This window comes from Monodelphis domestica, chromosome 8 (genome assembly GCF_027887165.1).
Source record: "Monodelphis domestica isolate mMonDom1 chromosome 8, mMonDom1.pri, whole genome shotgun sequence".
NCBI classification, from domain to species: Eukaryota; Metazoa; Chordata; class Mammalia; order Didelphimorphia; family Didelphidae; genus Monodelphis; species Monodelphis domestica.
The window spans coordinates 183,818,815-183,890,903 of record NC_077234.1 but is presented as its reverse complement, the minus strand read 5'-3'; the positions used below and the strand labels follow the sequence as shown (position 1 = coordinate 183,890,903).

The 72,089-nt window shown below is 37.7% G+C and overlaps 1 long non-coding RNA gene across 1 annotated transcript; it reads right to left on the bottom strand.

Annotated features, from left to right (window-relative positions):
* Nucleotides 1-14,730: 14,730 nt before the first annotated feature.
* On the bottom strand, nucleotides 14,731-54,244 carry LOC107649824 (uncharacterized). Its single transcript, XR_001624149.2, has 3 exons — nucleotides 54,024-54,244; nucleotides 49,247-49,362; nucleotides 14,731-15,084 (listed from the first exon to the last, which is right to left on the bottom strand). It is a non-coding gene; the product is annotated as an uncharacterized LOC107649824 (long non-coding RNA).
* Between the last annotated feature and the right edge of the window lie 17,845 nt (nucleotides 54,245-72,089).

Below are 72,089 nucleotides of genomic sequence, written 5' to 3'. Positions count from 1 at the left end.
TAAAGAGCTAAATCAATTGTACAAAAAATCAAGCCATTCTCCAATTGATAAATGGGCAAGGGAAATGGATAGGCAGTTCTCAGATAAAGAAATCAAAACTATTAATAAGCACATGAAGAAGTGTTCTAAATCTCTTATAATCAGAGAGGTGCAAATCAAAACAACTCTGAGGTATCACCTCACACCTAGCAGATTGACTAACATGACAGCAAAGGAAAGTAATGAATGCTGGAGGGGATGTGGCAAAGTAGGGACACTAATTCATTGCTGGTGGAGTTGTGAATTGATCCAACCATTCTGGAGGGCAATTTGGAACTATGCCCAAAGGGCGACAAAAGAATATCTACCCTTTGATCCAGCCATAGCACTGCTGGGTCTGTACCCCAAACAGATAATGGACAAAAAGTCTTGTACAAGAATATTCATAGCTGCGCTCTTTGTGGTGGCCAAAAATTGGAAAACGAGGGGATGCCCATCAACTGGGGAATGGCTGAGCAAATTGTGGTATATGTTGGTGATGGAATACTATTGTGCTAAAAGGAATAATAAAGTGGAGGAGTTCCATGGAGACTGGAACAACCTCCAGGAAGTGATGCAGAGCGAGAGGAGCAGAACCAGGAGAACATTGTACACAGAGACTGATACACTGTGGTATGATCGAACATAATGGACTTCTCCATTAGTGGCGGTGTAATGTCCCTGAATAATCTGCAGGGATCCAGCAGAAAAAACACTATTCATAAGCAGAGGATTAACTGTGGGAGTGGAAACACCGAGGAAAAGCAACTGCCTGACTACAGTGGTTGAGGGGAAATGACAGAGGAGAGACTCTAAAGGAAACCGTAATGCAAATATTAACAACATAGCAATGGGTTCGAATCAAGAACACATGTGATACCCAGTGGAATCACGCGTCGGCTACGGGGGTTGGGGGGGGAGGAAAAGAAAATGATCTTTGTCTTTAATGAATAATGCTTGGAAATGATCAAATAAAATATTATAAAATTAAAAAAAAAAGCTTTCTGACTGTTCTTCCTCTATATGAGAGATCTTTGTTCAGTGACCAGTGAGCACCCATACTACTAGAGGAATGGATGATACCATTTCTGACATTCTTGCCAGAAACAAAACCGGTGGAGAGAAAGAAAACTGAACAACAGCAAAGATAACAAAGGCATGGGGCAAAAACCCTACACTTATTAATGCTTGAAAAGGAAACTGAGAAAACATCAATAATGACTGACCTATATGTTTACCCTACTATATATATAACAACTTTTATAGGTCATTTATTTACACATGAAGCAAGCATACCTTTGATGAGGGTATTAGGAGGAAACAAGTTGTCTTTTGCAAATGCTGTTAAACAATGGAACTTAGCTTTATCATTGCAGCATGTTTATTAGTTTGTTGATTATTTTTTAAAAAAACATAACAAGATCCATCTGGAACAAAATACCACCTTTACAAGTTCTTTTAAAAGAAGGTGTTTCCTATTCATCCATAAATGTTATTCAAGATTCCTTGGAAAATATAACAACAAATAATGCCAGAATTTAATAATTGTATTTCCAGGTGATTTAAATATAATGGTAAATATCTGGTGCATTCTGTCAGTCTGTATTTTGACGTTTATTTCCAAAGCCGCTGAGTATTTTTCTTGTGTGATTTGCTCAATTATGATATTTAGTATCTCTGTTTATCATGCTTTTTGCCTAGGGAACCCAATATGCCTCAGATTATCTTGCTAGCATCTCTCTTTAAGTCAGTTGCTTTAGTCTGTGCACAACTCAAGTTTTCTAATTTTGCTGTCTTTAGATTTTGCTCTTCTGTTTGTCAGCCCATCTCTGCATGTTTGTATTGTCTTTGCCATTTTCTTTTTCAGTGTTACTGTTTTATTAAGATGTTTCCCCTGTCTCTTCTATGACATCAGTTTTGTCTGCCTTCATGAATTCCTCGTGAAAATCTCTAATTTCCCCCCTAATTATCTCCTTTTAATTATCAATTAAGTTTCTCAGTCACTCTGAAGGTTCTTTTGGTCCTTTAATTTGTATTCCTCAAGGTATAGTTATTATTAGTGCAATTATTAGGTGGCTTTTTGGTTTTTTAACTTATAGTCATTATTCATCATATTGGGGCCTCTTTTTTTAATTACAGATTTCTTTGATTTCTGCTAGTTTTTCTGTGAAGTTTCCCTTATGAGAATGTTCCCCTCTTTTGGGGGGGGGTGATGTTCTTTTAGTTTATTTAGTGCTTTTCTTATTGTTTTGGTGTGACTAAATCAGTGAATCAATAAATGTTTATTAAGCTCCTACAATGTTCTAGGCACTGCTCCAAGCACTGGTAATACAAAGATAGGTAAAAGACAGAAGCTGGCTGTCAAGGAGCTTACAGTCTGATGGGGGAAGACAACATAAACAGAAGCTGAAGGGGGCAGGAGGGTGCCAGACATGGGAGCATGATGCAGTCCTCTAGCCAGGGGGGGAAATGATAAAGTGATGACCCTGGACTTCCTTCCTCAGTGGAGGATCTGGAAGTAGCTCTTCTCCAATGTGTACCCACCACCTTCTCCAGTGAGAAGGAACAGGGGACCTTAAGGGCAAGGGCTGCTGAGGAGGTTTGAGACTGAGTTGATGTAATCTTGCAGGAATATCTACTTTTAGAGACAATCATGAAGTCCTGGAGAGCAAGCAGGTGGGAAATGGAGATAATGGGGTTTTGGCATAATCTCTCTGCTGAAAGTTCCCCAAGCTGTTAGGTTTAAATTCCTTTCTTTAGAATTGGCAAAGATATTGGATATATTATCTAGATTGTTCCTTTATTTTACAGATGAGAAACTTAATCTAGAATAATAAAATTATTTTCCCCATAGTCACATGGGCAGTTGTTTTCAGTGCCTTGAATGGAAATGGTCATTTTAAAAACTGTTATCTGGATAAGAAGATTCCAAGGTCATCCACTGCATTCTGGGTCATCATCAGTAGTCCTGGCTTTTGTCTTCAGCTTCATTTAAATCCCATACATATACAAGTTAAGACATCACCCCATGATGTCATTGGTCCTCTCCAAAAGGATGGCCAAAGGAAGCTAGATAAGGGGCAACCTAAAAAGGAAGGAATGGAATTGTATTCTAAACACTACAGTAGTGATCACCAATCTTCCAGTCCTGATATTATTATTGTTGCTATTTCTTTCTCTTCCCTTTAATGTAAACCTTCATACACAAATTGGTATTCATTCTGTTTTATTACTCCATGTCTTACACAAAGTCATATAATGTGAGAGCTGAAAGGATCCTTAGAGAACTTAAAAAAAAAAATTAAACCCTTTCAGATATAGAAATGTTTGAGGTTTTTGTTTTTTTTTTACATAGCACAGAATACTGGCAGGACCCAGTTACTCTCATATTTCATCCTCAAGGGACATAATACTCAAAGGAGATACAATCACAAGTGCAGTTGGTGCCAAGTTATATTCAACCCTTTGTGCTTTCTGTTGCCACTGTCCACTTCAGTTTCTAAATGATGGTCCCTCGTGTTCTTTATGTGACTTCTAGGGCACTGATTATGTTGCATTTCCAGCTTTATGATGTAAAGGTTCAGGGATAGATGCTATTTGGAAACCTTTACTTTGACATTGCAATAGCCCCACACAATCAATGAGCAAAGGCTCTGGGTACTTACTTCCCCCAACCCTAGCTTAAGATATTGAGGTGGGAAAATAAGGCAGAATTGATGCCCACTGATCAACATTGAGAACAAAACTAACACTACCTTAGATATGTCTAGTGTTTCTTTTAAAAACAAGGGATCTTCAGGTGAGGTCATAGATCTTGTCCTGAAAAATGGAATTTTCTTTAAAAAAAATTTTGTTTTAATATAATTGGCTTCCTTTGTAATGGTATGTATTTTATTTTATTCATTTAGAAATATCACTCTGAGAAGAGTTCAACAGGTTTCATCAGGCTGCCAAGGGGGTCCAGGACATAAAAGAAGTTAAAAGCCCCCATTCTAAGAAGTTCTATGGATAACTTCTCTTTTTCCTCACAATAATCCTGAGACAAAAGAAAAAAAAATCACTGATGTGCTCTGATTCTAGAGGATGATAAAGTGAATAGACCCATCAGGTTACCTCACTTTCCTTAACTCTTGCAGTCTGTAATAGAGTTGGAAGCCTCGTTACCTTGTTTATTTATTTGGGAAATGTGTCAGGGAAGAGTTTTCTCCAGTGTTTAGAGTTTGAAAGTGTCAAAGAAAATTTTCTTTGCAGAATTTACGTAATAGATTCATTATCTTTTGTTCGGCACCAGAAGGTTGTGCAAGATCCTTTCATTTAAGTCCCATTTCTCCTTATGCTAGAGGCTGAGAGTGTATAAGTTTGAATGTTAATGGAGTGATTGCACTGTGCTTTGATTGAGAGACCAACAAAACTTCTTTAAGAAGGATTGATTTTATGCAGGTAAATATAATAATTAAAGCACTCACTATTTTGTGGTATCTTGTTGATGCATTTCTGTTTGGTTGGATATCTAACTTGCCAACGTGCAGAAATGCTACAGTCTTCATGGAAGCAAAAGAAAGTTTCTGGTTGATAGAGAGGAGAATTTTAATGAATCAGAAATCATTTCTACCTTTTCCTATGCAATATTATTGGTCTGGTCCTCTTTTCTTAGAATCATGAACTTTCAGAGCTGGAGGGGACCTTAGAGTTCATTCCCCTCTTAACTTTGCTTCTGATTTTCTTGCCTTTGCCACCCACCTAAGTGCCTGGGACCACGTTGTCCAGCAACTTTCCTACTATGGAAGATCCCTCCAACTTGCTACTTTCCTACTGCCATGGTGTGTTCCTTTTGGGAACTTGATTTTGAAGAGGGGCTCTAGTTGTTTATTCTTCTTTCCCCTTCCATGTTTGCTTCTAACTTTATAAACTGTGACACTATGCTTCCATTCACAAACCTCCTTCCTTCCCCCTTCCACCTCTACTACTTTTCAACTTCTTTTGTCTTCACCCATTAGAGAGTAAGCTTCTTGAAGGCAGGAGATAGCTTTCTATTTCCTTGCATTTGTATCCCCAGTGTTTAGCACAGTGTCTTGCATATACTAAGTGCTTAATGTTTATTATATTACCTAACCTTGCCACTTAGTCAAGCCTCATTTTACAAATGAGGAAACAGGTCTCGAGAGTGAGGTGGCCTGGGTCAAGTGGAAAAATCAGGAGCAGTGCCCAGGCCTCCTGATTTCTAGTCCAAAACTCTTTTTGCATTCTTCTGCTTTTAGTGCCACTGTAATTTGGAAAGAGATCCCTGTTCATGTCAAAGGAATGTCTTTTCCTTGAAAGAGAATTCCATTGTCTTTTGTATATAATAATAATAGCTGCAAATATGTATATAGCACCTACTATGTGCTTGGCACTATGCTAAACCCTTTCTAAAGATTGTTTCATTTGATCCTTACAACAATCTTGGAGGTGGGTACTATTATTATTCCCACTTTATAGATGAGGAAACTAAGGCAGAGAGAGGTTAAGTAACTTGCCCAGGGTCACATAGCCTAGGGATCATACTATCCGTATGGTTTTCTTGGCAAAGATACTGAAATAGTTTGCAAGTTCCTTCTCCAGTGTTATAAGGCTAAAACAGAGGTTAAGTGACTTGCCCAAGGTCATGTAGTTGGTAAATGTTTGAGGTCTAATTTGAACTCAAGTCTGGCTCTCTATCCATTGTTCCATCTACTATACCTAGCTAGTAGGTTTTTAGATACTTTTTGAATGAACAAATGGGACAGGAATTAGAGGAGAAGTATGTAGAGGATATCTATTGCCCAAAGAATGGTATAGATCAGTTTTGCCAAGAGATGACAACCAGGAGTCAATTTTTTATCCTAAGAGACCTTTTAGGAAAATGTTAAAAGCCAACTCTTTCCCCCACCTCCCTCTCCTAGCATAGAAAAATAAACAGATTAACACTCAGGGGTAGAAAGATGTTGGGGCAAAGCTATCTCTTAACCGCCTAGGTCCTCCTCCAGGCACAACCATGTTATTGTCTCCACACTAGCAGTGCCCCTGAAGTTTTCCCAGGTGGCATTGCAGGAGTGGGGGGGGGACTACAGCTTGCCCTCCCCATTGTTCTTTGACTTGGCTTTGAGAGCCATTTCAAAGAAAGGTTAATAAAGACTTTTTATTTGAGTGAAGGCTTGTGATCATTTACTGATAGGATCATTTGTTTTCTGTCTGGCACTCGGGTTGTGGGGCAAGGTCCCTGTGGACCCCTGGGACTGAGTTCTACCTGGCAGGAAGCATCTCCACTCTTTGCCTTGTCACTTGATCTGAGATGAAAGAAGCATGCTTCTTTTCCAAGGAATGCTGAAGAAAGACACTAACTCTAGTCCTCTGGGGAGTAGACAGGATGCCTGCTGTACCTCGGTTTGGGGCATTAACATTGAACTCCTCTCTGAGCAGCTAAAACATTAGGGACAGATTTTTAGTTCTGACCAGGCTGCAGGGAGGAGAGCACAGCAATTGGAGTGGGGAGATGAGAGTGGAGTGAGAGTGTGTGTGTGTGTAGGAGGTTATGCCTTAAAAACAGTTTCAGATGAAAGATCGCGGGAGAAGATACAGTTACCTCTTTTCAGGCTCTCTACAAACAGGTGCCAAGTTCAGCGCCGTGTCTGGATTGCCTGTAAAAAATCCAGTCTTCTATAATTTATTTGGGGTGTAAGAAAATATGTCTAATTGGATAGCAAGTCCTTGATAAGATATTGATAGTGGTTGTGTGTCAATGTTGACTTGAGGCATTTGATCAGGCCAGCCCAATAAAATCAGTGCGCAGTTGGAGTTGCCTTGTCATTGACCTGGGAAGGAAGTTCCAAAGTGAGTCCTCTGTGGGGGCAGTAGGGTTCCCCTCTCCCACCCAGCCACAATGATTATCCAGCTCCCCTGGTTCGCCTGCCTGTGGGGGCTTAACTGGTGTCTGCAATCTGGTGCCATGCTGATTTAGTAATCCTTGATCTTAGCTGAACATGATCACAGCCCTCGCTCCTCTTTAGAAGGGATAGGCTTACTGCTAATTGACAGGCTTTGGCGTCCCCCCAAAAGGATGTGAGTGGTGAGAAGCAGGCACTAATACAGCAACACAGGATGGGGCTGACAAGTTAATTCGGGAAAAATCCTACTTGGCAAAACCATACCAGGAAGGACTTTGTCTTTCTTCCCCCTTTCTTAGAACAGTGGCGGGCAGTGTCCATTTTCACTCTGGACTGGGACAGTTTGAATTTAAGAAAATTAGAAGTCCAGGCCTCTTCGCTGGCCACATCGGCAACTGCCCTGTCTATGTGGACATGTGTAGATTGTTGCGCTTTGCCTTTTCCTCATTTCCTCCTGCACAGTAACCAAGCTGGCCTGTCCTGAGCTCTCCTAGAGAAATATCCGAATCAGAGTTTACAAATTCCTTTAACAGGCATTTATGAAATGCTGGCAAGGTACGTCTTTGCTAGGTGCCGGGGATGCAAGCAGCTTATGTTATATTGTTGTGTCTTTTTTTAAAATATATTTTATTTGATCATTTCCAAGCATTATTCGTTAAAGACATAGATCATTTTCTTTTCCTCCCCCCTCTTCCCCCCATAGCCGATGCGTAAGTCCACTGGGCATTAGATGTTTTCTTGATTTGAACCCATTGCTTTGTTGATAGTATTTGCATTAGAGTGTTCATTTAGAGTCTATCCTCTGTCATGTCCCCTCAACCTCTGTATTCAGGCAGTTGCTTTTTCTCGGTGTTTCCACTCCCATAGTTTATCCTTTGCTTATGAATGGTGTTTTTTTCTCCTGGATCCCTGCAAGTTGTTCAGGGACATTACACCACCACTAATGGAGAAGTCCATTACCTTCGATTATACCACAGTGTATTAGTCTCTGTGTACAATGTTCTCCTGGTTCTGCTCCTCTCGCTCTGCATCACTTCCTGGAGGTTGTTTCAGTCTCCATGGAACTCCTCCACTTTATTATTCCTTTGAGCACAATAGTACTCCATCACCAACATATACCACAGTTTGTTCAGCCATTCCCCAATTGAAGGGCATTCCCTCGTTTTCCAGTTTTGGGCCATCACAAAGAGCGCAGCTATGAATATTTTTGTACAAGTCTTTGTGTCCATTATCTCTTTGGGGTACAGACCCAGCAGTGCTATGGCTGGGTCAAAGGGTAGATATTCTTTTGTCACCCTTTGGGCATAGTTCCAAATTGCCCTCCAGAATGGTTGGATCAATTCACAACTCCACCAGCAATGAATTAATGTCCCTACTTTGCCACATCCCCTCCAGCATTCATTACTTTCCTTTGCTGTTATGTTAGCCAATCTGCTAGGTGTGAGGTGATACCTCAGAGTTGTTTTGATTTGCATCTCTCTGATTATAAGAGATGTAGAACACTTCTTCATGTGCTTGTTAATAGTTTTGATTTCTTTATCTGAGAACTGCCTATCCATTTCCCTTGCCCATTTATCAATTGGAGAATGGCTTGATTTTTTGTACAATTGATTTAGCTCATTATAAATATGAGTAATTAAACCTTTGTCAGAGGTTTCTATGAAGATTTTTTCCCAATTTGTTGTTTTCCTTCTGATTTTAGTTATATTGGTTTTGTTTGTACAAAAGCTTTTTAGTTTGATGTAGTCAAAATTATTTATTTTACATTTTGTGATTCTTTCTATATCTTGCTTGGTTTTAAAGCCTTTCCCCTCCCAAAGGTCTGACATGTATACTATTCTGTGTTTACCCAATTTACTTATGGTTTCCTTCTTTATGTTTAAGTCACTCACCCATTTTGAATTTATCTTGGTGTAGGGTGTGAGGTGTTGATCTATTCCTAGTCTCTCCCACACTGTCTTCCAATTTTCCCAGCAGTTTTTATCGAATAGTGGAGTTTTGTCCCAAAAGCTGGGATCTTTGGGTTTATCGTATACTGTCTTGCTGAGGTCGCTTTCCCCCAGTCTATTCCACTGATCTTCCTTTCTGTTTCTTAGCCAGTACCAAATTGTTTTGATGACTGCTGCTTTGTAATATAGTTTAAGGTCTGGGACTGCAAGGCCCCCATCATATGTGTTTTTTTTTTCATTATTTCCCTGGATATCCTTGATCTTTTGTTCTTCCAAATGAACTTTGTTATGGTTTTTTCTAAATCAGTGAAGAAGTATTTTGGTAGTTCCATGGGTATGGCACTAAATAGATAAATAAGTTTGGGTAGGATGGTCATTTTTATTATATTGGCCCATCCTATCCATGAGCAGTTAATGTTTTTCCATTTGTTCAAGTCTAGTTTTAGTTGTGTGGCGAGTGTTTTGTAGTTGTGTTCATATAGTTCCTGTGTTTGTCTTGGGAGATAGATTCCTAGGTATTTTATTTTGTCTAAGGTGATTTTGAATGGGATTTCTCTTTCTATTTCTTGCTGCTGAGCTGTGTTGGAGATATATAGAAAAGCTGATGATTTATGTGGGTTTATTTTGTATCCTGCAACTTTGCTAAAGTTGTTGATTATTTCAATTAGCTTTTTGGTTGAATCTCAAGGATTCTTTAAGTAGACCATCATGTCATCCGCAAAGAGTGATAACTTGGTCTCCTCCTTGCCTATTTTGATGCCTTCAATTCCTTTATCTTCTCTAATTGCAACTGCTAGTGTTTCTAGTACAATGTCAAATAGTAGAGGTGATAATGGGCATCCTTGTTTCACTCCTGATCTTATTGGGAATGCATCTAGTTTATCCCCATTGCAGATGATATTAGCTGATGGTTTTAGATATATACTGTTTATTATTTTTAGGAATGACCCTTCTATTCCTATGCTTTCTAGTGTTTTTAATAGGAATGGGTGTTGTATTTTATCAAAGGCTTTTTCTGCATCTATTGAGATAATCATGTGGTTCTTGCTAGTTTGCTTGTTGATGTGGTCAATTATGTGGATGGTTTTCCTAATGTTGAACCAGCCCTGCATCCCTGGTATGAATCCTACTTGATCATGGTGAATGATCCTTCTGATCACTTGCTGGAGTCTTTTTGCTAGTATCCTATTTAAGATTTTTGCATCTATATTCATTAGGGAGATTGGCCTATAGTTTTCTTTCTCTGTTTTTGACCTGCCTGGTTTTGGAATCAGTACCATGCTTGTGTCGTAAAAGGAGTCTGGTAGAACTCCCTCTTTGCTTATTATGTCAAATAGTTTGTATAGTATTGGGATTAACTGTTCTCTGAATGTTTGATAGAATTCACAGGTGAATCCATCAGGCCCTGGGGATTTTTTCTTAGGAAGTTCTTTGATGGCTTGATGGATTTCAATTTCTGATATGGGATTATTTAAGAATTCTATTTCCTCTTCTGTTAGTCTAGGCAGTTTGTATTTTTGTATATATTCATCCATTTCTCCTAAATTGGTGTATTTATTGCCATATAATTGGGCAAAGTAATTTCTAATGATTGCCTTAATTTCCTCTTTATCGGAGGTGCTGTCCCCCTTTTCATCTTTGATGCTATTAATTTGCTTTTCTTCCTTCCTTTTTTTAATTAGATTGACCAGTACTTTGTCTATTTTGTTTGTTTTTTCAAAGTACCAGCTTCTTGTCTTATTTATTAAATCAATAGTTCTATCACTTTCAATTTTATTAATTTCTCCCTTAATTTTTAGGATTTCTAGTTTGGTTTTCTGCTGGGGGGTTTTAATTTGATCGCTTTCGAGTTTTTTCAATTGCATTTCCAATTGATTGATCTCTGCTCTCCCTTGTTTGTTAATATAAGCTTTCAGGGATATGAATTTGCCTCTGATTACCGCTTTGGCTGCATCCCAAAAGGTTTGAAAGGATGTTTCGCCATTGTCATTTTCCTTGATGAAATTGTTAATTGTTTCTATGATTTCTTCTTTAACTAAACGGTTTTGGAGTATCATATTGTTTAATTTCCAATTGGTTTTAGATTTGGTTTTCCATGTACCATTACTAATCATTATTTTTATTGCCTTGTGATCTGAGAAGGCTGCATTCATTATTTCTGCTTTTCTGCATTTGTGTGCTATGTTTCTGTGACCTAATGTATGGTCAATTTTTGTGAATGTGCCATGTGGTGCTGAGAAGAAGGTGTATTCCTTTTTATCCCTATTTATTTTTCTCCATATGTCTATTAATTCTAATTTTTCTAAGATTTCATTCACTTCTTTTACCTCTTTCTTATTTATTTTTTGATTTGATTTATCTAAATTTGATAATGGTTGGTTTAAGTCTCCCACTAGTATGGTTTTATTGTCTATTTCTTCCTTCAATTCTCCTAGTTTCTCCATTAGAAATTTGGGTGCTATATTATTTGGTGCATACATGTTGAGTAATGATATTTCCTCGTTGTCTAGAGTCCCTTTTAACAAAATATAATTACCTTCCCTATCCCTTTTGATCAGGTCTATTTTTGCATTGGCTTTATCAGATATCATGATTACCACTCCTGCCTTCTTTCTATCAGTTGAGGCCCAGAAGGTCTTACTCCATCCTTTAATTCTGACCTTGTGGGTGTCAACCCGCCTCATGTGTGTTTCTTGAAGACAACATATGGTAGGGTTTTGGATTCTAATCCATTCTGCTATTCGTCTACGTTTTATGGGTGAGTTCATCCCATTCACGTTCAAAGTTATGATTGTCATTTGTAGACTCCCTGGCATTTTGATAGCCTTCCCTAATTCTAACCTTTTCTTCTTCGGCTCTACCTTTTAGTCCAGTGATTTACTTTGAATCAGTCCCCCTTGTCCCCTCCCTTGATGTTTCCCTTTTTAGTCCCTCCCTTTTTGTTCCCTCCCCCTCCCCCCTCTCTTTCCCTCCCTTTTTGTTCTCCCTCTCCCCCTCCCCCCCCCTTGGTTTTCCCTTCTCCTTACCCTTGTTGGGTAAGATAGAATTCAAGATCCCAATGGATCTGGATGTTTTTCCCTCTCAGAGTTGATTTCCCTGAGATTGAGGTTTAAGTAACCCCCCCCCCCTTCCTCTCCTTCTTATAGGAGTTTTCTTCCCCTCCCCTTCCCATGTGAATCTTTGTGTGAGAACGATTATTCTATTTGGTCTTTCTTTACCCCCTATTTATACATTACATTTTCCCCACATGTTAGTATACATAGATTGATATAAATGTAGTCCTTATAGAAGAGAGTTTGAGTAAATGAAGATAACATTTTTCCCCTTTCCTTAATATTTACCTTTTCAGGTATTCCTTGCTCTTTGATTTTTGGTATCAAACTTTCCACAGAGCTCTGGTCTTTTCTTTGCAAAAAGTTGGAAGTCTTCTATTTTGTTGAATGCCCATACTTTCCCTTGGAAGTATATAGTCAGTTTTGCTGGGTAGCTGATTCTTGGTTGGAGACCCAGCTCTCTTGCCTTTCTGAAGATCATGTTCCATGCCTTACGATCATTCAGAGTAGAACTTGCAAGGTCTTGTGTGACCCTGATTGGCATTCCTTTATATCTAAATTGTCTTTTTCTGGCTTCCTGTAGGATTTTTTCTTTTGTTTGATAGCTTTGGAATTTGGCAATTACATTCCTGGGAGTTGTCTTTTGGGGGTTTAGTGTAGAAGGTGTTCTGTGAGCTCTGTCAGTGGCTGTATTGCCCCCTTGTTCTAGAATCTCTGGGCAATTTTCTTTGATTATATCTTGTATCACCATGTCCAGTTTGGTGTTTATTTCTGGCTTTTCTGGGAGTCCAATTATTCTTAAATTTTCTCTTCTCCCTCTATTTTCCAGATCTATCACCTTGTCGGTGAGATATTTTATGTTCTCTTCTAATTTCTTGGTGTTTTGGCTTTGCTTTATTAGTTCTTGCTTTAAAGCCTGGTTTTCTTTTACAGTTTGGTCAAACTGGTTTTGTAGATGCGTGAATTTCTTTTGCATTATTTCCCACTTTTCCTCCCAGAGGGCTTCCATCTTTTTGGTCATTTCTGATTCAAATTCTTCATGGGTTTGTGGAGAGTTTCTATTTCCTTTGGAAGATTTTGGAGAATTTTCTTGTATATCTTCTTCTATCTGCTCTGTATTTTGTATTTTGGCTCCATAGAATGTGTCCAAAGTCGCCCCTTTCTTCTTATTTTTCTTGGTATTTTGGGGCTTCTGTGCTTCTGTGGAGTTTGCCATCTCTGAATGTGGAGGATTAGCTTTTCTTATCTCTGTCTGGTGATCAGAGGCTTTAGTCCGGGGCAGATTGTCCCTTCTATGAGCTTTCCCTGGGTTAAACTGAATATGCCTCACTGGAACTGGAATGGAAGGGTCGGACCACGAGGCCACACTCTCCCCCCGGCTCGCTTTCTGGAAGTTGCCTTCAGAATCGCTGGCCATGAGGCTGTTTCGTTGGCCTGCGGGGGGATGGGCTGCAGCTTCCCCAAGCTCCGAGGGCAAGGACTTTCACTGAGACTTGGATAGCAGGATCCAGCCTGTGAGGCTGTCTTGCCCGCCCTGAGGGTTGCTGTTGTTTCGACCAGCTCTCTGCAGCGGAAGCCCCAGGCAGACCAGCTCTCTGCAGAGGGAGCCCCAGGCAGTAACTTTCACCCAGACTCGGGTAGAAGGCCCTGAGGGTTGTTGTTCCGAGGACCCTGCTCTCTGCTGGGGGGAGCAATGACTTTCAATGGGACTCGGGTAGAAGGCCCTGAGGGTTGTTGTTCAGATGACCCTGCTCTCTGAGCCCAGCCGGGCTGCGGCTTCCTGGGAGCCTTGGACTCTGCGCTCCTACCCCTGAGGTCCGAGTGATCTGGGTTCTGGCTTTTGAGGGGAGCCGTACCTTTTGAACCGGGTCCAGGTCCAGGAGGAGGGTTCCCAGGGTCTGTGCTGTTGATCATTTTGAATTTCGGCGCCTTAGGAGCTTATAGTTTGAGATCGGTTGGGAAGGGTTTTCCGGAGATCTGAACTTTAGCTTTCTCTAAGCCGCCATCTTAACCGGAAGTCTTATGTTATATTGTTGACCACTTCACATATCTAGGAAATTAAATTCAAACTCTTAAAAAAGTAGATCTACAATGACACACGTAAAATCCAGTGGAATTGCCTTGTTCTAACCACTAGGTTACCTAACTTTTCCTCTCCCCCATTTATTCTTTCAAAAAAATATTCATGATTTTCCAGGTTGGCTCTCTGAGATGGGGAACCAACAGTTACAAGAGGCATTTAGATGATAAAAATGAAAAAAAAAATGTAATTTGCTTTTGGAAGAAAAAAAGACCCAAAGGACTTTGGGGAAAGCATTAGTAATGGAGGGGTGGGGAGAGATATAAGTTTAGTTTTCTTTTAGAGGTGACACATCTTTGAAGGGAAATCAAAATCTCAGAGTTGGAAGGGATTTTACCTAGTTCAATTCATATCTGAACAGAAATGTTGTTGACGTTATAACTGACAAGTGGCTATCTAGTCTTTGCTTGAAGACCTCTGATGAGAGGGACCCTACTGCCACACAAAGAAGTCCATTCTACTTTTTAGTTATTGTTCAGACTCTTCATGACTTCATCTGAGATTTTCTCAGCAAAGATGCTGGAATGGTTTGTCATTTACTTCACTGGCTCAGTTGATAAATGAGGAAACTGAGACAAACAAGGTTAAGTGACTTGCCCAGGATCACAAAGTAAGTATCTGAAGCTGGATTTGAACTCAGCTCTTCTGCTTCCAAGCCCAGTGTTCTCTCCACTGCACCACCTAGCTTCCCCTATGTTTAGATAGGTCTAATTGCTAGGCAACAGTTTCCTTATACCAAGCCTAAATGTTCCCCTTTGCAATTACCTCTCATTCTTATTAGTTTTGCCCTCAGAGTCTGAAGTCTTTTCTACCACCTTTTTCTTGAGTAAATTATGCATATGTTTTGGTCCTCCCTTTTCATTGTCTCTATCCAATTCCATCTCAGATATTCCACCTCAGGCAAACTTTTTCTCACCTGGAACCATCATAGAGTTGTCATTTCCCTTTATCTTCCAAACACTTATTCAGTTATCATAGGAAAATGTTTTTTCTTTCCTCCTTTCTTTTTTTCATCATGTGTAAATCCTCCAGATGATCCTGCCATGACTGAAAAGTATGATGAGGGCAAAGATTCTATCTTTCTGGAAAAAGAAAAAAAATTAATTTTGACATGAAATTAGTCATGATGAAGAACTCTAAAGCCTTTGAAAAGGACTTTAGGATCTCCATATACGAAATAAGATAAAAATTATACAATTTATTTTTCAATTTTACTCATATTGCCTCAGAATATTATTAATTGCAAACTATTGTATTTCAGTTATTTTTCCATAAATTAAACTTTTGTGGGCTAACCTGGGAATTTAACAATCAATATTAAAGTATTACTAGAGGGAAAAAGTTCCAATTTCCAAATAACAAATTGGCTTTTGGAAGTAGGGAATTGCCTAAGTTGGATGATGGAGAATAACATAGAATAGGCAATGCTATTTGCTTTGAGGATTTCTTAGCCCATTAATAAGCTTTCCTCTCTAGGTTGATGTACCAAAGGCTGGGCATACATTCAACTCTGGATTATCCACAAATAGATTTTAAACACATGGTTTATTATAAAATGTGATCTTTGAAGTCATCTCGTCTAATTTCCTCATTTTCTGTTTGAGTCAACTAAGTCCCAGAGAGATAAAATGACTTGCCCAATGTTAACCAATTAGTCACATCGTTAGTTACTGGCAGAATCCAGGCAGAGCTTCAGCCTTGTGTTTCCTAGGCTAGTTCTTTTCCCATTACAACACTTCCCATACTTCCTTCCTTCCTTCCTTCCTTCCTTCCTTCCTTCCTTCCTTCCTTCCTTCCTTCCTTCCTTCCTTCCTTCCTTCCTTCCTTCCTTCCTTCCTTCCTTCCTTCCTTCCTTCCTTCCTTCCTTCCTTCCTTCCTTCCTTCCTTCCTTCCATATCTGGTATTTAAAATCTGTGCCTATGTATGATTTAGCCCATGTGTACATTGCATATAACCCATGCACAGACACACATACAATGCACCACACCCACGTCTGAGTCTGAGAAGCAGCACATCATGGGTATAGGTAGAGAGCTGACCTTGGAGCCAGGGGCCAGGGCCAGGACAGGTCCTGCAACCTGACCCAGCAAATTACTTAATTTTTCAGTGCTCCAGGCAACTCCCTAAGAGGGTCAGTCACAAAGAAAGTGCAGGTCATTATTGATAGAGGAAGCAATTCTCAGGGCAGATCTCTGAACTGGTGACTCACAGGTCTAGTCCCTGTTGGCCTCTAGAACTATCTGTACATTTTTTGGTCTCAACTTGAGATTTCCTTGGTGTAGGGAATGTCTGGTGAGAGAATTCTTTCTGCCAGATTTTTAGGGTCCTGAAGGTTGTCAATCAATTATTCCTTACTCTTTCTGCCCTGCCAGTTCACCTCCATTTTTCAGCCCTACATCTCTCTGATGACATCCTGTACACTTACTTCCACTATGGATTTCTACTATGTCCCTCCCTATTGACTTTTGTTCAACCTATCAACTTCATTCTTTGAAGCTAATAATATTCTATAGCTTGCAATTATAAGAGAAATAACCCAAATAATATAAATGCTTAAAAACAAGGGCCTCTCTGGGGGAACCTTGGGAATCATTAGGAGCATTGTTTAATTTCCCAAAGGCAATGCAGTTCATTCCCATCTTGTTGAGAACGCATCTCCCTGTTTTATGCCTCATTTACTATGAATAATCAGAAGGTTGTACTGTAGCTTGGTATTAAATATTTTAAGGCATCTTCTTTCATTTTAACATAACATTTTAGCATTTGAGAGAGAGAAAGAGCTCAATTGGAGGACTACATTTTTAGATAGTTTTACTTTAGTTAGTCAAATGTGCTTTGCTTTGGTAGTCAACAACTAATAAGCACAATGGGATTTTGTATCCTCTACCCTTTTCAGTTAATTGAATATGTATTCTGGGATATAATATAATAAATCCATCTTTTGCCTTCTCAAGGATCATTGCGGTGATGATGTGTATAGAGTGTGGGGACCAGAGCAAGGAAGTCCTGAGCTCAAATCCAGTCTTAGATAGCTGTGTGGGTCTGGGCAAGTCACTTTATCTGATACTAATAAATAAATAAATTTTCCCAATGACTTTGACATCCATTCCTCTTTCAGGTATCTTTAGAATTCATCTCTTAGGGTCCTCAAAATATTCTATTCCAGTATGGAAATTCTCTGGGTATTCTTTCACTGCTCCAACTCTTCTTCTCATCCTAGTTTTCTTTAGTGTTATTACTATTTTCTCAAGAAAAACATAAACAAGTGTCACATCATAGTCCAAATGTGGTAGCTGTTCATGGGGAGAATATTTTTCTTAAACCCTTACCTTCCATCTTAGAATCCATACTATGTAATACAGTAATGACTAGGTAATGGGGGGTAAAATGACTTGCCTGAGGTCACATAGCTAGGAAGTGTATGAGACCAGATTTGAACCCAGGACTTCCCATTTCTAGGTCTGGCTCTCAATCCACAGAACCATCTAGCTGTCCCCAGAGAGAATATTTTTTATTACAGTTACTTTCTTTTTTGTATCTGTTATTTGCTCCCCATCAGTTTCATGTTTAAAATTCCTGGGATAATCAAGTCAAAAAGCATTTATTAAGCACTCACTGTGTGCCTAGCAGCTAGGTGGCAAAATAAATAAAGTGCTGGACCTGGAGTCAGGAAGCTCTGAGTTCAAATCTGGTCTCAAATATTTACCAGATTTGTGACCTTGAGAAAGCCACTTAACCCTGTTTGCCTTGGTTTCCTCATTTGTAAAATGAAATGGAGAAGAAAATGGAAAACCACCCCAGTATCTTTACCAAGAGAATCCCAAAACAGGTCATGAAGATTCATACACAACAGAAATAACTGAACAATAATAACAATATATGCCTGGCACTGTGTTAAACATTGGAGATGCATAGAAAGCCAAAAACAGTTTCTGACCTCAAGGAGTTCAAGATTTGACTTAGTTGAATCTCTTGAGAGGTTTACTATAGGCTTATTTTTTTCTCCACTATTTCTGTTTTATAAGCAATACTGTTCATATTCTTCCATCTTCTTCCACCATAAGATTTCAAAATAAGTTTACATTATTAGAATGCAATCTCTTTTTGAGTATGTATTATTTCATTATTTGTGCTTATTTCTTCAATGCCTACCTACAGCAGATAATAGGTACTTTAAAATACTTATTAATTGATTGATATTTTAACATGATATTGTCCTTGGAAGCGCTCTCTCTCTCTCTCTCTCTCTCTCTCTCTCTCTCTCTCTCTCTCTCTCTCTCTCTCTCTCTCTCTCTCTCTCTCTCTTTCTCACTAAAGAAAGAAATACTGGCTGACTAAGGCAGTCCTTGGGCTCCTTTCATCTCCTCATAGAGTAATTTATTTACACCTCTTAAATTTCCTATGAAAGTGGTGATGTCTATATCTATCTCTATTCTTTGACCTATTTCCCATTTTTTCCATTAGCAACTTATAAATAGGTCAAGTTGGAGTTGCCTCAAATGCATACCATATATTTTCATCTTTATTCTTTCTTCTAGCTCAGTATTGATTTGTATTATCCTGCTGATAAATATAGTGATATAACTGTATATAAATAGCAGATTTGAAAAAGAATTCTCCAGTCAATAATTAGTGGTTTCTTTATTTTTAAAATAAACATTTTTGGTGAGTTTTCTGTGATGTTAGTGATGTCCATTACTGTTTGACTGCTTCTCAAAGAAACTATTCATAATGTATAGTCATGCAACTTTGGGGTTTTTTTAAGCCTTAGACTTCTCATTTGTTCCCTCTGAACTGTTTGTTCCAACATATTTTAAGGAGACATCCTGTCCCATGCCTACCTTTGCAATAAGGCCATGAAATATGAAAGTGCATGCTGATTTAATGTGAAGGGTCTTGTGGAGCTCCCCATAAAATTTCTCTACCTCTCCATGCTATGAAACAGATGTTGGCACATGAGTGGCAATTATTTTAATTGTGGTCTGCAATTCAAGATGACCAAATGTCCTATGAAATTATGTGTCTTGTCTAGACCCACAATAAAACCAACTTCATCAACTCCTTTATTTGTTTCTCCAAGGAGAACCGGTGAGCCATCCTTCAAGTTTGCCACAACTTACTTTTGTCTTTTGGTTTTATTTTTAGTGAGAATGTAAGGATGGATGTGATTTAGTTCCTCCAACAATATACCCACTTTTTGGGTAATCAAAAAGAATATTATATTTAGAGCACCAACAGCTAAGTTAACATTTATAGATAAGCTGGAAACTGTGGTTTTATCAAAGCATTTTCTTTCCCCTTTCCTGCCACCCTACCAATTCTTCTGACCACATCTTTTAGACATATAATTGTCTGAGAGATACAAAGAAGAGAAGGTGCTGTTGTGTTTGTTATTTTTAACTACAGCAACAATATTTATTCTGGGTAAAGCAAAATACTACTGTAATGTTTAAAATTAGGTTTGACTCAATATGAGAGTTATAAAAATGAAATTGTGGTTGCCGTTTATAAAAATAAACTTAAGTAAAAAAATCTGTTAGTAGCTCTTAATAATTTAATACAATGTAAATACAGCAAAAGAGAGAAATGTCCCTGGTTAAATATCCTAGCTAACTACCCTATAATTGCTAATCTGAAGAAATTTAGCTCAACTCTGCCAAAAGCTCCCTCAGGTCCCAAACTCCACACAGAAGTTCGATAACCTCTTCAATATGGGTCTCACCAGTGTAAGCCTCTTCCTTCAGTTTAAGTCATCCACCCAGAAAGCCTCAAGCATAGAATCATGCAGAATCATCCTTACCCAGGAGAGTCTCCTCGTCGAAGAGCCAAGGAATGAATGGCCTTCAAGGAACCAGTCTCTCCAAAAACCAAGGAAGGAAAAGACACCCAGACCATATTGGTCTCTTCTTTTATACCCCTTTTCCCACATCATTTCCTGTCTCTCCCTCTGTTCACAGAAACCAATTACAGACATTCAATTTGCCTAGCATTGTCCAGGGCTGGGCAATGCCTGTTGGAGGTGAGAGTTTTCTCTAGTAAGTGACTTATGAATTATCTTATTTAAGTGTTAAGTAGGGCTATTTTGAGTTCTTGATTTGATTAGCTAAAAATAGACGAAGGGAAAGTTAATTCTGTCTTCACACTAGCTTAATGGTTCTTCTTCAACAAGGTATATTCTATGAATGTTCCAAACAAGTAGAAGATTCCTTGAAATATATAAGAGAAATAAATGTATTTAATGGCCCACTGATAGTTAACATTTAATCAAGAAGATGCATGGTGGTGAGAGTTGTTTATCACCATCATGAATAAAGGTCAGAGCAAAGATCAAGTAGAAAAAGTATGCCCCTAGATTGTAAAGTCATCAAAATGTTTCTGTTTGCAGGTAACTTTAATACCAGAACATTGCTGAAACTCCTAAATAAGATCCATAGCCACTCAAGAGTTCAGCCTCACTATCCCATGCAGAGAATACTAGATGGATGAAGAGTGCTAGCTTATTATATGTAGTTGGTTAGAAAAGCAATAGAACTGCTCCATTAGTAGATAGATCTTGGGATGACACTTTGGATGGACAAGGAATTTTGCCAAGGATTGAACAGGGTTGAAGGCAGACACAATTGCCTGTAGGAATAGAGAAATGTTTTCAATGATCACCAAGTTTCTCACTAAAATCAAAGCCTGTCTTTTTATTGACAATATTCTTCCACTTCTACTGAATAGCTGAACGTCTTAGCATGGCATAGTCACTGGAGAGCCAAAATTAAGGGCAACCCAAAAGACAATGAATAGATTCAGTGTGGCCATGAATAGGCAGCAACATGTTACTGAAGAAAGAATTGTACAGGAGAATTTGTGGAAAGGGTATGATCAAAGATACATGTGACTGGGAAAGAAGAAAATGTGCTGGTCATGTAGAAATAAGGAAGAAGAATTGAAGGACAGCCCATATGCTCCATTGACACCCAAGCTATCATGAGTTTTTTCAGGAATACTGCAATCCAATGGAAGTTTTATGCAAAGATGTGAATAGGAGTCATGCAGATTGACAAAATATAGCCAAGTTGTGAGGTGTGCCATTGACAGAAGCACTCACACCATTGACATCATAGATCTATGAAAGTATTAAAGTATGTGTGGTGGACAGATGAAGCTCTTTGTCTGTATTCTTGAAATTTTTTTTTTTTTTATAAAAACCCTTACCTCCAATGCAGAAGAGTGGTAAGGGCTAGGCAATGCGAGTCAAGTGACTTGCCCAGGGTCACACAGCTGGGAAGTGTCTGAGGCCAGATTTGAACCTAGGACCTCCCATCTCTAGGAGTGGCTTTCAATTCACTGAGCTACCCAGCTGCCCCCTATTCTTGAAATTTTAAAGGAATCATAGTAAGGTCCTTAAGTAAGGGTATGAAGTTGATGATCTATGGAAAATTTATGGAAAGACAAAATTGAGAATTTCACCATATGGGAAAGTCTGGAGAGGAATATCTGCAATGAGGTACTTATAGATATGCCAATTGATTAAAATATTTATATGAAATTTCTGGAGTGTGTTGGATAGAGAGCTGACTTGAACTAGAAATATAGAAATTTAAATCATGATTATTCTGATCCATCCTGTCTGTGTGATTCTGGGCAAATCACCTAACCTCTCAGTGTCAAAAATAAAAGTTTTCTGAGAGTATAATTGATAGAAAAAGGTCCGATATTTTTTGTTAGAGGAAATTCCTCTTACGGTGATGACTCTCTGCACCAATGAAACCACAGGTCTAGTCACCATGTATCTCTGCAAATGTAGTTATGTTTTTTGTCTGAACTTATGAATTTGCTGGAATAGGAAACTCATGGGTATCTTGATGGAATAGTAAATATTCTAGAAGACCTACGTTTAAATCAAACATTTGCTGGTAGGTAAGTCATTTAACCTCTATGTTACTCATTTTCCTTATTTGTAAAATGGGAATAATAACGGTACCCACCTCACAAGGTCATTGTAAGGATCAAATAAGATATTGTGACAAGGAAATCACTTTAAAAGACTGATATATATTAATTTAAGGTCGCCAAGGAATTCAGCTATGTAATTCCTAAATGAAAACTCAAGTCAGCCGTCAACCTTTTATGGAGTTTAATTACAAACAGGAGGAAGAAAGGAATTAGAGATAGAGAGAGAGAAAGGGGAGAGAAGGGAATAGGGCTTAAATACCCCCTCTGTTTAGGGTGGGCCAAAAAGGCCCAAGCCCTTAGATAGCTGGGGCAAAGAAAAGAGATCAGTCCCTATTACTCATGTGACCAAAATGGAGAAACAGTCTCCGGGGCCCCCACCTTCAGCTTCCTTCAGAGCAAGCTTCTCAGAGCACCTCTCCAACCACTCCGCCAAACTCTCCAACCACCCCCCTGAGTCTTCAGACCCCTCTATCTTTAAGGAAACCATCCAAGTTCCCTCCCCTCAGTTCTCACATCTACCAATCACTGTCCATCAATTTCCCTGTGCCAATGGAGGCTCTAGCTTAACCCAGGACCGCCCAGAGGTCTCTGGCTTTGCACATGTCTGTTGAAGGTCATATTCTCAAATAATTAAATCTTTGATCCTTTGCTACAGCCCTTCCTAAATCCTGTTACCCTGAGTAGGGTAGAGATTGGAATAATTAAATTTTGATCTATGCGGCAGCCCTTCCTCAATCCTGTTAGGACTGAGTAGGGTGGAGATTGATTCCAAGTATCTCCCTTGTATCAATTCTAAAATCAATCATGACTCAAAGAAATTCCTGTTCTATGCTTAAGCATAGGTCAAAGTCCTTTCCACTGTTCAGCAAAAGGTTTCTGTCCTAAAGTAATCTTAAGAAGGGAGGAGGAGGAACCTCCCATGCCAATGGGGTTCACATTCCAATAGACTATCAGTAAGACATTTTCCAAGTATGAAATTTCCCAATGGTGAAATTTCCAACATTTATAAGTCTAAGAAATTTTAAGGTTTACAATCCCCCCTGATGATCATTGGGAGACTAGTCTCCCCATTGATCATTTAACATAATCATTTTGTAGTTCTAAATTCACTTCTAACTAAAGATATACACAATATTCAATTTTCTAAGAGAAATTAGAATAGTGAGAGAGGAAATAGAAAAGAAAAGAAAGCAAAACCAATGTTTGCTAGGCGCATTGACAGAAAGCCAAATTAGGGGCAGTCCCTTTTGGCATAAATGTGTACAGTTACAATAAATGTTCAATCAAAAGTTCAGTCCAATCAATCACATCCAAAGTTCATTCTTGATCTTCTTGATGAAGTGTAGGTTTTCGGCATCTTTCTGCAACAGTTCATTCTCTGGATATAAAAGTTTCAAGCTTCTTTCTTGAAGATCTTTTCTCAAACAGAATCAAAATCTTTGAATTTTTTTATAAAAGTAAAATCTTAAACAAAATTCTTGGATTTTTATAAAAATACAATCTCAAACAAAAAAAATTCAAAAATTCTTAGATTTTAAATTAAAATACAATCCCCCCTGAAGTAAGTATTAAAAAAAATATCAAGTTTAGCTCAGAATGCAATGTTCAGTTATGGGGGTGTATGTGTCAATTATCAAAAGAATAGAAAAATAATCAAAAACATAAGAAAAATTCAAAATAGACCTTGTATAGGTCCAGTTTAAAGTAATTTCTATCCCACAAGTATGTAGGACAGAATGCAGTAATATTTCACTTAGCCATTTGTAGCCAAGACTACAGAAGTTGCCATAATATAAGAAGAAAAGAATTAGAATTCTATTTTGATGGGGAAATGTCATTCCCTTGTCTGATTTTTTCCTCAGGGATATAGGGAGCCAGCATGATAGTCAAGCTTTGTACTTGTTTGAGTACTTCGAAAAGAGTGTAGATACAAGGAAGTCCTACGACTTAAACATAAGTTAAGCATCGCAACCTCAAGTCTCACTTTAATATTTCTTGTGTGCTCTATTGGCACTATTCAGGTTTAGTCTGTGCTCCTTGTTTTTATCCCTTTTCCTGGAATCAGACACAAACATTAATCACAGTCCTATAATATTTTATCAATAAATGGCAGGTTCCCATAGTTTAAAGCTTTTAGGCATATATTGATATTATAGCAAGAGTATATATATTAACTTGTATTACTGCAGGGAAAAATAATATTAATATTAATTATGTGTACCTTCAGTACAAAAAATGAGAAAAAAATCAAATATTCTGATCAAAAAATAAAAGAAAAGAAATAAGAAAAAATAAGAAAAAAATCAGTAATTCAATATATTCTTGAAAAAAAACAGCATCCATTTGTCTATGGATTATTATCTCCATTTCATATGATAAGATAGAGTCATAATTCATATGATAGGATAGAGTCAATCAGTCTCAGCAGAAGATGCTTTCTTCACATGTGAGCAGTGAATCCAAGAGTCTCTTTCTCCAATCTTTATAGATGTTGGAGTAGTTAATAATATTTGGAATGGTCCTTCCCATGAAGGTTGAGTTGCTCCAGTTCGCTTGAAATTCTTGATATAAACTTTATCTCCTGGGTTCAGGTCATGCAGAGAAAAGTCTAATGGTCCAGCTTGTACTGCAGCTCCGGATTCATGAAGTTCACGTAGTTTGTGCTGTAACTCCTGTATATAGGAAGCAATAGTAACATCTCCCCCTAATAGCGATGTATAAGCTGGGGAGAAAGGCTTAGCCTGTATAGGCGGATGTCCAAAAAGCATCTCAAATGGTGAAATATGTAAGTCTCCTCTAGGCTTGCTTCTAAGATAAAATAGGGCCAAAGGGAGAATTTCAGGCCATTTTAAATGGGTCTCAGTGCATAATTTGCCAATCATAGTCTTAAGTTCTTTATTCATCCTCTCCACTTGGCCTGAGCTCTGGGGGTGATATGGAACATGGAATTTTGGAGTTATCCCCAAGCAAGAATATATTTGATTTAAGACAGAATCGGTAAAATGACTCCCTCTATCGGAGTCAATACGTGCTGGTAGGCCAAAACGAGGAATAATTTCTTTTAAAAGTATCTTTGCAACAAAATCTGCTGTGGCTCGGGTCGTAGGAAATGCTTCCGGCCATCTGGTTAGTTGATCTACAATTACTAGACAAAATTTATAACGTCCAGCTTTTGGCATTGTAATGAAATCTATCTGTAGATGTTCAAAAGGTGTGTAAGCCAGAGGACGTCCCCCAAAGGCTTTTCCACGATATGCATGTTGGTTATATGCCTGGCAGATAGGGCAGGATGAACATACTTTAGAGGCTACAGTAGTTATACCAGGGGCTATCCATACTCTCTTGACAGAGTCCACGATGCCCTGGGTGCCAAAATGACCATTTTTATGAATAGATTGGCAAATTTGGTGATAGAAACTTCTAGGGAGCAGGGGTTTTCCTTCAGGTGACACCCATACTCCATTAATTTGTTTTGCTTTAAATTTTTGTTTCCATTTTTCCACTTCCTTTTCATTATAGGAAAGTGATAAATTTAAATTATCAGTGGTTGTTAATGTTAAAATTAATCCAGGTCCTTCTATGGCTGCTAGTTTTGCAGCGGCATCTGCTCGGTCATTTCCTCTAGAGACAGGGTCAGAGCCACCTGTATGGGCAGAGCAATGAACTACAGCTAGGGCTTTAGGCAGTTTGAGAGCAGAAAGAACTTCATTAATAATTTCTGCATTAGCTATGGATTTTCCAGCTGAGGTTAAAAATCCTCTTTGGAGCCATAACATCCCGACTGAGTGAGTTTAAGGTTTACAATATTTGTAAAGAGCTTGAAGAGTGCATGAAATATAATAGATGTTTTAAAAATGTCTGTTTCTTCCCCCACTTTCCCTCATGGTGAAGAAATCTCCCCAAACAATTCAGATTAACTCCTTACACCAAAGAAATCACAGTTTCAGTCCCTATCTTTACTACCTACTAAGTTATACTGGAGAATTTCTACCTATGATTTGGGTAATAAAGACAAAACTTCACATAAACTTTTTCAGTGACTAAAAATTAGACAGCTGGGTGGAGCAGAGGATAGAACACTGAACCTGGACTCAGGAAGACACAAGTGCCAGTTTGGCCTTGGACACTTAGTAGATGTGTGACCTTGGAAAAGTCACTTACCCTCTATCTCAATTTCCTCATATAAATGGGAATAATGATAGCACCTACCACCCCAGGGTGGTTGTAAGGATCAAATGAGATAATATTTGTAAAGTACTTTGCAGTCCTTAAAATGTGATATAAATACTAGTTGTTATTATTACTATCAAAAGAAAGAATTTCTTTTATATGGGCATTGTATTAAGGAATAATAACATAATAACAGCATGGGAAAGGGTAGTAGAAATGAATGAATGCTCTAATGAAAGTTCTGAATTTTTACCAAACTTACCAAAATAAGATTAGACCAGCAATTATTTTTTCAATACAGATTTGAGATAAAGAATTTCCCAGATTTTTGTTGGTTAGTAGTTTCAGTTGTGTCCAACTCTTCATGATCCCATTTTGGGGCTTTCTTGGCAAAGATACTGGAGTGATTTACCATTTCTTTCTCCAGCTCTTTCATGTACAAGTCAAGACATCACAGAGTGATGTCATTGGTCCTCTTTGAAAATGAAGGACAAAAAAATAATAAATAAGGAGACTGAAGCAAAAGGTTAAATCACTGCCCTGAGTCATGAGCTAGTAAGGATCTGAGAATGGATTTGAACTCATGAAGACAAGTCTGATGCCAAGCCCAGTTCCATTCAGTGTGCCATATAGCTCCCCAGATTTGCTCACCTTTGATGTAGTCCTCCCTACAGTCTTCATCAGCTTTCTAGAGCTAAGGCAGGAGAACAAAAACTAGTTGAAAGGGTTCCACTGTTGAAAAGATAGAAGTGTGCACACAGATTTGTGCACAAACCAACATCACTGATTTGATCTTTTAACCCTTCTATAGACAAAACTTCCCAGACTGAGTTATGAGGAATGCATTAGTCGAGGACTTCTGAAAAAAAAAAATAACCTAACCTTGGGAAAGTTGACTTCATTTTAAGTGCACAACTATGTCAATATTCTGTGCAATTCTATTATGACCTCCCATGTCAGAAGCCCAGGCTTCTTTCTAAAGATTTCTAGGTTTCAGGAATGTTAGTTACATGCCACTTTAGTAAGATATCCTTCTTCTATCCTTAATTAGGAAGATAAAGAAACATGGTTCGCAAGAATAAATGATGCTATTGGTGAAATTATTGCATTGTATAAAACAGAACATTTCTGAGTCCCAAAGTATCATAGTATTCTCAGTGTCTTTCTATAGTTCTGAAAAAAGGAAATATCTTCATCCAAGTCATATTTTTACTGGCAAAGATACAAATAGCAGATCTTTAAGACAGTATCAAAATACGGAGACCGCTCCATATTCTCACATATCTATTAAAGGTATTATCACAAAACACTTACCGATTTTCAGCCAATCAGCTTGCTCTATTAACTAAGCCTTTTGGCCCTCTAATGTTTCTACATAGAGTACACTGCACTGCTGAGATAGCTGGATTGGACTGGAGTTTCTTTGGAAATGTTTAATATAGAAGACAAAAAGCCCCATAATAATTTTGTTTTGAATGAGTTGTGCCATGCAGCATTAAGCACAGTGTCACAAATACTTTTGGGGTATCTTGTATTAAAGGAGAAATATTTTTATTATATTCAATGCAGGGGTCCTTTTGTATCATAAAAACATGCAACGATTGGAAAAAATGTTACAAAACCTCAAACAGTTTGCAATCCAAACTTCATTTCTCTATTCCTTTGTGTGTGTGTGATCCTTATTTACTTATGGTAGTCTACTGATGTCTCTCCCTTTTTACATAGGCTGATCCTTTGAACAAACAAGATATATAAGGAAGAAATTCATACTGGTAACCCGGAGGCAGGAAAATGTGAGTTCAAATCTTACCAAAGACATTTTCTTGCTGTATGATTTTAGGGAAGTAACAACTTTTGTTCACTTCAGTTTCCACATTTCTGTAAAATGTGAATAACACTTGCATCCCAGAGTTGTTGAAAGGATCAAATCAGATAATTGTAAAGCACTTAGCATGGTTCTTGGCATATAGTAAATGCTATATAAATGTTAGCTATTATTGGTATCCTCTGTCTGCTTCATAAAAAAAAAAGTGGAACCTAAGACCTCCTGTCTCTAGACCTGGCTCTCAATCCACTGAGTTACCCAGCTGCCCCCCCAAAGAAATATTTTTAATTAAGAGTGATAATTATGATAATGATCTTAGCTCAAATGCAAATAGTATTATAAAATGCTATTGTCATATAAACAGTTTCTCAATGATCTCTTACCCAACCCTATGGTTTTGGGGGGGATCAGAATGGATAAAATCTTATTTTTATTCAAGAATCTTAGCATGCTACCAGGTTAGAAATTACTTTGATGAATTTGGAATTTAATTTTAATTTAGAAATTAATTTAGAAAACTATTTTAGTGAGGCAGCTGGATGGCTCAGTGGATTGAGAGCCAGGCCTAGAGACAGGAGGTCCTAGGTTCAAATCTGGCCTCAGACACTTCCCAGTTGTGTGACCCTGGGCAAGTCAGTTCACCCCTATTGCCTAGTCCTTACCACTCTTCTGCCTTGGAACCAATACACAGTATTGACTCCAAGATGGAAGGTAAGGTTTTGAAAAAAAGGTTTAAAAAAAGGGTTAAAAAAAAAGAAAACTATTTTAGAAATTTCTATCCAATAACTATTTCAGCTACCCTTATATCCATGGCACTCATCTAGATAATACAAAAAAAATTTAGTTGAAAAATTCTCAATCTTTTTAATATGGCATAGATAGTTTAAAAAGTGATAGAATGATAAAAACAGACTATACATAAGACCCAAAAGAGAAATAATATTTGTACTACCTATCTAGGGAAAATATCCAAGTGCCACATAAATGTAAGACAATATTTTGAACCCATCAATATAAGGTTGGTCCAAGGTGTTAATCGTGTGATTAAGCTAAGAGTAATAGAAACAAAATTATCCCTAAGGAAGTCAACACTTAGGGGTTTGGGGATTTTAGTAACCTTACTCCAATCTAGTTTCCATGAGAAATGCCTAGATTCTCCTTGGCAACAGAAATGCAAATAAGTCATAATTCATGAACTTATTCATTTTCCTTTTTTTTTTTGAGAACATTTAATACTTGTCTTGATCAATGCCACATCCATGTGGAAAATACATCAGGAAACCTATTAAGAAATGTAGTTTCCTAAAATACTTAATTCACTCCTGTTCTGCTTCAAGTCACTTAAAGGTTTTCACCAAAGATGCAGATCAAACAATGAATGCTGAAAGCCATAGGATTTTATTAAGGGGAACATTTTAATCCATTCAAGGGATAGCATGAGACCTAATTTGAGACATCCAAGAACAGAGGGAGGGAAGTGTGGGGAGAGGATCCAAAGATAAAGCTGGGTCACAGGGACCCTAGAGAATAAATGAAACTATTCTATCCAGAGGAGACTAAATATACTTGTGACTGTCAACAGAAGGGAATCTGAGCCTCAGATGAGAGAATCTTCAGGCCATAGTAGGAAGGGAATCTATGGTTTGTTGAGATGGATATCCAACTCAGACTTTCCTCAAACCTCTGGTTAATAGAAGACTAAGGTGGACCTGGGTCATGTTATGGAACAGAATGGCTTAAGGATGCCCATGAGGACAAGGTTAGTGTGTAGGTAGGGAAGGGTACATCTGATTAGATGCTCTTCTATGAGACAAGAGCCAGAAGTTTCTAACATGGCAGATTCTACATATGGGAGATTCCAGAAACAAAGGGGAACAAGTATATCAATTAGGAAAAGGGAGTTTGTTTAAAATAGACAGTCTATATCCCAAGAAAGGATAGATCCTCCCAAACAGATCTTTCATGCTAGTATAACTCTATAGACCTGCTTTGTAAAAAAAAAAAAGGAAGCTACATTTGTGACAAATAGATGAACTTTGGAGGAGCTTTGTTAACTAAATTACATTCTACTTGCCAAGTTGCCTTAGTTCTCCATTCAATTCCCAAGGCTCTCTGATGAAGTATAGAGTGCATACAACCTTGAAAGTGACTCAAACTGTTTTCTTTCTTTCACTGACACCATAGTGGCTCCATTAGGACTGTAACAAAGGATGTCAACTTTTTCTGAAAATGTCTCCAGTATACTTATTAGACAATGATGCAAAATCGTGCTTATAGGGATCAAGCACGCAGAGCTATGTAACTATGGATGATACCATATTTTTGCAATATCTAGACATTAACATGCAGAAATATGGCATCAGAAATAATGTCAATGCTTAGTAACATAGTGTTTCACTTGTTGAGTAGTAAGAATATGCTCCTTCATTATGATGCACAATACAGTTAACCTATAACATGAAATCGTCAATAAACAGATCTTTTAATGCTCATAAGCTTAGGTTTGAAGCAAGAGCACCAGATGTCAGAATAATACAATGTGTGCTTTGAAGTCACACTGAATTTGCAGTCTAGTGTGCTATCATGGCACCCTTAATACACAGGCAGAAGGAAAACATTATAGAAGAGAATTATCTCACCTGACCAATAACCTTTCACAATTATATAATTTGTTTCATTTTAATTTTGAGAAATTTAGGATAAAATGACTTTTCTCTTGTCAGACCTTGACAAAGTGGAAAATGTTTTTAAATGAAATATAAATCACATGAAATAAGTTAGGCTACAGCTGTCCTTGACATACAGTTGTAGAGGTAAAATCACAAACACTAATTCTGGAAAAATAGCATTGTGCTAAGCATTTAGATAGTAGGCACATGGAATCATAGAACCACATAATTTCATCATTTTAAAGGGGCATCTAAGTCTATCTAGGTCAACCCAAACCTGAACAAGAATCCTGTGTATAACATACTTAACAATTTATCCTCCCCAGCCTTCACTTTAAGATTTTGAATGAGCTGGAATTAATCAATTAGCATTCAACAATTAAATGCCTGCTATGTATTGTGTGTGATTTTCTGTAAGTAAAATTTGAAAACCAACATCTTCCCTATCCCTAAGGAGTTTACATGCTATAGGATGATTCCATCACCTCCTCTTTTGGGTAATTCTTTGGAGGATTGGATGTTAAAAGTCCCATAAAGATCATCTCTCCCAATACTTCATTAAATAGACAAGAAAACCAAGACTCAGAGAGATTTAAATGGTTTTCCCATGGTGATGCAGTTAGGAAGTGTCACAAGCAGAATATGACCCAAGGTTCCTTGACTTCGTGTCAAGCATTCTTTCTTCTGCATACCATTTGCTGGCAGATAGATGGACAGATAGATTGCTATGATAATTTGTGTACTTTGTATAAAAGGGAAAATTGGTTGTATATTTTATATTAATATTTTGAGCAAAGTTATCCCCTTCATCAAATGAAAGCTCTGTGAAACCAGATCTTCACTGGAAAAATAGAGGGGATAAAAACATACATTTCCAAGTAGCTGGAGTGTAGCTTGTTGAATCTGTCTGTCTGTCTTTTCTGTTCCTTTAGACCATTTAAAAAATGTCCATATTGTTTAAAAAAGTCCTGGACAAAATAGACAGTAAGGCATAGAGCTGAACTTGTGATTTCATTGGTATGATGAGCTTTTATTTTACCTGCAGAAATTCGTATTTTGTCTGTAATTTATAGTTATAGAGAGTAGCCTCGGGCTCTAAGATGTTAAGTTATTCACTGATGGCCACATAATGTCAGAAGTAAGATTGGAATCCTGGTCTTCCTGACTTCAAGACTGACCTCTACACTACTATGACAAGCTCTGTCTCATTATAAATCCCAAAACAGAAAAAGTAATATATGTGTAAGTATTTTGGCACCAATACTATCTCAGTGCTGTTCTACTGACTTTCAATCAATCATATGATATATCATGGTTTTAGAAGAATACAAATTTCAAAGGAAAAATACAAGGTGGGAGTAAGTAGGCTGCAGTATATTAACAAAGAGCTCTTGCAAGAAAAAAACTGAAATAAGAGACTCCAATATGTGTAATTAGAAAAGGACGATTTTAAAAAGGAAGAAAAGTCATATAGCTAGGATGAATGTCAGACTAAGCATCATACTAGTACTCCTGAGTCATTAAAAGGACCAGAGAAAAACCTCTATTGAGTTAGGAGAATTTAGATGAAGGTATGGATTAGAATTAAATAAGATTGGCAAAGCAGTGATCTGTACCAGCATATGGAGCACTTATACAACTTAGATCACAGATTCATTTAAGATCTAAATTACCAACATTAATGGTCATTTTCTGTATGTCCTTGTATTAGATGTTGTGTGTATCACAATTAGTACAGTATAACAAACTCTGCATGTGTAAAATCTACAGTTCTGTCTTGAGCTCTTTTTTCTCTCTAGTAGTTTTGTTTTTAAAAATTTAATTCAATTTTATCTGATTTTCATTTTCAAATTCTTTTTTCCTCACCAATTCTATCCCTACCCATTGAAAAAGCAAGAAAAAGCAAAGCCTATCATAAATGTGTCAAGAAAAAGAAATTCCTACACTAGCCATGGCCTGCCTCTCTCTCTCTCTCTCCCCCCCCCCGCCCCCTCTCTCTCTCTCTCTCTCTCTCTCTCTCTCTCTCTCTCTCTCTCTCTCTCTCTCTCTCTCTCTCTCTCTCTCTCTCGGCATGTGTGAATATATACATACACATATATCTATCTCAGCATATCTATATCTATATACAAAATGAGTCTTCTGGAGTTGTGCTTGGTTTTGTTGTGTTGATCAACATTCCTAAATCTTTCAAAGTTGTAACAATATCGTTATTTTGTAAATTTTTTTTCTGAATCCACTCATTTCACTTTGTATTAGTTCATGAAAGTCTTCCCAGATTTTCTAAAGCCATTCTCTTCCTTATTTCTTTTTTTACATAATATTTTATTTGATCATTTCCAAGCATATTCCTTATTTCTTATAGCACAATATTATTCCATCATATACATATACAATAACATATATTCATATATATACACCTACACACACTACCTCCATAATTCCACATATGGATCAAACATTTTATTCCTTTGATTTCTTCATCTGCCAAATGGGATTAATAATTATATTCACTTCTTGCAATCAGCTTTCATGTTAGGGTTATTTTATCTAATTCAGTTCTCCAAACATTTATATTTTAAAAATTAAAATCTATTCTTTCTGTATTCAAGTTGATGCTAAGTATTGAGTCCAAGGTAGAAGAGAGGTAAAGGCTAGGCAAATGCTCAGGATCACATCGCTAGGAGGTGTCTGAGATCAGATTTGAATCTAGGACCTCCTATCTTCAGACCTGGTTCTTTAGCATTTGTTTTGTTTTTGTAAAGCCAGTGTAATATTTATTGAGAAAAAGGGGGTTGGATTTAAAGAACAGGGGATACTGAAGGTTTTATAACAGGGAATGGAGCAGTTGAAGGGAGAGAGGGAATATGGCTGCCAGTGAGGTAAAAGGACAGAGATGCCCCCTGCTGAGAGGCTATTTTTGAAAAATGGGGTTCCTGAGAAATGGGTCACTTATGATAGCTTGAGGGCATATGTTCTCTATAGATTGATGTTGCAGATACCCCAGAGTAGGTAAGCATGGACCCTCCTAAGGGACAAGCCTCCCCCCAGACTTAGTCACCCAGCAGAGATCCAATAAGGACTATTTATAGTTGAGTGGCTGTCCTGAGGTTCAGCTCCCTCTATATCCCCTGAAATGTTAGTCCTCTTATCTGACTGTGATATTCAAATAAATATAAATTTTAATAACAAGTTTGGATTGGGGAGGTATCAGGGAAGAGGGAATAGGTATTTCCCTAGATGAGGTTTGAGTCTCTCTCAGCTTTTGAGCTGGTGGAGGGTTTCTCTTATTGCTGTATATGCTATATCTGTGCTAACTTTCTTAATTTCAAAAGTCTTAGCAATAGACAGCAAGCAACAAGAAAAGTTCTGACTTTCAGAGCTGGTTGGGCCTGTCTCTTCAGGCTGATGCCCTAAAGACCAGCCTTACAATCCAAACTGCTTCCTTTAAGTCCTTTTGTCCGATGAACATGATCACATGGATCCAGGTAGAGCACACAGTTGGGAAATTCAGGAATAGAGCCACTTCTATCCAGAGACAGGGAGAGAGAGAGACTCTTTCCATTCCAGAGTCGGGAAGAAAGTGCTCATCACAAGACCAACTGCCACTCCCAGTTGCCCCTTTCCCCACCAACTGTCAGTCTTGTCAATATCTTCTCTCCAACATTCCACCTGCTGTTTGTTCCGACTCAGTGGCAGAAAGTCCAGAACTTGCTTTAGTTTTCCTTTCCACACCAGAGGTTGTGCACTCTTGAAGAATTTTTCCAGAAGGAATTTTAAAATAGCCTATAAAAACCCCTCTATCCACAAGCATTTATTATGTACCTACTGGGTTCCAGGATCTGGGACACACATTGGGACCTGTGCAGTTTAGGACCCCTTCCTCAGTTTTCAATTCTTTGCCATTGCAAAAAGAGCTTGGTTTTTTGATGAGTCCATTACCTCCTAGGGGTTCAAGAATAACTTCTATACATGATCCCTATATCTACATATCTCTCTAATTCTGAGTTGCTAAACTCCTTCACCTGAATATCCCACCAGCATCTCCACCTAAGCAAATCTAAAACCAAACACATCATCTTTCCTCCTAAACTTTTCATAACTTCCTTACTTTAAAGCATCCACTATTTAAGCAGTCATCTAGATTCACTACCTTAGGCTGTCCTCTTCAACTCTTCATTCTTCCTCAAAGTGCATATGTTTACATATTTTGCATATATATTCATACATATAAACTCTCTGATATCTCTTGTATCTATCTCCTTCCATCCATTCACACCAGAACCATCTTCATTCTGACTCTCCAATCTCTCCTTATTCCAAACCATCCTTCACAGAGTTATCAGAATGATATTCTTAAACTGCCATGTCACTCCTTTGAGAGCTTCAATGGTTTTGTTGCTTCTGAGATAAAAATAAAATCCTTCTGTCTGACATTTTAAATCCTTCACAATTTTATTACATTCCATCTTTCCAGTCCAAGCTTGCTTTGCTTCTTCCTTGTATATCCTACACATTAGCCAATTTGATCTATTTTGTATAACTGATACTCAACATTAAATCTCCCACCTTTGTACTGGCTGCTTCTTGCTCTTCCACTCTCAACTTCTACTTCTTGGAATCCCTGGCTCTATCCAAGGCTAAGTACAAATGAATCTCTTTCAAGTGGCTTTTACCAATCCCCCTACCTTATCCCAGTTTGTTAGTATTTTCCATCAGAAATTATTTTGCTTTTTCTTTTTTACTCATATTTTGCATTTCCTTCTCTGCCTACACTTTAACACTTCCTTCCAATTCTTCTTTGGGATGTAAACCTTGAGGGAGGAACAATTTAAATTTTGTTCCTCCTCCATGGCTACTGGAACACAGTAGGTAATTAATATATGCTTGTAGAATTGAATTAGATGCAAGCTGATTGCAAGAGACCAGTATAATTATTAATCCCATTTTGCAGATAGAGAAACCAAAGGAATGAATGCTTAATTCATGAGTTGAATCATGGCCAAACTAGAATTAAGCTAGGTCATTTTATGTAACCATTTTATATCCAAATGATCAAAATCTCTCCATGCCAGCAACTTCAACAATATTCAGCATTATTAATAGGTAACTAGGAATTCTATTATTGAAGATTGACATTTTTTAAGAAATGAACCAAAGAAGCAGAAAATAATATTTGTTCAAATGAACGTTAGCTCCCCCTGGAAATGATCACAATGGAAGAGTCCAACGACCAGTTAACTGTGGCATACGGGGCCCCCTGTATGAAAAATTACAGGGTTAGGGACATTCAGCCAATCAAGGAATCTGATTGGCTGAACAGTCTTAAGTGCTTTATAATTGTGTTTTTAGAGGACTATAGTTTAATGCCAGCCAAGGTTCACTATTTTAAACTGTGTCACAGTTTAAAAGGACTGCCTTATGGTCCTCTCTTTCAACCCTCACATTATGTAAATTGGTAAGAGTGTTATCTTGGGAGTTCCTGGTATTTGCAGGCTGTTTTAAAATTCCTTCTGGAAAAATTCCCCAGGAGTGCACAACCTCTGGCTATGCAAAAACCAAACCAAACCAAAAAGCAGGCAGTCTGCTTTCTATAAGCTGCCTTACATCCCAGGCTTTGAATCTGAGTTCTCTGGGAAAGACCACACCTGAACCAACCATCTTAATCTGATACATTATGGTGTTGTGGTTAAAGGATTATTTTGCAACACCTCACCTGTTATCTACCCTTGTTTCTCTGCTTCTTTTAGAGTATCCTCCTGTGTTCATGAAAGATGAATTTGGGTGGTGGTTGAATTATAAATTCATTTGGCATTATTATCACCATTGTGAAGATAGCCCAGACAGGTGGCTTGCCTAAGATTACATGACTAGTCAGACGAGTTAGTGACAAATTCTTTCTATTTATTTCTTTTTTATTGTCTTGCAAAGCCCACTTCCATATTGGTTATTGTAAGAGCACACTAATATGTAACCAAACCCCCCAAATAAAACCATAAATGCACTGATGTGAAAAATGACTCCAACAGTTCTTTCTCTAGAGATGGAGAGCATCCCCCATCTTAAATCTACCTAGATGTCAAAGATTTCTCCACGAAATCTTGACTATCCAAGGAGAATCTCTTAGAGCAAAACCCCTCCTTCAGCTTGATGGAAATTAAGGCAGAGTCAAAAATCTATTTCCAGCTCAAAGTAAAATCCAAGAAAGAAGGAAGTTTCAGTTATTTTCAGTTCAGACTCCCACAATTCCCTTCCTATCCAGAATCCTCTCCCAAGACTTATCTCAAATTTCCCTTCTTGAAACTAACCCTAGAAACCAGACTATCCTTAACTATATTCCTACAATGATTATGATTCTTTTCCCCCTTTATCTTGGAGTATTTTCTGTGAGCCTATATTTGAAAAAAGATTGTCTTACAGGGCAAAACAACAGATGAGTCAATCAAGAAGAATCTTCTGTATGCCAGACATTGTGCTATATACAGGGCTCCCTGGGGGAAAGGTAATGAAGGGACCTTTCCCTTCACACTCCCCTCCCCAACACACATTAGAACAGGTGCAGATATGGTCCAGTTTGTTGTTTCCTTTAGTACAGGGTCTTATAGGGAGGTAGACTCATCATAGACATAGGCTTACCTGGGGGCACATGAGCTAATGGCTCATAGCCAGGTAGATGGAAATTAATCTCTCTACATGATGCTTCTGAGCTCAGTGAGTCATCTTTACACTTCAAGGCCAATAGAAAGAAGCAGACTTCCAGGCCAGGGATCACCCTTATAACATATCCATGCAGTTTTAGCTTAGCCATCAATTAGAGTCATTGTGGCTGACACAAAACAGTCAGAAGATAATGGTACCTGCTCTGAAGTAGAGAGGGATTAGAAGCTTCCTCCCCCCAAAATGAATTGTCTAGGGGGTACTCAATTAAAAATAAATGCAAAGTAATGTGAGCAGCAGTAAACAACTGAAGGAATTCAGAAAGAATTTCAATAGTAGATGGTCCTTAAGTGTGAAGGAATCTGGGGGAATTAAGGAAACATTAGAGAGATAAGAGAATTTCCAAAAGTAGAGGATAGTTTATGCAAAGAAAAGGAAATGAGAAATATAATGTCATATGTGAGGGAACAATAAATAGGCCAGTTTGGCTTTGCATATAGTTTATGAAGAGGAGAATTATATTTTCCTGAAAAGATAGGGTAGAATAAGATTTGGAAGGTCTTTAAATGCCAGAGTTCATATTTTATCCCAGAGGAATAGGGAGCCATGGAAGCTTTTTGAGCAGGTAAGTTACATGGTCAGAAATTTCCTTTAGGAATATTAATTTTGCAGCTCTATGGAGGATGGAATGAAAAGAAGAGAGCCTGAGTGATGGGAGATCAATTGAGAGATTACTGCAATAGCCCAGAGGAAAAGTGGCAAGTGCCTGAATTAGAGTGGTGATTGTATGAGTGGAGAAAAAGGGACTAATGTGAGAGATGTTGAAGAGACAGAATAAGATAAGCCTCCATGGCTGACTAGATATTAGAGGAATGAAAACAAAGACCTAGGAATGGTTCTTAGGTTGTAACCTGAAATTTCGGAAGGATGGTAAAGACTTGGATGTAAAGAGGATGCTTAGGAGGAGTGGTGATTTCAAGCAGAGATGTCGAATTAATAGGCAGAAAATGGTGTGCAAAACTCCAAGGGCAGGCCAGACAAGATTAAAGTGTAATTGGGAAATGTTTAACAGAATAAATAAGAATACAATTTAACGTTAATTAATGGATTTCTTTTTTTTAAATTTTATTTCTTTTTTTGTTAAATTTCTTTTTTATTTTATTTTATTTTTTTTTGGTTACAATAATCACTTTATTTCTCTCCCTCCCCTCCACCCACCATTCCCGCAGCCTACATGCAATTTCATTAGGTATTACTTGTGTCCTTGATCAGAACCTATTTCCATGTTGTTTGCACTAGGATGTTCATTTAGAGTCCACATCCCCAACCATATCCCTTCGACCCATGTATTCAAGCAATTGTTTTTCTTCAATGTTTCTACCCCCACAGTTTTTCCTCTGAATGTGGATAGTGGTTTTTCTTGTAGATTCCTCCAGGTTGTTCAGGGTCACTGCATTGCCACTTATGAAGAAGTCCATTATATTTAGTCTCTGTGTAAAATATTTTCCTGGTTCTGCTCCTTTTGCTCAGCATCAATTCCTGGAGGTTGTTCCATTTCCCATGGAATTCCTCCAGTTTATCATTCCTTTCAGCACATTAATATATTCTATCACCAACATATACCACAATATGTTCAGCCATTCCCCAATTAAAGGGCTTCCCCATATTTTCCAATTTTTTGCCACCACAAAGAACGCAGCGATGAATATTCTTGTACATGTCTTTTTCCTTATTATCTCTTTGGGGTACAAACCCAGCAGTGCTATGGCTGGATCAAGGGGCAGAAAGTCTTTTAGCGCCCTTTGGGCATAGTTCCAAATTGCCCTCCAGAATGGTTGGATCAATTCACAACTCCACCAGCAATGCATTAATGTCCCAACTTTGCCACATCCCCTCCAGCACCCATTACTTTCTTTTGCTGTCATGTTAGCCAATCTGCTAGGTGTGAGGTGATACCTCAGAGTTGTTTTGATTTGCATATCTCTGATTATTACAGATTTAGAGCACTTTTTCATGTGCTTATTAATAGTTTTGATTTCTTTGGCTGAGAACTGCCTGTTCATGTCGCTTGCCCATTTGTCAATTGGAGAATGGCTTGATTTTTTGTACAATTGGTTTAGTTCTTTATAAATTTGAGTAATTAGACCTTCATCAGAGGTTTTTGTAATGAAGATTGTTTCCCAATTTGTTGCTTCCCTGCTAATTTTGTATGCATTAGTTTTGTTTGTACAAAAACTTTTTAATTTGATGTAGTCAAAATTATTTATTTTACATTTTGTGATTTTTTTCCTAGCTCTTGTTTGGTTTTAAAGCCTTTCCTTTCCCAAAGATCTGACAAATATACTATTCTGTGTTTGCCTAATTTGCTTATACTTTGCTTCTTTATATTCAGGTCATTCACCCATTCTGAGTTCATCGGTGTAGGGTATGAGATGTTGATCCAAATCTAATTTCTCCCAAACTATCTTCCAAATTATCCAGAAGTTTTTTTTTTATCAAATAGTGGGTTTTTGGTCCAAAAAACTGGGATCTTTGGACTTATCATAGACTGTCTTGCTGAGGTCATTTACCCCTAGTCTAGTCTCTTAGCCAATATCAAATTGTTTTGATGACCACTGCTTTATAGTATAGTTTGAAATCTGGTACTGCAAGTCCTCCTTCCTTTGCATTTTTTTTTCATGATTTCCCTGGATATCCTTGATCTTTTGTTCTTCCAAATGAACTTTGTTATCATTTTTTTCTAATTCAGTAAAGAAGTTTTTTGGTAGTTCAATGGGTATGGCACTAAATAAGTAAATTAATTTGGGCAGGATTGTCATTTTTATTATGTTAGCTTGACCTACCCATGAGCAATCACTGTTTCTCCAATTGTTTAGATCTAGTTTTAACTGTGTGGAGAGTGTTTTGTAGTTGTGTTCATATAGTTCCTGTGTTTGTCTCAGCAGATAGATTCCTAAGTATTTTATACTGTCTAGGGTGATTTTAAGTGGGGTTTCTCTTTCTAATCTTGCTGCTGAGCTGTGTTGGAGATATATAGAAATGCTGATGACTTATGCGGGTTTATTTTGTATCCTGCAACTTTGCTAAAGTTGTTGATTATTTCCACTAGCTTTTTAGTTGATTCTCTAGGATTCTTTAAGTAGATCATCATATCATCTGCAAAGAGTGATAGCTTGGTCTCCTCATTGCCAATTTTAATAACTTCAATTGCTTTTTGTTCTCTAATTGCTACTGCTAGTGTTTCTAGTACAATGTTAAATAGTAGAGGTGATAATGGGCATCCTTGTTTCACTCCTGATCTTATTGGGAAGGCTTCTAGTTTATCTCCATTGCAGACGATGTTTGCTGATGGTTTTAGATATATACTGTTTATTATTTTTAGGAAAGGCCCTTCTATTCCTATCCTTTCTAGTGTTTTCAATATAAATACGTGTTGTATTTTATCAAAGGCTTTTTCTGCATCTATTGAGATAATATGATTTTTGTCGGGTTGCTTGTTAATATGGTCAATTATGTGGATGGTTTTCCTAATATTGAACCATCCTTGCATTCCTGGTATGAATGCTACCTGGTCATAGTGAATAACCCTTGTGATGACTTGCGGGAGTCTTTTTGCTAGTATCCTATTTAAGATTTTTGCATCTATATTCATTAGGGAGATTGATCTATAGTTTTCTTTCTCTGTTTTTGACCTGTCTGGTTTGGGAATCAGTACCATATTTGTGTCATAAAATGAATTTGGTAGAATGCCTTCTTTGCTTATTCTGTCAAATAGTTTGTATAATATTGGGGTTAGTTGTTCTTTGAATGTTTGATAGGAATCATTTGTGAATCCATCTGGATGTGGGAATTTTTTCTTAGGGAGTTCTCTGATGGCTTGTTCAATTTCTTTTTCTGATATGGGGTTGTTTAGGTAATCTATTTCTTCCTCTGTTAGTCTAGGCAATTTATATTTTTGTAATTAATCATCCATATCATCTAGATTGCCATATTTGTTGCCATATAATTGGGCATAATGGTTTTTAATGATTTCCTTAATTTACACTTCATTAGAGATGAGGTTTCCCTTTTCATCTTGGATACTGTCAATTTGGTTTTTTTTCCTTTTTTTTTAATTAGACTGACCAGTGCTTTGTCTATTTTATTTGTTTTTTCAAAATACCAGCTTCTAGTCTTATTTATTAAATCAATAGTTCTTTGAATTTCAATTTTATTAATTTCTCCTTTGATTTTTAGGATCTCTAATTTAGTCTTCATCTGAGGATTTTTAATTTGTTCATTTTCTAGTTTTTTAATATGCATGCTCAATTCATTGACCTCTGCTCTCCCTAATTTGTTAATATATGAACTCAAGGATATAAATTTCCCCCTGAGTACTGCTTTGGCTGCATCCCATAGGTTTTGAAAGGATGTCTCATCATTGTCATTTTCTTCAATGAAATTATTAATTGTTTCTATGATTTGTTCTTTGACTAACTGGTTTTGGAAATTTGTATTGTTTAATTTCCAATTAATTTTTTATTTACTTCTCCATGTACCCTTACTAATTATTATTTTCATTGCATTGTGATCTGAGAAGTTTGTATTTATTATTTCTGCTCTTTTGCACTTGTTTGAAATTTTTTATACCCTAATACATGGTCAATCTTTGTGAATGTACCATGTGCTGCTGAAAAGGTGCATTCCTTTTTGTCCCTATTTATTTTTCTCCACATATCTAGTAACTCTAATTTTTCTAAGATTTCATTCACTTCTCTTACCTCTTTCTCATTTATTTTTTGGTTTGATTTATCTAGTTTGGATAGAGGAAGGTTCAGGTCTCCCACTAGTATAGTTTTTCTATCTATTTCATCCTTGAGCTTCATTAGTTTCTCCTTTAGTAATTTGGATGCTATGCCATTTGATGCATACATGTTGAGTACTGATATTTCCTCATTGTTTATACTGCCTTTTATTAGAATGTAATTACCTTCCCTATCTCTTTTAACTAGATTTATTTTTACTTTGGCTTTGTCAGATATCATGATTGTGACTCCTGCCTTCTTTTTATCAATTGATGCCCAATAGATTTGGCTCCATCCCCTTACTTTCACCCTATGCATATCTACCTCATGCATGTGATTTTCTTGTGGATAGCACATGGTAGGGTTTTGGATTCTAATCCACTCTGCTATTCACTTGCATTTTATGGGTGAATTCATTTCATTCACATTCAGAGTTATGATTACCAGCTGTGCATTTCCCAGCATTTTGATTTCTACTCCTAGTCCTGCCTTTTCTTCTTTAACTATCTCCTTCTACACCAATGTTTATTTTTAATCAGTCCCCCTAGTTCCCACCCTTATTTTACTTCCCTTTCTACCCCCCTCCCTTCTTATTCCCTCCATTATTTTCTTTGCAGTCTTTTTAAACTACCCCCAACCCTCTCCCTCTCTTATACTGCTTCCCTCCCCACCAGTCCGTTTGGTACCCCTCTACTCCCCTATAGGGCATGAATTTATTCTGTGCCCCAATGTATTGGATTGTTCTTCCCTCTTTGGGTCAATTTCAATGCACATAAGAGTTGAGTATTTCCTGTCTCGAACCTATTTACCCTTCCAGTGTATTGATGTTCTCCCCCTACCCACCATGAGCTTCTATGTGACATATAAATTTACCTCCTTTTGTTTCTTTTCCCATTTCTTTTAGTATTAACCTCTTTTTTTAGCTCTAGTTGTGTATATATATATATGTATGTATACACACATGTATATGCATTTATGCATACATATATCTATATACCTATTTATGTCTTGTTATTTCATCCTATACAGTTTGTCACTGTTCCCTCTAAGTGTAATTCTTCTAGCTGCCCAGGTGATAACAACAGGGTTTTTTTTTAAACCCTTGCCTTCCATCTTGGAGTCAATACAGTGTATTGGCTCCAAGGCAGAAGACTGGTAAGGGCTAGGCAATGGGGGTCAAGTGACTTGCCCAGGGTCACACAGCTCAGAAGTGTCTGAGGCCAGATTTGAACCCAAGACTTCCCATCTCTAGGCCTGACTCTCAATTCACTGAGCCACCCAGCTGCCCCCAGATAACATCAGTTTTTAAGAGTTACCAATGACCTCTTTTCTTATAGGGATAAATATCATTTTAACTTATTGAGTCTCTTTTTAAAAAGAGTTTTTTGTCTTGTTTTGTTTTCTTTTTCCTCTCTTTTTAAATTACCTTTTGATGGTTCTCTTGAATTCTGTTCTTGAACATCAAATTTTCTGTTCAGGTCTGGTCTTTTCTTTACAAATTCTTGGAATTCTTCTATTTTGTTGAATGTCCACACTTTCCCCTGTAAGAATATATTTGATTTTGCTGGGTAGTTGATTCTTGGTTGTAGACCTACTTCCCTTGCTTTCTGGAATATCATATTCCATGCCTTTAGATCCTTCAGTGTAGATTCAGCCAGATCCTGTGTTATCCTCACTGTGGTTCCATGGTATCTGAATGACTTTTTCTTGTCAACTTGTAATATTTTTTTCTTTGGTCTGATAGTTCTTGAATTTGGCTATAACATTCCTGGGTGTTGTTAGTTGGGGATTAAGTACAAGAAGTGATCTGTGGATTCTTTCAATCTCCACTTTTCCCTCTTATTTTAGAATATTGGGGCAGTTTTCTTGAATAATTTCCTATAGTATCATGTACAGGTTTTTTTCATTTGTCATGGTCTTCTGGCAGACCAATGATTCTTAAATTGTCTGTCCTCAAACCATTTTCTAAATCTTCTGTTTTGTGAATGAGATGTGTCATATTTTCCTCAATTTTTTTCATTCTTTTGGTTTTGTTTTATAGTGTCCTGCTGCCTTGTGAGGTCACTTAATTCTAGTTGTTGTATTCTGGTTCTTAAAGACTGGATTTTATCCCTGGCTTTTTGGTCATCCTTCTCCTTCTGGTCTGATTTTCTGTGGAGGTCATCTTTCATCCTCTTTGCCTCATCTTTCATCTCCTTTGCCTCATTTTCAAGATGGTTGATTTTGACTTTTAAGACACTATTTTCTGTTTCTCAGTGACTTATCTTAGTTTTTAAGTTCTTCTCCCAACTGTCTTCAGCCTCTATTGTATTTTGAACTGCATTTTGAGTTCTTCAAAAGCCTGGATCCAATTCGCTGGGATTTCTGATTTATCCTTTTCTGATCCCTCCCCTTCTGTTTCATTTGCTCTTTGCTCGTTGCCTGTACAGAAGCTGTCTATTGTAATTTCTTTCTTCTTTTTCTGTTGTTTCCTCATATTTACCCCCTTCTTTGCTCTCCATATTTGTCTGTGATCTTGCTCCTCTCATTTTTTTTTTGGTTTTGGGGGTTTCTGTCAGTCTCCCCTCTTGGAGCTTTGACAGAAGGTCTCTCCCTGCGGTCTGTGGGGGAGGGTGTTGTAGTTTGAGCTTCTCTGCCCTCTGGAGGCTTTTGATTAGGTTAAATTAAAGTCCAGCAGTCTTTAAGGGACGGTTGTTGGAGTTTGGGCTTCCCTGACCTCTGAAGACTTTTGATGAAATTAAGTTCAGCTGGGTTAGGCTGGATGTGCCCTGAGGCCAAAACCTCCCAGAAGGCTGGAGCAATATGGAGGGTCTTCACAGCTTTGTCCAGGCTGCCAGCTCTGTGCTCCCTCTCCAGATCCTTCCCTTCCACCTGTGTCGGTGCTCTGAGCCTGGCACAGCCCTGCCCACAAGGTACCCCCTCCAGACCAGTGCCTCTGCCTGCCCAGAGGTTCCTGCTGTCACTGGAGTTTTAGCGCTTTAAGTGTGTGTGGGGGGGAGGGGTCCTGGGACCTTCCTTCTGCTTTCCCCTTAAACCCTAATGTTCTTGGATTCCAGCTTTTGGGGGGGCATACCTTTTAAATTGAGTCCAGCAGGACGGTTCCTTGGCTCTGTCTTGTTGTTAGGTTTGATTTTCAGTTTCCTAGGAGCAGTCAGTTTGTGATCGGTAAGGAAGGGTTTTTGGAGGTCTGAACTTCTGCTGCTTTTAAGCCACCATATTGACTCCACCCTAATTAATGGTTTTCTAAGTCAATATGCTCCCAGAAGGATCCATTTATATATGGAGTTGGACATCACTGGCTAAAAGGAAATGATAATGAGTTCAGGTTTAGACATGATAAATTTGAGTCATCTATGAGACTTCCTGATAGAGATTTCATTGGTGATGTAGGATAGGAATTTAGGAGAGAGACTAGCATTATATGTAGATATATGTTGACTTGAGTTATCTACAGATATATGATAGTTGAATTCACAAAGTTGAAGAAATCACCAAGATAGAGTGTGGACAGAGTGCACAATAGGGCCCTGAGGCACACCTAATGAGGAGGGCTGGACATGGATGATTATCTTTTTTAAAAGTTTATTTATTTATTTGCCCCCTACAGGTAATTCATTTCTATATAAGTTATCTGAAGTTATATGATTCAAATTGTCTCCCTTCCTCCCTTCTCTCCACCTTCCTGGATCTGGCAAGCAATTTGATCTGGGTTATACATGGATTATCATGGACATGGATGATGATCTTGCAAAAGAAAGCTAAGAACAGTCAGACAAACAAGAGAATCACAATAGATCAGTGTTGTGAAAACCCAGAAAGAAAGGAGAGTCAAAATATCAAATGCTGCAGAGAGGTCAAAAAGGATAAAAACTAAAAGAAATCATTGCATATAGCATTATAGAACTCATTGCTGGCCTTAGTGAGACCAGTTTTGGTGGAATGGTGAGGATTAGAACCTGGATTATAAGAAACTGTGTATTTCCACCTCCAGAAACAGAAATGATGAATAGAAATGAGCAAGGCAGTTTTATTTTTACATTTATCTTTTTTTTTGTCAAACAATGCCATCTCTAGTGCAGGGAAGAGGACCAAGGTAACTATGAATTTTACTATAATAAACAAACAAATAGATATATTAAAATGTTTTAAGTGAGTGAGCAGTAAGAAAATGAAGGATATAAGTATATAGAGAGTTTTTTCTAGGAGTTGGACTGTGAAAGGGAAGAGAGCTAGAGAATGATAGTTTTTAAAGATCGCATATTTTTAGGCAACAGTAAAGAAGCCAGTGGATAAGGAGAGGTTGCAAATTGTGAAATGAAAGGTATCACAGAACAGAAAATCTCACTGAAGGGATGGAAGAAAAATGAGTTGATAGGCACAACTAGAAGGGCTGGCTTTAGAAAAGGGAGAGACTATCTCTTTTCCTGAGAGTAGGAACAAAGAAAGAAAAAATGGGAGGTGGTAGTGTTGTGATTTAAAGTATAGAACTGAAGGGGGGAAAAACCTTATTATAGATGACTTCAATTTTGGGGGTAGATAAAGTATGAGGTAAGATGGGAATAGGAGATGGTATAGGTGGCTTGAGAAAATAAGAGAAGATCTGGAGCAGCTGCCGAGAGGGATGCAATAGGAATTCAAGCAGGAAAGGGTAAAAGGCTTAGTGTACAGGCAGTCAACAAACATTTATTAAATACTTTCTGGGTTCTGCAGTGAGGATCACATTGAGACTGGATAAGACACATTTGTAATGGACCCAGTCAGTGTGGTTTTGTGGCTTCCTCCAGAGGCATTGAGCAATATGTAAGCAATAGAGATAATTGATGGCGGGAGTAATCTTCCACTGTGGATTGGAAAGGAATAAATGGTAATAAGTTATTGACAGTGAGGCAAGAGAATCAGAAGTAGAGGGGCAGTATAAAGCTACCTATGGGGTAATGATTTTGAAGAGAGTTAAGTAAGGCCAGAGCAGGGATGCTAGACTGGGGAAACTGGGAGGGAGAGAATACCTAGTGTTTGCAATGAAGTTGGAAAAGAAATTTAGAAAGGATGATGCACAGGAAGAAATGGAAGTAGGGAACGTTAGAGTCAGGTAGAAAGAAATAAGAGGTATTGATTATAGAGGAGAAACCCTTTGGGATGATAATAAGATTTAGAGTATGACCATGCAAGTGCCTAGATGACATAGAATGAACATGGGAATAAAGACTGATGAACTGGGAAGCAAAGGGAAATCAATATGTAAATTGAAATCCCCAAGTTTAAAGATAGGGGTTGGAGAGGAGAGAAAGATTATGATCCAGGTTCTGGACTTCTTGAGAAAGGACAGTAAATGATCTGGGGAGTTGGTTGATAGATAGCAGCTACCAGAACCTGGATAAAATAGCATATCTAGAATAAACTATAAAGAGGGGAGGTATTGAAGAATAGGATAAAAGTAGAGCCAGACGTGTTAGTGAGGAATAAGAAGCATGATCATGCCACCTTCCAGCTTATTGAGTCAGGGGATATGAGAAGAAATATCTTGTTGTGGAGAAGGTGGCTAGGGATGTCATGTCTTCTTGGGACATACAGATTTCAATACTTGCAAGTGGACAGAAGAACTGTGAGAAGAAGATATGTAATGTGAAGGGCAGTTTGGAATCTCCCAAGGAAATAATGAATGAATAGTATGAGAGATTAATAGCTAGGGAGTTTTCAACTAGGTAGCCTGTCATTCTAAATGACAAAGATTATTTTTTTCTAGCTTAATTCTCCATAATTCTGCCAGTGTCACTACTTTTTTATTTTTTTATTTTAATTTTAAAAATATTTTCCCATTTTTACTTAATTCATTTTCTTTCCCTCCACTCTTCTCTCCCCCCCTCCTGGAGTTGAACAAGCAATTCCACTGGATTATACAAATGTTATCACTTGATACCTATTTCCATATTATTCATTTTTGCAATAGATTAATCTTTTAAAATCAAAACCCCAAATCCTATACCCATACAAACAAGTGATAAATCATATGTTTTCTTCTGGATTTCTACTCCCACTATTCTTTCTCTCGATGTGGATAGCATTCTTTATCATAAGTCCCTCAGAATTGCCCTGAATCATTGCTGCTAGTAGCAAAGTTTATTACTTTGAATTGTTCCACAATCTTTCACTTTCTGTGTACAATGTTCTCTTGGTTCTGCTCATTTCACTCTGCATCAGTTTATGGAGGTTCTTCCAGTTCATATAGAAATCCTCTAATTCATCTAAATGACAGAGATTCTGAGTGAGACATAGCTCATATTTTGACCTATTGTTCCCAGAAGCAATGATCTAGTTGATTTTATTATCATTCACTGAGCACTAAGTGGAAGGCAGAGTGGGGTGGGGTGTGCATTGGGCCAGCAGGGCAGATTTTAAGATGCTCATGCTGACTGGGTCCTGGTCTTGGGGAAGGGCTGGAGGATAGATGGGGCAGAATTCAATTGTGGGGCCTAGCTGGTTATAGAGGGTTGAGGTGTGGTTTATTCACTCAAATACTCTTCATTTATTCTGACCCAGGGCCAGAATCCAGAAGCTTTAATCCTAAATGTACTCAGAGACTCACATGAAAAAAAGGCCAAATTCCTTAATATCTTGCTAACCAAGTTTGGAACACATGATCTATGGTTTGAAATTGTATGGCTTTTATGGTTCAGGTCTTTCAAAACAGTTTACAAAGTTTTATTTTGTTAAATTAAGTAGTAGATCATTTGTCCCTACAAGTTTTAAAGGATTAACTAAGAATGAATCGGTAGGGGGCAGCTATACACTGGGAGTGGATAGAGTGCCAGACCTGGAGTTGGGAGGACTTGGGTATATATCTGGCCTTAGACTCTTCCTAGCTGTGTGACCCTGGGCAAGTCACTTATCCCCAGTTGCCTAGCCCTTACCACTCTTCTGCCTTGGAACCAATACTTGTATAAATTCTAAGACAGAAGGTAAAGAATTTTTGTTTTGTTTTTAAAAGAATGAATGGACACCTATATGGTAAAATGGATAGTGTTCCTGGCCTGTTGTCAGGAAGATATCTTCTTGAGTTCAAATCATTTTATTTAATTTGATTCCCACAACAATCCTGGGAAGAAACCATTTTACAGATGAAAAAATTGAGCTTTAGAGGTTAAGGGACTTGCTCAAGTTTTTGAGGCAGAAATTAAACTAAGGTCTTCCAAATTCAAACCTTTATCCACTGTGCCACTTTAGGAAATCATGCTGAACTGAATTTGGTATATCATCCAAAATTCTCAGTCGTGCCCTGAGTTTCAGTTTTCTCCTCCATCAAACCGTTCTCCATAGCTGTTAACAAACAAACAAATAAATGAATGGATTGGAATTTCCCCCTCCTCCCTGGTACTACCCACCATTGACAGAGGTCTTAAAGAAACTGTTAAAGCCTGTGATCCTCAGACTAGAAAAGCTGCTGTCCCCTGCTCCAGTGCTGATTATAGCAAACCCAGAGTTTGGAAATGTACTGAGGTTCATCTACATGTATCTAGTCAGCTCACTTGCTTCTGTTGACTGCCACCTCGGGCTTGGTGTGCCCAGGGCCTTCCCTTCCACCTAACTCTCATGAGCCCTGACCCCAAAGATTTATGAGGCAGAGCTAGAAATCCTAGAAAAGAATTTTTCAATGAGGTTCAGATTGTGGATATGTGCCTGGGTTTTGGAGACAGTAAGGGGAAAAAAAAGTACTGTGAGGAGGATATAATATAATTCTAAAGCTCAGAAGGGTATGCTCTCTGAAGTTATTGATAGGCAGGCTGTCGGGTTTTTAAGTCTTATCTTCAGGGTAGCAGAGCTTAAATGTGTCAAAGGCCTCTTTCCACAGACACTGATTGTATCTCTGCAATGTTCCCCAGAGATTCATGTCCATGCAGAAGGCAGCAGTGGGCATTCCATCTTATTTTTTGGTCTTCTAATATTTTAAATATTTGCTAGATCTGTTGATTACCTAAATGCTTTTCTTCAAAATGCCTCCACTGGTCCCCAACTTTTACTGGTGATGCTGACAAGCTAGATAACAAAGGGCCCCTGGACCTCTGAGCCCTGCGTGAATGAAGCGGGCTGGGAAAAGATTCGGGGGTCTCCTGCTGGCAAAGGGCTGATCATGGCAAGCTGGCAGTTAGTGATTTTAGGTTTAAGGAGGATGTGAGGGAGGTGCTTCCCATGAGACTGTTCTGACAAGGAATATGGATGGCACTGAACATCTAGTTTAATTATCCCTGGAGATGGTCAGGGTTTGACATGATGGCCCATGGAAAAGAAACCCCGTGGTCCTCACCATTTCTGGGACTGATGTTTGGACTGCTCTTGGGGGAATTTGGCTGGCCAGGTTTGTGGAGCCTAAAGCCTTGTAGGGAGAATAGAATAGGAAAAGAGAAATGGATAAGTATTATGTGATTTACTGTCAGGTATGGAGAAAAATCAGCTAACGTGAAAGGTGAATCTTGCCTGTCAGATCTTAGAGAAAAAGAAAACAACTTTGAGAGAATACTTTTGATATTCAGAGATGGTTCATGCTGTGGGGCTTTTGTCTTTTCCAAATCGATCATAGAATCATAGCTCTAAAGTTGGAAGGGACTTTAGAGGCCATCAAGATCAAGTCTTTCAATTTACAGATTAGGAAACTGATGTGCAAGAAGCTGAGGGGTCTTGCTCAGGGGTACGTATATAGGCAGGGTCTAAGGCAGGATCTTAATTAGGGCTATAGTCTTGAAGTCAGATAATCTAGATTAGAGGTCCAGCTTTTCTAGAAACCAGCTATGCAACCTCAGGCAAATCACTCTCTGAATCTGTTTCTTCATTTGGAAAATGGAGAAACAATACTTGCCCTGCTTACCTCACATGGTGGCTGTGAGAATCACAAGGCATTTAAAGCACTCATGCTTTATATTCATCTTAAAACATGTTTTCCCTTGAGAGTCAATGTCGGATAGTAAGACTGCTGGACTCTGAGCCACAAAGAACTGTTTAAAAATTCCACTTCTGGCATTTGTTAGCTATGTGACCCTTTGCTTCAATTTCTTCATCTGTAAAATGGGGATTATAATAGCAACCACCTCATAGGGTTGTCTTTCTAAGGATCAAATGAGATGGAAATATATGGAATATATTTTAAATGAAGGGAAATATATTCCAAACTAACATATGGAAATCCCTTCATCAACTTTCAAGGATTACATCAATGCCAGCCATAATTAATATTATGAGTGACTTCATAAAAATCCTATCAAGGAATTAAAGTATCAGTCTCCCCATTTTATACATGAGAATATCGAAACTTTTAGGATGAAGTGAGTTGGCCGAGATCACACAATAAATTGCACACAAAGGATTCAGACTCGGTGTTCTAACCCCCAAGCCAATGCTTTTACCATTATATCACAATAACAACAACCACAACAAAAGTGATCACTACAAAAATATGGCAATTAGCAGCTATATAGCATTTCATGATTTTCAAAGTACACTGAAAAATATCTCATTTTGTCTTCATATCAACCCTAAGAGGCAGATGCTATTATTATCCTCATTTTACAGATGAGGAAAGTGAGGAAGATGGAGGTTAAGTGACTCGTTGAGACAGAGAGACAAAGAGAGAGACACAGACTTATAAGCTCCCACCCAGCTTCCCTCAATATTAGTTAACCAATTAAAAACTTCTTAATATCAACTAACCAATAACTTTGAAAGATATTTACTGAGATGGCAGAACAAGCATTAAAGTATAACAGTATTGCCCCAAAGTGGAAAGTGATCTCCTTGCTTGGTTCCAGGAGAAAGAGGGCTCAAGTTTAAAGCAATTGTTACAAAACAAGTTCACTTCTGGCTATTGTGTAGACAATTGCCTTTAGGACTGGCTGGCAGCTTGAATCACTGCTGGGCTGGCTTAGACATCCAACTTTTCAGAGCTGGCTGCTTACTAGACCTTTCTACTCTTGATACTGTAGCCTTCTAATGTTGAGGGGAGTTTTGATAGCTTTTCCAATCTTTTGAAGCTCACAAGGTCTTAAAAATAGGTTCATTTCATCTTTGATGCTCATTTACTTAAGATCAGGAAAGAAAGAATACAACAGAAGCAAAAGCTTTTCTTCTTTCTCAACCTCAATACTTGGAAGCCACAGAAAGAGGGAGAGACAGAGAGACAGACAGAGACATACAGACAGTGACACAGAGACAGAGAAAGAAGAAGAGACAGAAGACACACAGAGAGGTTGAGTTCATCTCTTCCAGCTTTTTTTATAGGCACCCCTCAGTCCCAGTTCAGTATCCAATTAAATTAATTTTTACTAATAGAAAATAGCTAGAGGGTACTTGCATATACTCTGAAATGGGCAGGGAAATGTTCTTTCATACATTTTCAGAAGCACACAACTCATCAAGCCTTCATATGAATTGACATCCTATAGAACAGGGTTTGTGAGCCTTTTCCCAGTTTGAGTGCCCAGAGGGCAAATTCAAACTTTCTGTGAGCCCCTGGATTACCAGAGAAAGTTGAAGGAGAACGTTCTTGCTTTGGGAGGCTGTTCAGAGGATGGGGCATGCAAAAAATGTCCTCTGGCACTGAGAAGAGGGAGAATGGAGCAGCTCCCCAAGTGCCAGCTGTGCATGTGTACCATGGCTTCACCAATGAGATTTTGGAGTATATTGTACAAACTCTAAGGACTGGAACTTCATTGACCAATCCCACATTACCAATTGTTGCTGTTGTTGTTCAGTTGTGTCTGACTTTGTCAATGATGTTTTCTTGGCAAAGATACAGTAGTTTGTTTTTTCCCTCCCCAATGTGTTGCCATTTTGCAGATGAGAAGTTGAGGCAACTAAGAGTTAAGTGACTTGCCTAGGGTCACATAGTAAATAAGTGTCAGAGGCCAAATTTGAACTCAGATCTTTCCAACTCCAGACCTGGTGTTCTATCCAGTGTGCCACCTGGCTATCCTTCCCACATTACATTTGGAACCAGATTTTTGAACATGAGGAAGAAAAGAAATAGTATCCGGTAACATAGTATGCCTATGTCAGACCACTATGACCAGGAGTAAAATGTTTGATTCTTCTTAGTGATAGATTTAAGGCTCCTGTTGGATGGACTAGTCCTTATACCATGTTTCACAGAATGATTCTGCAATGGGCCATTCCTTGCAAAGCTGTCCTAATGATAAATTCCAGTTTGGACGTGTGGATTTTGAAATGAGAGTGAGACATTGAAATGAAAATATTCAAAATATCCAATAGGTAGTTGAAGGAACAGGGCTAAAGGATCTTAGGACTCAGTAGGGCTAAGAATTTGAGAATCATTTGTCAGAGGTAAATTTGGGCAAGTGCTTGAGTACACTATGGATAATAACTAAAATTCCTTTATCTTTTAGCTAGAAAAATTGTACTTTGAAGGAGTAGAAATAAAAGCCAAGAAGAGTAGAGTACATCATGGGGGAAAGCCCTAAAATGTAGTCTTGTTATCAGAAAGCCCAAGTTCAAAACCTGGTTCTGGTATTTTCTAACTTTGGAGCCTGAGCAAAGTTACATAACCTTTTTATTTCTCATTTCTCTTATCTGTAATTAAGTGACCAGGGAGGGCCACTGGCTAAACTTAATTCCTAGAATGCTCTTCCTCTTCACCTTCACTTAGAATCACTGGATTCCTTCCATGATTCATATAAAAATAACTCTGCAAGAGCTCTTTCTTATTTCCATTTCCCTCCATTCACCTTCTCATCTGGTTGCTAGTGCCTTCCCCTCAAAGATGGTCTTTCAGCTACTCTGTATGGATCTTGTATGTACACTGTTATAGACAGAACATTTGTTTTCCATATTACACTGTAAGATCCGTGAGGGTGGGGACAGTATTTTTGCCTTTTCTTTGCATCCTAGAGTATGTAGCACAATGCCTGATGTAGTAAGCATTAAATAAATGCTCATTGGTCAGTTGTATGACAAAAGACAAAAATTTTACCTACTTCAGTCACTTTGTTCCTATGGAGGAAAAGATAGACAGGCATCAGCAATCAAATTTTCTTCCAGAAAACCCAGTTATAAGATTCTCTCATTGGAATATAATGTTTTAAAACCCGGGTCCATGGCCGACTTACTTTAATTAATATTCAAGTGCTAAATTCCAAAACTACAAAGGAATTTAGATCATCCCTTGGCATTCCTTGCAATGGTATTTGACATGTGCTTTTGGGGTCAATGCACCACTGAGTTGAAGTTCCAGAATATGGCTATTATTGAGTGGAATGTGTTAAAACTCCAAAGAAGAACATGTGAAAGAGGGACATTCCAATAAGGTTCCCAGGGTCTCTTTGTTAGCTGGGAGCTTGGGATGATGTCCATGAGGAGTCTTGATGTTATCATGGATCATGTTAAATTTGGAAGCTTATTCTTTGTAGTTCATCAACTTGGATGTATGGTGAAATTAGATCAGCATGGAAACATGCTGCTGGGCAATAGAAATCATTAGCTGGTGGATTGTGTGTGTGTGTGTGTGCACATGAGTGATTGATGGAGGAGGAGATAGGAAATGAAGGAAAAGCAAAAAAAAAATACTCTTAATGATTCCAGGATCTTTCTCAGATTGAACAACTCAGAATCAGGAAATCTGGGTTCTTGTAATTGGATTATAGAAGTAGAGCTCGAAGAGACCTTTAAGGTCTCTTGGACATATGGTCCAATGCGCATAATAATGATGATGATGATGATAAAACATTGAGGGGCAAATAAGGTGGTTCAGTGGATTGAGAGCCAGGTCTGGAGATAGGAGGTCCAGGGTTCAAATCAGGTCTTGGACATTTCCTAGTGGTGTGACTCTGGGTAGGCCACTTAATTCCAATTGCCTAGCTCTTATCTCTCTTCTGCCTTGGAACCAATTCTTAGTATTGATTCTAAGATAGAAGGTAAGGACTTAAAAAAACATTTATATAGCACTTACTAGTATGGTTAAACCTTTTATATAGCAATTAATATGTGCCAGGCATTGTTCTAAGTGCTTTGTTCCTTACAACAACTTTCTATGAGATAAGTGCTGTTATTGTCCCCATTTTATAGATAAGGAAACCAAGGCAAACAGGGTGTTTTGCTCAAAGTTTCATGGTATTGAGCAATAGATCCAGGATATGAATCCTATCATAGGATAATAGGAACACACATCTAAAGCTGGAAGGGATCTCTGAGATTACCTGTTCCAACTCTCTAATTTTACAGAAGAGAGAGACCCAGGGATGTTGTAACTTAACCAAAATCAAACAGGTAGTAAGTGTCAGAGAGCATCTTAACCCAGGACCTCATAGTCCAGAGTTGGTATCTTCCCATTGCACCATGTCTCCTCCTAAGAGTTCTCTCCAATGTTTAATGACAAAACTCACTTTAACTCAGTCAAATGAGTCAACAAGCCAACAAGCATTCACTTGGTACTTACTGTGTGTCAGATACTATACTGAGCATGAGGAGTAAAAAGGGAAAAAGCACAATCTGCTTTTAAAGTCAGGGAGATGACATGCTAACAACTATGGCCATACAAGGTAGACAGAAGATAATCTGAGAGGGAAAGTTCTAGAAGTGTGAAAAACTGGGAAAGGCCTTTTAAAGAATATAGGATTTGAGTTGAATCTTGAATGAGGCAGACACAGGAGAGCAGCCTGTGCAAGTACACACAACTGGAAGTTATGTAAGTCTCATGCCAGGAAGAGCAAGAAAACTGGTGTCTCCTCAGTTACCTCAAGTGTAAACAGAAATCACTTCTTTCAATGTCTATCCCTACTGAGTTGTTGCTTGAGCAATGCTTTGCAAAATTAGAAAGAGCAAAAAAGGGGGAATTATTATAACTATTATCAAATATTTATGGAGAGGGAAAGTCACACAGGGGCATAGTTTTTTTCTGACATGACCAATTTTAAGAGAGGGAAGAAGACATTTTGTGGCCCTTAAAAAGAGTTTCTGCTCTAGCCCAACCCCTATCCAACTTGACTCCCTGGTGTTCTTTGTTATGAGAAGGGAGTCCCAGTTGAATTCATGTTTTCGAGGTCAGGGTCTTTTTTTGTTTTGCTTTTGTTTCAGTACCCAGCCACAGAATAGGTGGTTAGCAAATGTTCAGTTCCATGAAAAATTTTGATCCTAACACTATTTTCTCTCTAAAATATTTAATATCCTTTAATGTTTATATCAAAAATACTGATGTGAAAAACTTATCAGTAAGAAGAGGAGCTTGATTTCTTCTATTTTGCTTCCTCCGATCCTCAAATTTTCCCAAGTCTTTTTTCCCCAAGCATATTCCATTCCATTAGTGCTTCTAAGCCAGTCAATTCAAGGCCAAAATGCTCAATGGCCAAAGTAATTTGGGAAACATGGATCTAACTTGAAGAGGAAAGGGTAAGAGAGTAAAACACATATCATCTGAACAAAGAAAAGCTAGAGATGCCCATATATAATTAAACAGGTAGGCATACACACACACTTAAGCACTTAATTACTCGGTTTTGAGGTAATGAGACTGTATACACAAACCCATGAGAGTCAGTTTCATTACTATGTACATCTTGTACAGTACAATCAATCAATCAACAAGTATTTATTGAGTGCCTACAAAGGGGTGGCCAAGTCATGACCTTACAACCTTCTGAAGCTACTGAGAGCTTAATGTGTGACCCTGAAAGTATGAGAAACCAGAAGTGGAGGGGAAGAGTGGAATGCCATGCTGATGAGTTTGACACTGTGTTTTGAGAGTCCCATGTTATGATTATAATAACCTACAGATACATGAGAGTATTTAATCCAACCTACAGCAGAGGAAACCATTTTAATTACAAATGCATGGTTATTTTTGTTCTAACTTATTGTATCCCTAGATCAATGACCCCAGTGAATTCTGGCCCAAACCCCTGGTCAGGTGAACCACTTTGGTCTATTATATGCCAGTGTGCCAGTTTCTGTAGAGAATACAAGAGAGATATAGGAATTAGAGAGAGAAGACAAACTCATAGGAAATGGTAAGAGAATAACATAAGACAATGTAGATTAGGATAAGAATTGTGTTGGCAAATTTTAACAACTGCCTCTAAAAAAATAAACTGGATCCAGAAAACATTTTAAATTCACTATGAATTTTCTCTATTTGTCTAGACAACCAACAAAATAATACATCAAGCTCTTATTTTTAGTAATTCATCAAATCCCAATTGTCAAAATTTAAATGTGGGCGCTGAAAACATAATCATTAACTCTCAAGAGCTATTATGACTGGCTCTAGCACACCCCTGGATTAGAGGATTATCTAGTGTGTTGCTGCTAATAATTCAATCAACTTAATTGAACATACATTTATTGTGTCTACCTTGGGCAAGGAATTGTGCTAAACAGTGGATATACAAAAATGAAAAATGGCACAGTCCCTGCCTTCAAGGAGCTTTACATGTAGTGGGAAAGACAAAATATGGACAAGTATTATGGTGCCATGTAAGAAATAGGAAAGGGATGGGAGGTGAGAAGAGGGAAAGATGATGAATTCAGTTTGAGACATTTTGAGTTTGGGGTATTAGTGGGACAGCCAAATAGAAATGTCCAGTAGATATTTGGGGACGAGAGGTTAGAGCTCTGGAAGAGAGTTAGGTTAAATATACAGATTTTAGATTCATTTATATAAAGGTAATAAAATGAGATTACTAAAGGAGAGTGCATATGGCAAGAGGAAAAGGAAACTGAGGCTGAAGATTTGAAGGATACCCATAGTTTAGCAAGGAAGGGGAGAAGAACCTAGCAGAGGGGATTGAGTGGGAGTGCTTAGACAGGTGGGAAGAGGAACCAGAGAGGGCAGTATCACAGGATTTGGAAGGAAGAATCCAGAACAAGGAAGTGAATGGAATTAAGGGTAAACAAAGAGGGGTTAGACTGGCAAGGGAGAGAAGAGGAGCTGCTTCATTTTCTGCGAAGAGAGCAAGTTAAGAGAATATGGCTTTGAAAATAAATTTCGAAGATGTATAGAATGAATGATAGTGGAGTCCAGGATTGAATGCCTCAGTCTTCTCATAAAGCAGGTGACAAGGTCATCTACTGAAAGAAGGAGATGTAGAATTGAGTTAGGAGATGGAGGAGAAAGGATAGGGTTTAAAAAAACCATTGAGAGGAGTGACAGAAAGACAATTAGAGATGAATATAGAGATTGTTCTGCAGCAGTGAGGCTGCAGTTGGAATTAAATGACATGATTTTGCAGAGGACTAAGCACAATTGCACAATTTTTTTTTTCAGTTAAGTTACTTGGTTATAAAAAGAGAGAAGGTAAAATGGTAAAAGTAACCCATGACTCAAACTTAGCATCTGTGAAAAGACAAAAGAGATGGGTATAAGAGATTTAATTTTGGGGACAGTGCCTTGTTGAAATAGCTATTTATCTCAAGGTCTACATTGTAAGAGAGAAAAGTGAAATCAGAGCAGGTATGATGAACTCAAAGAAGAGAAAGGGATGGAATGATGGAATGCTTGGAGATGGAGAGCAGGGTGAAGACCAGGTCCATTGGAGTGAGGCAATAAGAGAATTAGGAGGGGAAGAAGAAAATCTGATATGGGAGAATGACAGGATAAAACAAAAATAATAAAAGTTTAGAGAAAGAGGCTTGCCAAATGTCGCATGGTAACTTGTTAGGTGCAGGAAGGACTTGGAGCCATGCATCTTATATTTGGTAGTGATTAGAAAGAGTGTACTAAGAAGACTGGCTCAAGCTGAGATATCATATGGGGGGGGGGAGGAAGTAAAATAAAATAAAAATAGCACTGTAGGAATGGGACAGAGTTAAATAAAGTTCTTCCTGAGGTTTTGACCTACTGATCTGACAGTGAAATAGATGGCATTAGCCTTTGTACTTGTATCCTGTTTTAAAGGTAAGACTTTGAGACAAAGATATGGCTTTGAAAATAAATTTCGAAGATGTATAGAATGAATGATAGTGGAGTCCAGGATTGAATGCCTCAGTCTTCTCATAAAGCAGGTGACAAGGTCATCTACTGAAAGAAGGAGATGTAGAATTGAGTTAGGAGATGTAGTAATGCCACTAATAAAGAATGCAGAGAAGGAAAGAATCTAGAACTGAAAATAGAATAAAATTGATTTTTAAAAAATTTGGTGATATTTTCAAGGTCATTGCAGTTAGATGGAACAATGAACCAAGTGCTGGACCTGGAGGCAGGAAAAACCTGAATTTAGATCTGGCCTTAGATACTTATTAGCTTTGTAACCCTGGACATGTCACTTAACATCTGGTTTTCTAATCTGCACAATGGAGATAATAATAGCTTCAAATCTCAGGTAAAATGAGATATTTGTAATGCATTTTGCAAATCTTAAAGCACTATATAGTAGTAGTAGTAGTAGTAGTAGTAATAGTAGTAGTAGTAGTAGTAGTAGTAGTAGTAGTAGTAGTAGTAGTAGTAGTAGTAGTAGTAGTAGTAGTGATAGTAGTGGTAGTAGTAGTAGTGTTAATAGTGGTAGTGGTGGTGGTAGTGGTAATGATAGAAGTAGTAAAAGTGGTAGTAGTCATACTGGTAGTAGTAGTAAGGAGGAAGACAGGTAGGAATGAGGTCCAGGACTTTCAACTTAGTTCATGCTTTCTTCATTCAACATTGAATATCCAAAATGCAATTCTTTATCTTTCCCTTTAGACCCATTCCTCTTTCTAGCTTCCCTATTTCTTTTTTTTTCAATAGGAAATTTCATTTTAATAATATTTTATTTGATCATTTCCAAGCATTATTCATTAAAGACAAAGATCATTTTCTTTTCCTCCCCCCCATAGCCAACGCGTGATTCCACTGTGTGTCACATGTGTTCTTGATTCGAACCCAGTTCCATGTTGTCAATATTTGCATTAGAGTTTCATTTAGAGTCTCTCCTCTGTCATGTCCCCTCAACCGCTGTAGTCAGGCAGTTGCTTTTCCGCGGTGTTTCTACTCCCATAGTTTATTCTTTGCTTATGCATAGTGTTTTTTCTCCTAGATCCCTGCAGATTGTTCCAGGCCATATCACCACCACCAATGGAGAAATCCATTACATTCGATTATACCACAGTGTATTAGTCTCTGTGTACAATGTTCTCCTGGTTCTGCTCCTCTCGTTCTGCATCACTTCTTGGAGGTCGTTCCAGTCTCCATGGAATTCCTCCACTTTATTTTTCCTTTGAGTACAGTATTCCATCACCAACATATACCACAATTTGCTCAGCCATTCCCCAATTGATGGGCACCCCCTCGCTTTCCAATTTTTGGCCATCACAAAGAGCGCAGCTATGAATATTTTTGTATAAGTCTTTTTGTCCATTGTCTCTTTGGGGTACAGACCCAGCAGTGTCTAGCTTCCCTATTTCTATCAAAGATACTATCATCCCTTTTGTCTCACAAATCTGAAATCTTAGAGCCAACTTTAATTTTTTGGCTCACATTCACCTAGCCTGGCTGGTCAGTAGTCATGCCTTTTGATACTTTTCTCACATCTTCCCCTTTCTTCTCCCTCCTATGGACTGCTATTGCTCTACTTCAGGTCCTAACCAGCTAGGTGGGACAATGTTTGGAGCTCCACATCTGGGGTCAGGAAGACTCATCTTCATGAGTTCAAATCTGGCCTCAGACACTTACTAAATGGGTGACCCATAGCAAGTCACTTAACCTCATTTGCCTCAGTTTCTTCATCTGTAAAATGAACTGGAGAGGGAAATGGCAAATATCTTTGCCAAGAAAATCCCAAATGGGGTCGTGAAGAATTGGACACAACTGTAGAGACTCAACAACAAAAATCACCACTTGCCTGAATCTTGTAAGAGCCCCAAATGGTCTCTCTTCCTCCACTGTCTTTGAAAGCTCCACTCTAACCCTGTGACTCCCTTCATCACAGAACATCAGTGGCTACCTGTAAGCTCCAAAATGAAATATATTCACTTCTATTTGATATTTTAAGTCCACAAGCTGAGTCCAAGCTATCCTTCTAGATATTTTTTGCACAATTTTTGCACAATTCCTACATACTTTTAAGTTTTAGCTCTATTGGTCTACTTGTACTCTCCACATGACAACTCATCTCCTGTCTCTGGGATCTTGTTTAGCCTTTCCCTGGGGCTAGAGTGCACTCCCTGCCTCCACTTCTTGGAATTCCTAGCCCTTTTCCCATGCCACCTCCTAATAAAGTCTTTACTGAATGTGAGTAAAAAAGTTAATGTTGACTCTAAAATTTTATCTGTATGACAAAAGGGATGGTAGTACTTTGGATAGAAATAGGGAAGTTAGAGGAATGCGTCTAAGGGAAAAGAAAATGATGGAAAAGTAGTCTACAAATAGCCATGATGAGCATTGACTAATTTTGAATTCTTGTCCTGTCAGTCACACTCTTGCTGGGTAATCTTAGGGGTATGCAGTATTATATCCTCATGCCTACATTTCTGTGCTGCTGAACTGAGAATAATATGCTAACCCACTATGTTAGTTGGTCATGAGAAAAAGTTAATGAAAATGATTGCAATGTAACGTATGAAACCTGAATTACTAGAGAAATGCTCAGTTATAGTCAACAGCCTATGTAATTTGCAGTATTATTAGGGACTATTTGTGACTTGTATATAACATTACTCTAGGGGGTCCAAACATCAAATGAGAGAAATGCCAGATTGCAGGCACATTGGTTAAAACATGCAGAAGTTATATGTGATTTAGGGAATAATAAATCAAAATAGATTTAGGCATTGTGAATATTAGCAATTCAAAAATGTACATTATTTTATTTGTTGGCACATTCCCCTCACATATTCTTTTTTTCTCCTGTCCTCCAGGGTGGAGGAAGGAATATGAAAATTTTGACCTAAGAATTGCTTTAGCAGAAAACAAAGTCAGAAGCCATTCTGAAGGCTTGATCAAAGCAGCTGAATTATGCTCGCTTGCAATAAGAGGTACTCAAAGATATTTCACTAGTTAACTGCTTTGTCTACCTGAGTTTCAAATCTTCTTTGGGGTTAGGGGTAGGGGTGAGGTGGGAATTAGAGGTCTGCTTACAATAGCCATATCTTACAGAGTTGCCTTGATCAAATGAGATATTAATGACATAAAATGTGTAAAAGACATTGCAGACTTGAAAGTGCTATATGAAAGGGTAGCTTGGATATACTACACTGCCTATTCTTTTTCCTTTTTGTTGGGGGGGGAGGGTCAGAGGAGAGGCAGAAAGGTTTATAACTTTGATTTATTTTTATTTCCTTTAACATAGAAGATCCAAGAACAGAGAGTAGGGCAGAATTGTCATTCCCTCAATCTAGATGTCCTCTGAGCCTGCTTCCTGGCCCAGAATCTTTATCAAAGAATGGGAAAGAGGACACACTAATTAATTAATTTTGTCTTGTTGCCCACCTTTGTGCAAGATAGAAAAGGCAGATTAGAATTCCCTTTTCTGTTGAGTGACAAGGATGGCCCTGTGCCAGGAAAATACTGGGTCTTTTGGTGCTATTGGAGAACTGGGAGCTGATTCTTGGTTCCTAGGCTTTGGGCACTAACAGGTAGCACCAGAACCTGCTGATATAGGAGCAATTGGTACGGTTATGAAGCATTGAGCAAACAGGCGCCATTACTGCCTACTCATACCCCTTGGCATATTAGTCTGTTCTTCATAAACATCAATGGGATGAAAGGGATGACCCTCAGTTGGAGAATGGCTGAACAAATTATGGTATGTAATGGTAATGGAATACTATTGTGCTATAAGGAATGATGAACAGGATGATTTCAGGAAGAACTGGAAAGACCTACATGAACTGATACAGAGTGAAATAAGCAGAACCAGAAGAACATTGGATATAGCAACATCAATAGTATATGATGATCAAATGTGATAGACTTTGCTACTAATAGCAATACAATGATCCAGGACAGTTCTAAGGTCTTAAAAAAGAATGTATCCACCTCCAGAGAAAGAAGTGTTGGAGCAGAAATGCAGATGAAAACATATGATTTATCATTTGTTTACATGGGTATATGATTATGGGTTTCAGTTTTATAAGATTATTTTCTTTCAAAAATGAGTGACATGGAAATATGTTTTGAGTGATAATACATGTATAACCCAGTGAAATTGCTTGTCAACTCTGGGAGTGGGGAGGAAAGAGGAGAGGGAGACAACATGAATCATATATCTTTGGAAATATATAAATTTGTTATTAGAATAAAATAAAGATAATTTTTTTAAATCAATGGCTTCCTTAATAGGAAAGAGAATAGGAAATCAAGAGAACATCCTAGGAGATGTTTTTCAAAAATTGTTAAACAAAGAAAAATTCTATTTAGGTCTTGGAAGTCAAAAGGACTCTGACCTCATCTACCAAGAAAAACACTTTTGACCACCTCTACTTCTATTCAACACCAAATGCATAGAGGTTAAGAGGGCAGATAGATCTCTCTATAGCAAATAAAACTTTCTCAGAAAACCCAAGATTCCCATGAACATAAATCCAGGTTATTCACTGCCTCCTCCCAATAATAACCTATCATATTGTTTGTGAAGATATGGACTATTTGAAAATTATAGAAAAAGTTTCCTAAGATATGAAAGAGTATTTTAATTTATGTATCCCAGCCATAAGCCTGAGTTGATAACATAATCTGGAAGATCATTAGATAATAGATTTTATTTTTATTTTATTTTATTTTTTTAATTTTATTTATTTTAAAATATTTTTCCATGTTTATGGGATTCATTTTCTTTCCCATTCCTCTTCCCTCCTCTCTCCCAGAGCCAACAAGCAACCCTAACCCTAAATTCCACTGGGTTATACAAATGTTATAATACCTATTTCTTTATTATTTATTGTGAAAGGGAACTCTTTATTCTCTTTGTCTATTTTGAGTTAACCCTTGGTTAACACTAACTTAAATACCCCTACTTAGTACCTCACCAGACTGTGAAGTGTAAATCAGACACTAAGGAAGAGTGTTTGAAAGTCATTTGCTAAAGTGGATAACAACTCAATCAGTCAGGAAATTGTGAATCTTTTTGATAAGAGTTTACACCTCTAGAGGATGAGAAGTGGATCCTGTAAGACACTGCCCCACTGGCCAGTGCTAGACAATTTGAAAGCTGTAACTGGCCCCTGTGAAGAGGGGAAGGGACAAGAAGTCACTATAAAAGCCCTGAATTTCTGGGGCTTAGAGGTTGGCTTCAGGAGTTGTCCTCAACAGGTTGTTGTCTTCAGCTCGAACTGTCTCTTGGAGGGAACTTGGGTGAGTGAATAGCTGGCTTTCCTTCCTGATTTCTGAAGAGAGATTAATTCTGGTCCAAGGTTAATAAGTTGTGCTGGACTGAGTTGATCACTGGAGCAATTTTTAGTGATATTTAATCTTCTCTACCTTCTTTTTATATTTCTCAACTTTCACTCTCTCCACCTATTTTGTAAATAAAAACTATTGAAAGTCCTTTTGACTTGAGCTATAATATTTTTAATTGGTGACCACCATATTATTTATTTTCATTTATTTTAGTCAAACCCTTATTTTAATTACTTATATCATTTTTCCAATAGAGCAACCTTTTAAAACCAGAATCCCAAATCATATGCCCATATAAACAAGTGATCAGTCACTTGTTTTCCTTTTGTGTTTCTACTCCCACAGTTCTTTCTCTTGATGAGGATAGCATTCTTTCTCATAAGTCCTTCTGGATTGTCCTGGATCATTGTATTGCTACAAGCAGTAAAGTCCCTTACACTGGATCATTCCACAATGTTTCACTTTATGTGTATAATGTTCTCTTGGTTCTGCTCATTTCACTCTGCATCAGTTCACCAAAGTTCTTACAGTTCTGGATCAAGATCAAGATCAAGATCCTAGCCAAGTACCTTGAAGTCATCGTGATTTAGGAGTCTGTTTCCTTTATCATAAAAGTGAAATCTTTTTTCTCCCCTTGTTAGTATATATTCAACAGATAATTATTCTAGTGGCAGCCCAAAGTATAATAGAGCATTTTGACTCCCTTTAATTAGCAGCCTTCTGATGCCATTCCAATTCCCAAAACCAGCTGCAAATACTGGAGACGTTTTGTTTGTTTGTTTGTTTGTTTTGAAAAATAAAACTCAGACTGGAAGGGTTTACCTAGGGACTGTGATGCTATACATTGCTTTTTGTTTTAACTTTAAGACTCCTGATATGTGGGTTGTAGGAGTTGGTTTCAATGTGCTTTGATGTTATTGAGCTTCATTTTTTGCCGTTATTCTTCTTTGGCCTTTTCTATAGTATTTGTTTCATGGATATTCAAAAGCAGCTTTTCTAATTACTTATTTTAACATCGCATTCTATTTTTCAAGACTCCTCTGGTGTTATTGAGCACATTTGCCATTATTAGAGAATTTGACAAAATTTTTAATACTATACTTATTGTCTGTTAAACAGAAAATACTTGTCCTAGCACTATGTACTAACAACGTTTATCTGATAGAAAAAAATAAATGAAATGCTGTCAATTTTTAAAAAAGGATTTTAGAGCTGGAAGGGACCCTAGAGTCCACTGAGTTCAATCCTCTCATTTAAAAATTAGGAAACTGATCCCCTGAGAGCATGAATGATTTGCTCAGGGTTGTTTAGGTAGTGTCTCAGGCAGTATTTGAACCCAGGTCTTACTAATCCAAATTCAATACCCTACATGCTATAATCCCGCTATGTTATTTTACCACTGCAATTCTTGGTTTCACATCACATCTCTCCCTAAAAACATCAAGTTCCAACCCATCCTTTCCCATTAAAGAATCATAATTGTAGCAAAATTACAGTTTTGAAGTAGCCACCACAATAATTTTTTGGTTTGGGGTCACTGCAACATGAGGAACTGTATTGTGGGGTCACGGCATTAGAAAGGTTGAGAACCACTGGCTCAGGTCATTTTAGTACAATTCAGCTAGAGAAAGAGATATAAGTGAGGAATGTTCTCTGAGTTTAGACCTCTCTTTAGCCAAAAAGGAATTATAGGGAAAATATAGTTAATTTCTCCTCTCTGGGCTTTTCTCTAAACCTCTTCTTGTATGGACCACTGATGTGTAGTCAAGCATAGAGAGATTGACTCTATGCTAAGAGCATCACTACTGTTCAGTGGAACTGTTTGTTTGTTTTTTTTTCAGATAAAATGTTCTTCAATTGTGAGGTGCTATCCTCTGAAAATGAAGGGGCAATAAGAGAAAGAGCTGTGAGTCTCCTCTTCAGGAAGGGTACCATGTGGCTTCTGTCCTGACTCTCAGAAGGGGGTGCTGTTACTTCATCCGACTCCTAAGAAGGATGTCTATAAATCGTCAGCATGACTTCAAACCTGGACAGAAAAGGAATGAACTTTCCCCCTAAGTTATTTTGTTCTTTTCACTGATTTGTAACTTTTGATGCTAAAAAATTAAATGCATAATCTCTACATTGTAATATGAATCTGCTTTTATTCTAGCCCTGTTCTGTATTCCTTCAAATGGTAGGAGAATTTTATTTCTCTGATTTCTACAGACTGTAAGGATGGAAAAGCTTTCAGAGAATGAGTAAAGAGAGTTCAGTGATGTCATTAAGAACTTGAACATTGTCAGAGGTCTGGATTTATTAAAATGTCTTTATTATTTCTAATCCTTTAAGTGCAGAGAGACCCTCCTACTTCTTGCCAATATTTTCCTTCTCCTTTTAAAATTTTCAAGTGCATTTCTAAGAAAAATGAGATGCTGGGTGTTCAATATGCTTGCCTTAAAGTTCTTATGTTGCTTGATATTTGTGAAGCCTTGTTTATTCTTATTTTATAAATGTTTGGAAATCAAGGTCCTGAGGTTTTGTTGCCAATAATAGGAACTCTAATTTAAAAGGGAAGTTTGTTTTAAAACAGGAAAATTAGCAATTGCCTGAAGTTGGTACAATAAATTTTTTATTCTGATCAAAGCCCACCATTTCATTTTCATTAATATTAACTTACATGAAACAGGACTTGCATTTGGTATGTGTTTGAGACAAAAAGACCCAATTTCATGCTAACATTTAATTTGTTTAGGCTTCTTAACTAGTAATATCCCTCCAACCGTGCTCACTATTCATTGTCAAAATATAGATTCTTCACTAGTTTTTCTCTTGCCACCTTGTAGCCCATTAGTAGTGGGCTTATTTCCTTTGTCATATCTTTTTAGTAAATATGCTTTTCTTTTTTAAAACCTCTCATTCTGTCTTAGTATCAATTCTAAGACAAAAGAGTGGTAAAGGCTAGGCAATTAGGGTTAAGTGACTTGCCCAACATCACACAGCTAGGAAGAGTCTTAGATCAGTTTTAACTTTCCAACTGTAGGACTGGTATTCTATCGGCTGAGCCACCTAGCTGCCCTAGTATATATTTATATTAAACCCTTACCTTCCATCTTGGAATCAATACTGTGCATTGGTTCCAAGGCAGAAGAGTGGTAAGGGCTAGGCAATGGGGGTTAAGTGACTTGCCCAGGGTCACACAGTTGGGAAGTGTATGAGGCCAGATTTAAATCTAGGACCTCCCATCTCCAGACCTGGCTCTCAATCCACTGAGCTACCCAGCTGCCTTCTGATAAATATATTTTTAAGAAAATTATTTTTGGTGTCACAGATATCCAGGGTTTAATTCCTGTTTTTGTCATATACTTATTGGATTATGTTGGGCAAGTAACTTAAACACCCAACCTCTAATCAGTTCTCTTAGATGAGAAATTATAGAGAAAGTAACACACTTATACTGATAGACAGAATTTTCTCACATGGGAATTCCCTATACCAATTAAATCATGGTCTGTCTTTATCCTCCATTTAGAAATTCATCAGAATATATACCAGATGACAAAATACAACACTCATTCCTATTGAAAACACTAGAAAGTATAGGAATAGAAGGGCCTTTCCTAAAAATAATAAACAGTATTTATCTAAAACCATCAACCAACATCATCTGCAATGGGGATAAACTAGATGCATTCCCAATAAGATCAGGAGTGAAACAACGATGCCTATTATCACCCCTATTATTTAACATTGTACTAGAAATACTAGCAGTAGCAATTAGAGAAGAAAAAAGAAATTGAAGGTATTAAAATAGGTAATGAAGAGACCAATATATCACTCTTTGTGGATGACATGATGGTCTACTTAAAGAATCCTAGAGAATCAACCAAAAAGCTAATTGAAATAATCAACAACTTTAGCAAAGTTGCAGGATACAAAATAAACCACATAAGTCATCAGTATTTCTATATATCTCCAACACATTTCAGCAGCAAGAATTAGAAAGAGAAATTCCATTCAAAATCACCCTAGACAATAAAAAATACTTAGGAATCTATCTGCCGAGACAAACACAGGAACTATATGAACACAACTACAAAACACTCTCCACACAATTAAAACTAGATCTAAACAATTGGAAAAACAGTGATTGCTCATGGGTAGGGCAAGCTAACATAATAAAAATGACAATCCTACCCAAACTAATTTACTTATTTAGTGCCATACCCATTGAACTTCCAAAAAACCTTTTTACTGAATTAGAAAAAAACATAACAAAGTTCATTAGGAAGAGCAAAAGATCAAGGATATCCAGGGAAATCATGAAAAAAATGTGAATGAAGGTGGCCTTGCAGTACCAGATTTCAAACTATACTATAAAGCAGTGGTCATCAAAACAATTTGGTACTGGTTAAGAGACAGAAAGGAGGATCAGTGGAATAGACTTGGGGTAAGTGACCTCAGCAAGACAGTCTATGATAAGCCCAAAGATCCCAGCTTTTGGGACAAAAATCCACTATTTGATAAAAAACTACTGGGAAAATTGGAAGACAGGGTGGGAGAGATTAGGTTTGGATCAACACCTCACAGCCTACACCAAGATAAACTCAGAATGGGTGAATGATTTGAACATAAAGAAGGAAACTATAAGCAAATTATGTGAACACAGAATAGTATACATGTCAGACCTTTGGGAAAGGAAAGATTTTAAAACCAAACAAGACTTAGAAAGAGTCAAAAAATGTAAAATAAATAATTTTGACTACATCAAATTAAAAAGTTTTTGTACAAACAAAACCAATGTAACTAAAATCAGAAGGGAAGCAACAAATTGGGAAACAATCTTCATAAAAACCTCTGACAAAGGTTTAATTACTCAAATTTACAAAGAGCTAAGTCAATTGTCAAAAAAACCAAGCCATTCTCCAATTGATAAATGGGCAAGGGATATGAATGGGTAATTTTCAGTCAAAGAAATCAAAACTATTAATAAGCTCATGAAAAAGTGTTCTAAATCTCTTATAATCAGAGAGATGCAAATCAAAACAACTCTGAGGTATCACCTCACACCTAGCAGATTGGCTAACATGATAGCAAAGGAAAGTAATGAATGCTGGAGGGGATGTGGCAAAGTCGGGACATTAATGCTGGTGGATTGGAACTATGCCCAAAGGGCACTAAAAGACTGTCTGCCCTCTGATCCAGCCATAGCACTGCTGGGTTTATACCTCAAAGAGATAATAAGGAAAAGACTTGTACAAGAATATTCATAGCTGTGTTCTTTGTGGTGGCAAAAAATTGGAAAATGAGGGGATGCCCTTTGATTGGGGAATGGCTGAACAAACTGTGGTATATGTTGATGATGGAATACTGTGCTCAAAGGAAAAATAAAGTGGAGGAATTCCATGGAGACTGGAACGACCTCCAGGAAGTGATGCAGAGTGAAAGGAGCAGAACCAGGAGAACATTGTACACAGAGACTGATACACTGTGGCACAATCGAATGTAATGGACTTCTCCATTAGTGGTAATGCAGTGTTCCTTAACAACTAGGAGGGATCTGTGAGAAAAGCTACTATCCACATTCAGAGGGAAAACTGTGGGAGTAGAAACACCGAAGAAAAATGACTGCTTGATTACATGTGTCAAGTTCGGCTATGATAAGGACAGGGGGAGGGGGGAAAAAGAGGGAGGGAAAGAATATGATTTTTGTAACCAAGGAATAATGTGTGAAATTGACCAAATTTTAAAAACAAACAACTAAACAAAAGAATATATTCCAGAAACTAGTCCTAAAAAAGTAATAGAATGTCAGGATTGTGGTTTCATTATTATGGGGTATTCTCATTCTGACCCTCCTTTATCAAAGCAAATAAACAAGTTATTTGTAATTTATAGTTTTAGCTCCTTGAAAGCAGATTTTAATTATTGTCTTTGTATCTCTAGTCCCTATTTCAGTGCCAGGCAGAGAGTAGACATTTAATATATGCTTTTTGACTAATTGGTTGGAGTTTCCCAGGAGCATTGAGAAAGAGATTTTCCCAGGGTTATAAAGCTAATAGACAACAGAGGTAGAATTTGAATTCAAGTCTTCCTGACTCCAAGCCTGACTCACTATTCAGATACTGCCTCTCATGCATGCACGTGGAGTCTCGAATTCTTTTATTTTTACCTTAAATTTTATTTTATTTTTATTTCTAAATTGTATTTCTCCCTCCACCCCCACTTATTGGGAAGATGAGAAATACACTAATCATTACACATAAATAGTCACGCAAAACATATTTCCATATTACCATGTTCTTTAAAAATATAGAGAAAAAATATTCCTCAATCTGCCTTGAAGCCATCTGTTTTCTCTTTGGAAGTGAACATTTTTCATCATGAGACCTTTGGAATTGTGGTAGATCATTGTATTGATCAGAGTCACTAAGTCTTTCATAGTTGATTATCTTTATAATTTATGACTATGTAAATTGTTTTACTGATTCTGCTTACTTCACTTTGCATCAGTTCACATGTCTTATATTTTATATATATGTACATATATATATATGTCTTATGTTTTTCCTGAAACCATTTCTTATAGCTCAATGGTGTTATCATATTCACATACTACCATAACTTATTTAGCTGTTCCCCAATTGATGGGCATTCTTTCAGATTCCAATTCTTTGCCATCACAAAAATAGCTTGTATAAATATTTTTGTTCATGTGGCTCTTTTCTCTTTTTCTTTGATCTCTTTTGAATATAAACCTAGTTGACTCAAAGGATATTGGCAGTTTTGTAGATTTTTTGGACTTATTTCTAAATTGCTCTCCAGATTTGTTAGACTAATTCACAGCTCTACCAACACTACATTAGTATGCCTGTTTTCCCACATTTCCTTCTAGTATTTGTTATTTTCCTTTTTGGCCTTCTTAGCTAATCTGAGGGGTGTAAGATGATACTCTAGAGTCACTTTAATTTGCATTTCTCTAAAAATGTGTGATATAAAACATTTTTTCATGTGTCTATTGATAGCTTTGATTTCTTTTGAAAACTGCCTGTTCATCACTTAACCATTTATCAGTTAGGGAATGGCTCTTATTCATATAGATCTGGCTCAGTTCACTTAATATTTGAGAAATGAGACCTTTAGCATAGAAACTTATGGGAGCATTTTTTTTTTACAATTGTTAGTTGAATTCGAGGTTGGATTTGAATTCAGGTAGCTAAGAGAAGTAGCATAAAGAGCACTGGACTTGGAGTCAGGGAGCTCTGATTTAAATCTAGTCTTAGAAACATTAGCTGTGTGATCCTGGGCAATTCATTTAAGTTTCCCAAGTCTCAATTTCTTCCTCTGTAAAATGAGTTTTAGGCAGCTAGGAGGCACAATAGTTAGAGTGCCAAGCCTAAAGACAGGCAGAGCTGAATTTAAATGTGGCCTCAGACACTTAGTAATTCTATAATCTTAGGCAAATCACTTCATTCTTGTTTGCCTCAGTTTCCACATCTGTCAAATGATATGGAGAAGGAAATGGCAAGTCATCCCAGTATCTTTGCTTAGAAAACCCCAAATGGAATCATGAAGAGGTAGACATGACTGAAATAACTGAACAACAACAAAATAGGATGACAATAGTACCCACTTCCCAGGGTTATTGGAAAGATCAAATACAATAGCATATGTATTTTGTGCAAAAGTATTATGATTATGGATATTGAAGTATTTCATTTTTTCTTTTCTTAAGGTTTTAAAAATTAATTTATTAGCATTTCTGTTT